The following is a 54,740-nucleotide window of genomic DNA, read 5'->3' on the forward strand; positions in this document are numbered from 1 at the left end:
TTGCAACCCCAAACCACTCCACTGCACCGGATCTAGCCGATCTCAAAGCTCACAACCACAGAAACCTCTCCACAAGAAACCCTAACTTCTCTGGAACCCCAGCAACCGAAGTAGTTGCTAATCTCAAACCCACACACTCGTTTAATCACACAAATATCAGTGATAAACCACAGTGGAACAACCAGAGAAACATCAGAGAAGGAAAACTCAAGGGAAACTCAAGAACTCGAGAGAGAAGTGTGAGAAATCAGAGAGTAGAGAGTGAAGTGAGGCGGTGAGTGGAGAGAGGGGGTATATCAAACCGGGAATGGGCTAGGGCAATAACTAGCCCAACTTACCTGATGGGCCAGATTAATTCCAGGCCCAACAATAATAGTCCACCAACTTAACAGCCCAAACAATCAACATTAATGATTTAAAACTTGACCCAAATATTAAGGATAGAATCAAAAATTGGTGTACAGGTGAAAGAGTATTATATTGTGCTTATTTAAAATTGTGAGTATTAGCAATAAAGATGCCTATATTTAAGTCCTTATGAACATATATTTTTAGTTAATTGTCCATGAAAAATAGGCCAATGGATGAGCAGCACGGGTATTAATGTGAAGTAGGGGAGGAAATGAGAAAAATTGAGTAAAGTTCCGTTTTTAGGAACGAGACTAATTTTAGTAGACACCTCAAAATGAAAATAAATTAAACTATTTTTCATTGAAAGTTAGATTAATTTAAAATTTATTTTATTATATATAAAAATAAAAACAAAAAACTAAGTAAATGGTATATAAATTTGAAAATTGTTACAATATACGTACAAGATTATTATTATAAATACGAATAAAAAATTAACTACCTCTTAGACCATGTTTATCAGTTGAGCAGGGTCGACAGCCACCTCATTATACATTTTTTTAAAAAAATTATTGCAAGGATGTGTCTCTCGCCTTGATCTCGGTCGGTTTGGAGGCAACCACCAACCGCTTGGTTGGTCAACTTATTTAATGATTCGGCCAATGAGATTGTGCCAAATGGCACATTCTCATTGGTTGATAATTTTCTTTTATAGAATTTATATATTTTAAATATATTATATTAAAAAATTATAAAAATTATGCTAAAATTCATACGTCCTATATGAATAGAGATCACATTTGCTATAGTTTTGCAAAAAAATCTCAAATTTTCTCCTCATATGATCATTCTTTGGTAAAATAAATAATCTCATATTTTCTCCTCTATAAATATTGTAATTTATATTTTCTATTTGTTTATTGTTATAATTTTTTGTTTGTCATTTATTGTGTTTTTTAAAAAAATTTATTATATAATAATAAATATTTCATGTAATAATAATATTATTGAAAAATAATACAAAAATAAAATAATGGTGTGGTTGTATGGTCATTGATAAACCATAAAAAAGAATGTGATTTGGTTGGATGAATATTGATGAGGTAGGAAATTATGTGGAGAAGATAGAAATTAATTAAATATTAAAAAGTAGATGGTTGGGTTAGGTTGGGTGCCTTGCTCACTAATTCTCTAATGAATTAACTTTCAATAGTAATTGGGCCTATTGGATTTATTGGAGGAATTGGGTCTATTGGATTAGTTTACTAGGTTACTAGGAATGAAAAAGCCCAACGTATTTACAACTAGGTCATCTTCCTAACATGTTTAAATTGAATATCTAAAACCTTTGCCACTAATTACGTATATATAATATTCTGATTTTGTTAAGAAAATCCAATAATACAATAAACAATCAAAGTTCATATATTTGGCGTCACTAATTTTAATCTTTTTCTTTGTCAATAAAAATTTGTATAAAATAAATGAATAAGACAATAAAAAGGCTAAAGATGAGCTACATGGGCCACGAAAGATTACTAAGCACATTAATCATGTATAATTACTACATAGAAATATTGGTAGTGTTGGTGGATATTATATCTAAAATAATTACCAGTGTGATATATGGTGGTTTTTTATTCAAAAACAGAAAGTGAATTAATTTTGATGGACAAAATAAATTGAAATATGAAATTATATGGAGTATAAAATACTTCCTACGTCCCATAGAAATAAACCACATATTTCCTTTCTTGCTTGTCTCATACAAACAGTCAATATCCATTTATGGCAACTTTATTCCTCCTTCGTTTTACTTTATTATTAATGAGCCTCATGATCCACTGCACAATTTCAACTATTTTTTCTTCTTCTCTCTTACTTTACCAGTTAAGCATTAAAACACATGTTAACCCTAAATGACCTATTTTTATGGGACGGAGGGAGTATGATTTATGAAAGTATATTCTTTATTCAATTTACATTATATCTTATAGTAATACTCTCTCACTCCTAATTAAGATGGGGTAAATTTTTTAAATATGAAAATTAAGAAATTGTATTGATGGGATACAACTGACGGTTTAGAATGCATGAATATAAAGAAAATGCAACTATCAATATTATAAATGCACAAAACGAAGTTGATTAATTTGTAGATTAAACTAATGACGGTGTCACCCCAATCTATAAAAGGCCATCCCTATTCTATGATGGATATCACGTCGTAAGGGTAAAGAGGTAATTTAACCTTATCGGGAAAACAATATATATATATATATATATTTGGAGCTTCTCAATTTGCAGTGTTATACCCATATGGCTTTGCAATGTGTGTTAGTTTTCATGTTTTTGGTTTGTTTACTCTGCAAAGAAGTAGTTCTTGTCTCTTCTCACTCAATTCATTGTTCAAACCTCAATTCCAAACAACCTCTCCATCAAGTATGTTTTTTCTTACTCCTATATTATTCGAGATTTCTACTTTTCATTTATGGAAAATTTGTGTCACAGATATCCGATAGAGATGTTGATAACAGAGATAAAACATTGGATTCATGGAGCATTTTAAATCAAGAAACTGCAGGTTTTAATCACTTGTTTTACGATAAAATATTGCAATTCAGGTTAGACACTTACGAATATTTATATTGTATTATTATTATTATTATTATGAAAAAATATTATATTATGTATTGGAATATTTGTGACACTTATTTCTGTGATTATACATTTAAACGAAATATACTCTCTGATCAATATATATATTAAACGAAATAATTGGGATATATTTAAAGGATCACGTGAAACACTTATATTAATATATACTGGTTAGGTAATTAAGTAGTAGTACTAGCTAGTATTTTATTTTGTTAATAGTATTATATATAATGCAGGTTATAATAATTGGTCGAAGTCAAATCTGAATCGAAGCAGCCTCCCACCAGATTTTATATTTGGAGCTGCGTCATCGGCCTATCAAGTATACACTAATTTAATAGTTTATGCAATTCAATAACAATCAACTAGTGATTTATTAATATTATCCAAAAACATTTATTTTTTCCCATTCTTGCAATTATTGGTTATTAATTTATTGAGGTTTATTTTGTGACATGAAAGTATGAGGGTGCTGCATTTGAAGGCGGGAAAGGAAAAAGTATATGGGACACATACAGCCACACGCCAGGTTTTGTTACACTTAAATTTTTCTAATGTTTATATTATATATGCTCTTAAATTAAAAATTATATATAAACTGGCGCCACACAACATGATAAGATTCATGTTCATCCACAATATCAGTGCGTGGAGTGTGTGTGTTTTTAATGTTTCTTTAAAGGGAAGAGTTAAATTAATGTGGATAGGCGTATATCATAATTGGGTGTACTCCTGTATATTTTTAAGTTAATTGAGATTAAAAAGCTAAATGTAATGTTTTGCGACATTTTTAAGTTGCATTCATTGGGTTGGATCAAACATTCATTTGAAGTGAACTGAAATTGTGAAATTCTGAAGTAAATAGAAATTGTGACATTTAATGAAATTAAAAGTTTTCAGGTAAAATATCAGACGGGAGCAATGGAGACGTGGCTACAAACTTCTACAATCTATATAAGGTTTTGTAATTTGTTACCCCTATTTATGCTTGCTAACAATGCCAATACTATATGTTATCTTCTACAAAAATAACCATCCAATTAGATCACATACCTAATCATACAAATCAGTTAAATATTTGATTAAGTTTAGTTATTATTTAACACTCAACCCCAACGCTTTCAATGAAAATGACGTCCGAATATTATTTTCGAGTTTTTCCAACTTACATGAATAAATATTTCATTGTTTGATGTGGATATTTTATTTGGCAGGATGATGTGAAGTTGATGAAGGTTTTAGGAATTGATGCTTTCAGAATGTCCATTTCTTGGCCTCGAATATTACCTCGTAAGAATAAGTAGTATATATATAGGACTAAGGAATAAATTCCTCAACATCAACTTACTACTCATTTATGAACCATATATATAAGCAACAAACCAAGTATATTCTACTATGTGGCACTACTATTTTATACAACTTTTTTAAACATAAAAAAAAAGGCTCAAACAACTAAAAATAGTGAGCAAGAATTCAACAGAACAGTCGACAAGATCACAAGAGTTTGCCATATAAAAAAAACAACAAGGAACAACAAAGGCACATAAACTCTATCATATTATACTCCTATAATAGCAATTTTACTAAGTAAAAGCTCTTATCAGGTGGGAAGCTAAGTGAGGGAGTCAACAAAGAAGGAGTAGCCTTTTACAACAACGTCTTCAATGAGCTCATAGCAAATGGTAAATATTTTCGAAAAATCTTAATTTCTTGAGAGTTTAATCCCCAACTTTATAGAAAGATAAAATTTTATTAATTACTATTATTATTCAAATTTTGATCTTATGCATGGACTAATTTTTAAAAAATCACAAAAATAGCTTCACTTGCAATTTTTAAAATTTATCTTATTTATGTCCTTTTCTTAACTTGTTTTCTCTCCTTTACTTTGGATGGATGTAAAGGTATAACCCCATTTGTGACACTATTTCATTGGGACGTTCCTCAAGCACTAGAAGATGAGTATGGAGGCTTCCTAAGTCCACTCATTATGTAAGTCAATCAATGTATATATAACTATTGATCATTAGCAAAATAAAATGATAGTAGTACTAAACATAGTTATGATTTGGGGTTTTCAGAGATGATTTTAGAGATTTTGCAGAAGTTTGTTTCAAAGAATTTGGCGATCGGATTAAGCATTGGATGACGGTAAATGAGGCATATATATTTGCTGTAACTGGATACGATGGAGGTTTGTACGGACCGTTAGCGCCTGGGAGATGCTCCTCTTGCCCTCGAGGCGACTCTGCAATCGAACCTTACATTGTCGCTCACCATTTGCTTCTCTCTCATGCGACAACTTTCAAATTATACAAACACAAATATCAGGTTTGATTTCAACATTTGCATGCATAATGTATTGAATCTTCATTAATCATTTTTATTTATGTTGATATTAAATCGTGGATAGGCAACTCAAACGGGAGAAATAGGCATAACACTAGTATCCAACTGGATTGTACCTTATTCGAGCACCGATCTCGATATCAAAGCTGCACAACGAGCCCTTGATTTTATGTATGGATGGTGAGTTACCTCTCCCACATTTACAGTTTAAAAAATATTTTATCCGTCCATAATTTAAATTCTTTATTTCTATTTTTGTATGTCCATAAAAACTAATTTATTTTCAAATTTGCTAATATGACTCATCATATTTTCTCTTTTATTTTTCTTTCATATAGTATATATTTATCCACCTACAATTTAAAATATTTAACTTTTTTACTTTTTATTTTACTAATTTTTTCACTAAAACTTGTATCATACACATTATTGGTAGTAAACAGATGACATACTATATGTTTTGAAGATTATAGGTTAATATATTATACTCTATATTTTTACTTTTCTACATTTCTATTACTTTTGATATTGGAAATAATAAATTTATTTAGTTTTCAAATATTTCTTCCATTACCAACAGGTTACGCCGGCAAGTGAAAATTGCCTAAGATTTATACAGGAATTATAAAATAATGTGTGATTTTTAATTTGAAATGATTCCATTTGCTTAGAAAGTGGGCCGGGTCAATTTTATAAAAATATAATAAATTCATTGGGAATGTCTATTTTTAAAATACTACTCCAGGACAAACTTTGTTTTGGAAACTAATAATTCTAGCCTAAATCTGCAGTTGTAGGGTTTCATTCTTACTAAAGACATGTGAATATATATTTTTTCTCTTATTTAATTTGATTTCAATTCAGTAATTTAATTGGATATTGTAATTGTGGAATTAATTTATTCACTTTGTTTGTAGGTTTATGAATCCAATAGTATATGGAGATTATCCAGCAATAATGCGTTCCATTGTAAAAAATCGGTTGCCAAAATTTACAGAGGAGGAAAGCTTAATGTTAAAAGGGTCATTTGATTTCATAGGATTAAACTATTATACAGCAAATTATGCAGCACATGTCTCCACTCCCAATCCCAATATTAGCTGCTCCACTGATAATATGGTTCATCTTTCGTGTAAGTCCTTATCATTTTTAAATATTAATTCTATTCATTTATATGTAGCAAGTATTTTATTTATTTATTTATATTTTTGCAATGATTTCACAGCGGATATTGACGGTGTACCAATCGGTGATCCGGTAAGTCATAACACTTGTTTTTATGGGAATCACGTTTACATATTGGTTTTAGTGATAAATCAAGATCTATAAAAAAATATTAATTATAATTAATTGAATATTTAGTTTGCATAATTTGGTCGGTGATGGATGATTTGGTATTTTTGTTTGCACTTTAATGACCTATCTTGGTATGATATAATAGAATAAAGATGAAACATAATGAAATTATGAATTTATATTTTAGATAGGAATGAAATGATAATTTCTTTAATTTTTCATTTTATCTCCTCCATTTCATCTTATAAGCATTCCATGTCAATAAACTAAGCAAAAAATAGAAGTAAATATCCATATTTTATTTATTCCTCTATTCGATCATATCAAGAAGGGCTTAATAATCCAATTGGAACAATTGTTACTCTTTCTAAAATTTTGGTCGATTACATACTATCTTATCAATTTTATCTATCTCATCTATAAATGGACAATTTCTTCGATTATTGTTAGCTCAACACTGTACGTAGCGATCTAATTATAGATGAAATTTTAGACTGCAGTTGGCGTTTTCTATGTCTACCCACAAGGACTTCATGATATTCTACTCTACACCAAGCAAAAATATAACATTTCCAAAACTATTTACGTAACAGAAACAGGTATTTGTAAATATTCTTTTATTATTACTATATAGTAAATGTTATTCTTAAAAAATTATTTTTTTTACTTTTAGGTATAGGTGACTTTTACAATAGCAGTACAGAAGACCAACAACGAATTGATTTTTACTATGGTCATATTAGAGCTGTTCAACAAGCCATTGAGTAAGGACTTCTTTTCATTTATATAGTATTGTTGTGAGATAATAGACCTATATATATATATATATATATAGGGATGTATTCATTTACTTTTCCTATATTTCCACATTTTTCCTTCTTAATATCAGCCATTAGATTAGAGAAATGAACGGTCAAGATCAACATTGGGTAATTAATCTCGTGTTGCATTATTTGTCCTATTTTGTGCATTATGAAGGTACAATAGTAATCTAATCTAGGCTGGAAACCGCTACGAATAATGCACCACATGGTCACGAGTAATGTATATAATTGCCTATATAATGCACAATATGTGAACTGCAATGCATACGAACAAGATGTGCTGTGTTATGATGTTTGACACACGTTTCTTGTTTCCCCTAAGGGTTTAATAAGCTTAGGGGCTAGGGTATAGTACGTAGACATGTATGTAATCTTCACATGGTAACGAGTAATGCATATAATTGACTATATAATGCACAATTTGTGAGCTGCAATGCATACGAACAAGATGTGCTGTGTTATTATGTTTGACACACGTTTCTTGTTTCCCCTAAGGGTTTAATAAGCTTAGGGGCTAGGGTATAGTACGTACGCATTAATAACAAATTATAAAACGATACGAATAATTCACCAAATTGTCACGAGTAATGGATGTTATTAACTATATAATGCACAATATGTGAACTGCAATGCATACGAATAAGATGTACCATGTTATGATGTTTGACACACGTTTCTTGTTTCCCTAAGGGTTTAATAAGCTTAGGGGCTAGGGTATAGTACGTAGACATTACTAAATACACTTATGTAATCTTCAATCCGTTGATTAACTCATATACACAATACCTCTAATAATGCATAATATACTGAGATAATGACAATTAACAGCTACATAATACACTACCTAAACCAAACAATGCACATACGTATATTCCAATAACAACAATTTGTTAGTAATGTCTACGTACTATACCCTAGCCCCTAAGCTTATTAAACCCTTAGGGAAACAAGAAACGTGTGTCAAACATCATAACATGGTACATATTATTCGTATGCATTGCAGTTCACATATTGTGCATTATATAGTTAATAACATCCATTACACGTGACAATTTGGTGAATTATTCGTATCGTTTTATAATTTGTTATTAATGCGTACGTACTATACCCTAGCCCCTAAGCTTATTAAACCCTTAGGGGAAACAAGAAACGTGTGTCAAACATCATAACACAGCACATCTTGTTCGTATGCATTGCAGTTCACAAATTGTGCATTATATAGTCAATTATATCCATTACTCGTTACCATGTGAAGATTACATACGTGTCTACGTACTATACCCTAGCCCCTAAGCTTATTAAACCCTTAGGAGAAACAAGAAACGTGTGTCCAAACATCATAACATGGTACATCTTATTCGTATGCATTGCAGTTCACATATTGTGCATTATATAGTCAATTATATGCATTACTCGTGACCATGTGGTGCATTATTCGCAGATACCAAAATGTGGCAGTTACTTTTCCGTCAAATGTCAATAATAACCCTGTAATGCATACAACCACCTTCTATAATGCAACACGGAACCAGTTTTATAGAATCAATCTGATCCGTTGATGCCTTAGATCTAACGCGTAATATTAAGAAGGAAAAAGGATCTAAGATGTGAAAAGGAGAATAACGCTCCCCTATATATATATATATATATAATAATTGTTATTAATATCGTAATTTATTTCTTTATGGCAGGAAGGGCGTAAATGTAAAAGGCTTTTTTGCGTGGTCATTTTTGGACAATTTTGAATGGGCGTCGGGTTACACGATTCGATTTGGGTTTTATTATGTGGATTACGAGAATGAACTTAAAAGAATTCCTAAACGATCTGCTTTATGGTTTAAGAATTTCCTCAAATACAAGTAAAAATGTACTTGTGAGAGATTATGGATTTGAATCTATTGTGATACAAAAGTAAAAATTGTTATTTAATTTATTTACAAGTATGTTATTTAACAATACAATTCTATTTTTATATCAAGCATGGATGAAGTAATAAAATTTATTTGTAGTTGTTTTATACTCTTATATGTTTACTCGTATGATACTACTATAGCTAGCTGTAAAACGAATCTAGTCAAAATGAATAATAAAGATACACAATTATGTCTAATAGGCGTGTACACCTTATCCTAGTAAAGCCTATCAAGATAAAATATTAAGTACTGTATTATAAATTTATCGCACTTTTAATATATTGTGTAGATTATTTAGGAAAAGTTTCTATTTTCTAAAAAAATACTATAAATTATTATTTCAAAATTCTAAATTCAAAAATTAGAATATATAGTCTACTGAAATAAATTTCTACGGTCGTCAGTGAATATGGTCGAAATAGAAAATGCTAATATGACAGCTTGAAAAATAGAATTATTGCTGAAATAAGGCTGATTTTTTAGTCAACATTATGGATGCACTAATCAACCTATTATCAAATTAAGATTAATTTTTTTTCAAAAGTTTTGCAGCAAATTACTTCCTGCATTTCGCTTTTAATGACCGACTTTCTAGATATAATCGATTAAAATTTGATTTTTACTTTCATTCCATTCATCTTAATACTAAATCAAATGGAATACTCGTGTGATGAACTAGAGGAGATAATGGAATGAAAATACGAAAAGATTTGTCTATCTCAATCTTATCTTCATTCCATTCCATTATAGTAAGATTGACTCTATTAATGATTTAAAAATTTACCCAAATATTAAGGAGAGAATCGAAAATTGGTGGGCTGGTGAAAGACTATTATATTGTTCTTATTTAAAATTGTGAGTAATAAAGATGCCTATTTAAAATTGTGAGCAATAAAGATGTCCTAAAAAGGAAAGCGACTAATTATGAGATAATTAAAATAAAAAGGTCATTATTAATGAAACAGAGGTGTATTATTTATTCAGAAAGAGGCATCAAAATTATTAGCAGAATTTTTAATGAGGCATCAAAATTATTAGCTATAAAACAACTTATGATTTGGTGTGGGTGGTTTTGGTCAAAGAAGCAAGCACTACAGATGCATATAAACTAGCTGTCAAAGTTGAATATTGTGGAATTACAGCTGGCTGCTTTTCAATGGTACAAACCGTCTTTCTAATTTTGTTTACGCACATAATTATAGATAAATGAACATTTTTTCTTAATTGTAAGATGTACTAATTTGTATAGAAAATTAGCTTAACAATGAAATCTGCTTATTTACAATTAGTTAACAAGCTAATTTTATTCAAAACGAACAACTCAGAAACATTACCAAAGGGGGCAAAATATAATTCCATAATGTAGTGCCAAAATTTTCTTTAATTATTTATACTATATAATCTAATAACCACGGAATCTTATTGCAATATTTAAATTCTAAAAGTGGCTCATAGTCGCTCGAAATAGAAAAAATATCCAATTAAGATTCTTAAGAGAGAGTAATAATATCTATCTTAAGACATTAATAATCAATGCCATTTTCCTTGTAATTTTGAATGCGCTTCCCAATCAATCCAAAGCATGGAGTAATTAATAACAACGGATAAATCGTTTTATATATGAGGAAACAGAATTCTGTAAACACGATTACGTTTCAGATTCAAAATCGCGTTTACATGAGATTCCCGCGGCACACGCATAAACTCTCTATACAACTCTGCCTAACCTACTTTCTTCCTCTTTGAATGTCTCTTTTTTTCTCGTTTCTGTCAACTTAAATATTCCACGAAAGCTCAACCAAACCCATTCCTACCCACGCGTTTTCTCATCTCTGCAATGGCGGTGTCGAAGAGCATCAACAAGAGCCACATTTCCGTCCAATCGCAGATCATCAACTCCCTCAACGACGCATCGCTCGATTCTCTGCTTCAGCCTAACAAAAAGAAGCAAATTCATCGTTCTAAGCTGAGGGCTTTTCTAAGAAGCTCGCGGTTCTTCATTTCCCTCGCCTTTTTTCTGGGATTTCTCTGGATGTTGAAGATTCTGTCCAACTTCGACCCCTCCCAGCTCCCTTGCTCCGCATCTCAAGAGAGCGAAGCAGTAATCGCAAATGGGGGTTTGAGTTCTGACCTAGATTTTGCCGCCAAAATTGGGGGAAAGGGTGAGGAGAGTGAGTTCTGGAAGCAGCCTGATGGGATGGGGTATAGGCCTTGTTTGGATTTCAGCGGCGGATATCGAAGAGAGAGCGGCGAGATTGTGAAGGATAGGGCGAACTATTTGATGGTTGTGGTTGCTGGAGGAATGAATCAGCAGAGGAATCAGATTATCGATGCTGTTGTGATTGCAAGGATTCTTGGGGCTGCTTTGGTTGTGCCGATTTTGCAGAAGAATGTTATCTGGGCAGACGAAAGGTTTGTTTTTTAGGCCAATTCTTCAATCCTATTTGTGTTTACGCCATGAGTTGTTGGTTTTGATTGTGTTTTTTCCTTCCTTGTTTTGGCTATTGCAGTGAGTTCAGTGATATATTTGATTTGGATCATTTCAAGAGTGTTTTGGCGAATGATGTGAGAATAGTTTCATCTCTTCCGTCGACGCATGTGATGACGAGGCCGGTGGAGGAGAAGAGGACTCCCCTTCACGCCTCGCCTCAATGGATTCGCTCTCACTATCATAAAAAGGTTGCCTTCATTTATTCTAGTTTTATCATATTGCTATTTCTAGAAGAGTGGAAAAAATTATGTAGCTTGTTATTGGCAGTCATCTTTGTGGTTGGGACAAATAGTTAGGTTTCTAGTAGTATTACTGTTTGCAGCTATCATCTTTGAAATTTCTTTTGATCTGTTAAGGTTAAAATGAGATGAGTCTAAACTTTGAATCTTTCAAAATAAGACAGCTTAGTGGTATTGATTCCTATTTTTGTAGGCCGGCCTAGATGGTTTTGGAGATTCTATTTGATTCCTCCAATGATTTGAATATTGTTTTGTTTAGTAACAAGTTATTGATCGAAAGAAACCCTTTGTGTCTTGCAGCTTAGGAGGGAGGGTGTGTTGCTGCTTCGCGGCCTGGATTCGAGGCTCTCTAAGGATCTCCCTTCCGATCTTCAAAAGCTTCGCTGCAAGGTATCTTTGGCCGTCTCTTCTTTCTACTTACACTGAAAAACATCTACCTTTTGCTTAGGAGTTCACATTTGTAGCTGCTTCTTTTATTCTGTTCGAGTTTTGCACATTCTCACCCTAATCAACATGTAGGTGGCTTTTGATGCTCTACGGTTCGTCCCACGTATCATTGAGCTTGGTACCAAACTTACAGAGAGAATGAGAAGCAAGGGACCTTACCTTGCTCTTCATTTGAGAATGGAGAAAGATGTGTGGGTGAGGACTGGCTGCCTCCCTGGCCTAACTCGTGACTATGATGAGATGATAAACAATGAACGGAAAGCACGCCCCGAGCTCTTGACTTCAAGATCAAACATGACCTATCATGACAGGAAACTCGCCGGCCTATGCCCCTTGAACGCATTGGAAGTAGCTAGGTAAGTCTTGCTAAGCTTCTGGAATTCACAAATGGCATGAAATTCCTTATCACGGCTGTTGATCTAAACGTATGCATGTGTTTTGTATGCTTAGGCTACTCAAAGCTCTGGGAGCTCCAACAAGCACGAGAATCTACTGGGCAGGAGGGGTTCCGTTGGGTGGAAAAGAAGCCCTGCTGCCACTCACCTCAGAGTTTCCCCATTTCTTCAACAAGGAAGACCTTGCATTGCCAGGTGAACTCGAACCGATAGCTAACAAGCCCTCCCTTCTGGCTGCTGTCGACGACATAGTCTCTGAGAAGAGTGATGTGTTCATGCCATCGCATGGTGGAAATATGGGGCATGCTATTCAGGGGCATAGAGCCTATGCAGGGCACAAGAAGACTATAATCCCTAACAAGAGACAGATGATACCACACTTCTTGAACTCTTCCCTTCCCGTATCCGAGTTCAACAGACTGATTCTTGAGTTGCAGCAGGATTCCATGGGACAGCCGGTGCTCAGGACCAGCAAAGCAGGGAGAGATGTCACTAAGTACCCTATCCCCGAGTGCATGTGCAATGGCACTACGACGCATTCTGCTGTCTAACTCTCTACGGCTCTCTCTCTTTACCACATGAGTTATTGCATCCCATTTGATCATATCAGTTGTGATCCTCAACTGCACTCTACCAATGCAATGGGGCCTTAAATTGAAGGACATGTTTCAAAGAAAGGCCGGGCATCGATTTCTCTGAATCTTGAAACTCCAGCTAGAGAAAGCTTTCTATGGAAAAAACTGAAGGAAGCAGCTAGGAGATTACATTGAAATGAAATGTTTAGGTAACAGGTGTAAAAATTGCACCTTACATTACATTCCTATTCTTTTCAATTTATTTATTCATTCTTTGTAGTACCAACAAGGCAAGAAGCCACACTCTATACATGTAAAGATATGGAAATGAAATTTTGGTTTAAGTTTTCTGTGATTCAACACTTACTTTTGCCGTTAGTAAACATGATTATGTTAATGAGTACTGTAATTTTATTAGTGTTTCTTTTTTTTTGCTTCCTGGTACTCCATAATTTAGGACATTACAATCAGCTGGTGAGAAACAATTCAAACTAACTTTTCATCTTTTGATCAGTTGTTTCTTAAAAAATGTCTAAAGCTTTTTTGGTTGGTGCTCTACCAGAATTGCATTTATTTGCAAATTTGTAAGAAACTAGTTTCAATTTGTTAACACCGTTAATTGTTTTTTTTTTGAGCTGTACATTTTCAAATTTATTTTTTCTATAAATAAATACCTTTGCGGAACATTTCAGATTTATTTTTTCTACAAATAAATACTGTACTTAATTGTAATACAGAAACATTTTCAACCAGCAAGAAAATTTTAATATCAAAAGGGGTTACGAGAAGAAAAAAGAAAATAAAAAGGCATAAATAACATCAACACTCTCTGATTTTAGTTTTAGAACAGAGCCACCCCTACATTCTATCAAAACAACCAACTCTGTCACCAATTATGATCATAAGTTGAACTAAGATAAAATAACTACTTCCGCATTCCACTGGCAAAAATGATGCATGAGACGCTTACGATTGCTCGTAATCTCGCATGATGCAGATTCACGGGCAGCAAAAGCAACCAAAGAAGCTATTAGTTAACTCGTGTCTTCGAAGACAGGGCTCGTTGCTTCACCTCCGGGTAAACCTTGTTATCTAGATTCGACCAGAGAGGAAGTTTCTAGCATGGCATGCGGCCATAATGGCGAAAGAGCAACAACTTTCCCGATGATGATTAAAGAAGGCGAAACTAGCTGGTTCGTTGCTATTTCATCAGCAAGGTCCTTCAGTTCAGCAAACACCTAATGGTTGCAAATGAGGTTAGGATTGGATGATAGGAAAGGATAATCTGCCTAATGTATCTACTCTCCGAACTTAAATGCATCAATCAAAATTAGAACTTGGTCAAGATGGGGGCTTACTATTCGCTGTTGAGGAGTAGTTCCTCGCTCAATTGCTGCAGCAGGTGTGTTGTCTGGCAAACCATGATGCATTAGTTTGGAGGCGAGGGAAGGGAGAGTCGACAAGCCCATATAGACAACAAGTGTGGAATCCGGATCAGCAGCATTCGCTGCGACAAACAGAGGATCCGTTCCACCCTTTCTTGAGTGGCCTGTTAGAAATCGAACACTAGTTGCAACACCACGGTGTGTCAATGGAATTCCTAATTCGGCAGCTATTCCAGAAGCAGCTGTTATGCCTGTCAATTTACAGGAACACGTATATCAGGTCATAATATTTTTCATGATACTCGAAGCTTGTATACAGGATCTGATTCCAGAAGATATATAATATATCTCGTTTGTCATTCATGTAACTCAGTTTAGCATTTTCTCTAATGCCTCTCGTTTAATGTAGAACGAAACCAAAGTAGCAAAACCTGCACATTAATAAGAGATCCTAGGTTTCTATACTTAGGAACTTCCCAAAAGTAGTGAACTCCATCATGAATTCATACTGAAGTAACCAATGATGATTGAAGTGCAAACATAATGAAGGAATGACAACAAAAACACACATGCACATACGCACAAGAATGAAAATTATTCCGTAATCGCCATACCTGGAATGACTTTCACTTCAATCCCTTGTTGTTGTAGAAAGTCCATCTCCTCTCCACCCCTTCCAAATACCTGCAACCAAAGGTTATAGTAATCAAAACCCAACTTCCAAAAACATCACGGTGAAACAGCAAATGGCATTCTTCCATTAATATTCTCTAATGTTATAAGCTCTAATAGTACTTACCAAAGGATCTCCACCTTTAAGCCTCACAACATTTGCTCCAGCTTCAGCAAAACTTAAGAGCAATTCATGAATCTCCTCCTGCTAAATCCCTCAATGGTAAGTGTTTTTTCGGCAACAATACAGCAATACATTTTCTAGCGTTTATACAAATATTTTTTCTGTTTTCATGAGAACACCAATATGCGAAGATGTTTTCCACAACAAGAACCACAGTATATCAATCCTACAGCACTCAGATCATCTTTACACCTGCCCAAGTAAGTTTTTTTACATCTTATACATCAACACGTACAAGAATTTCACCATTACATAGGAACTTTAGTAGGATAATAGAAAACGAACATGCAACATAGACCGCAGCCTATTCTCCGATCAATCGCTACAGAGACCACACAATCATCCGATTCACAGATCATTCAAAACTACCAATTTTAAAAAAAACCCACTCATACCCAAATAAACCACATATCAAAATTGGCAATAAGAAATCACAAAACATTAAAATTGGGCTAAAATTAAGCAATAAAGAAACAAACCTGAGTTCGGCTATGGTATCCAGCAGTCTTCCCAACATACAGAAGATTCGCATTAGGCCCAACCAAATTCAAAACATCATTAGACACCAATCTATCATACAACAACAAATCAGCGCTCTCGATCACTCTCAACGCCTTAATCGTCAAGAGCTCAGGATCACCAGGCCCTGTCCCCACCAAGAACACATTGCCAGGCCCCTTCCTCTCACCTCCATTTTCATCTCTCCTCTTCTCCCTCAAAACCTCAAGCAGCTTCTTGAGCTCCGGGAGCTGCATAGCTATGTCATAATCCCTAACGAAGTCTTGATCGGAGGGGAGCTGGCAGGAGCACGAGGGCTGCTGCAGCTGGCTCTTGTACACCCAGCTGTCCCGCTGGTACCTCTCGATTGAATGCTTTTCAGTGAAAGGTGACGCCTTTAGTGAATCGGAAGAACAATTGATGGTGAAAAGCTTTCTATGGATGGAAGGGTTGGGGTTTCTTGATTGATAAATCGGTGTAGAAGATGGGAGTCTGCTTGATAGAGCCATTGGAATGGCAATTGAGTTGGAATTGGGATGGAATGGCTAGGGAAAGTGTGGTTTGGGAGAGATGGAGAGTGGGTTTATATACATTTGTGTAAGGAGACGTGATGCGGGGAAGATACAGTTTTACAGAGAGGGAGAGGCCAATTCTGATTTGGATTTTTGGGGGACGCTTTTTGAAGCTTTTCAAGGGTTGAGAAGGCAAGGCAACTATGCTTTTGAGAAGTGGACAAAGAAGCTAGACTGTCAATTTTTTATTGAAAATTATTTATGCCATTTTCAAAGAATAAAGAGCAACCACGTCCGTGCTCTTGCCAACTAGAACGAATGTGGGCTCAGTCTCACTTTTACTCACGGCTCTTAAGCAAGAGCACAACACTCACATTCGTGCTCTTCCGCAAGTACAAGCTCAAGAGTTCCACCATTCTATTATTCAATTTAAATAAAAACATTTCCACAAAATTAAAATACATTAAAAATACCCGAAATAATATTACAAATTACAAAAAAAATTTAAAAATTACATAATTAAAATACTAAAAATTAAAAATTACATAATTAAACAAATAAAAAATAAAAATTACCCCGTGGATGACTATTCATCCGGCTCTACCCCCAATGTTCTTTGGACACCCCGTATCATCGCCACATGCGATCGAAGTTGCTCGAGGGGTCATAGTTGACCTATCGGCCAAATTGAGTTGGGCCAAAATCCCCCACAACAAGTTGGTGGGGGGGTTGAGGTGGCACATAGGGAGCGGAAGCGGGGCGGATGGAGTCGAAGCGCGACGGCGGTTGGCCACCGCCTTCTTCCTTTCTTGCGGCCGGCGTTGGGAACTGCTCAGGCCGGCGTCGGGGCTACCCAAGTTAGCTCCGGCAAGTTGGCTAGCCACATCCTCGGAGCCGGCGTCGGATAGGGATACCGACCTCAACCGTTTGGAGGAGGAGCTAGAAGAGGATGATACGCCTCCCCTATACTTCGGATGCGCCCGCGTTTCCTGCCAAATGTTAAGGTACTTGAACAGCTTGTAGTTCATGGATTGATAGGTCGCCAAGGCGGAACTGATGATGTCAATCTCGCTCCGGCCGCTCCCCGCCAACCGCTCTTCCTAGAGGTAATACCCCTAGAACTTTTGGATTTTTTTCGCTGGCTCTGTATATGGCATTGCGCACCATACTCTCGTTGCGCTCGATTGTTTCAACCGGCCGGTTTTGATTGTACCGGCAACAGATGCGCCACCAATAATGGTAACCAGAATGGTTCGTGCCAACCTCCGGATCTTCGGAGATTGACAAGTACACTTTGAATAATTGTTCCATCTCCCCCGGAGTGTACGGGGTGCGGACACCACGAGTAGGTAGATGAGGAGTTTGAGAGGGGCCGCTCCCTCCCGCTCTAGGTACGGGTGGTTCGGGTGTCAGCCCGTATTGCCCTTCGGGGGCATCTTGGCCGTCGATCGGGTAAGGCCGGTAGGGGCCGAATATTTCGTTTCCGGACTAGGAAATGGTTGTGAACCGAACCAATCGGGGTTCCAACCGTAGGAGCCGGAGGGGTGATCGCCGGAGCCGGACATTTTTTTGTTGTGAGTGAAAGAAAGATTGAGAATTGTAAGAATAGAAATGAGAGAATTTAGATGAGAATTGTGTAGTGTCGTGTGAATTTTTGGTGTGGAAGTGAGGATATTTATAGATGAAAATGAGTATTTTTTGGGAAAAAATTGAAAAATAAATTAAAAGTTGGTAGAAAACGGATATAATTTTTTGGGAAGTGGGAAAATATTTTTTAATTAGTTTTTTTTTAATTAAAATCTGATTTTTTTTAAAAAAAAATCAAATTGCCAACGGCATTGCCGTTGTCCAATGGACGGCTGACACGTGGGTTGCTCACTGGCACGGACATGCTCGATGCATCCAGCAGCGTCGTGCCAGCGGCGAGCAGCGGGTGTCGCGCCGCTGGCACGGACGGACTGACGGCTGCGCTCAACCGTTGTGGATGCTCTAAAGAGTGTCTCTTTCATGCGAAGGAAGTGGAGTAATAGTTTTTGTCCTCATTTAAAATATTTTTTATTATTCTATTAAAATATACAACAATAATTACTATTCCCTCCATCCAATAAAAATATGTGCACTTTCCATTTTCATTCGTCCCATAAAAATATGTACATTCAATTTTTGAAACGTTATATCAATTTAAAAATATAGATCACACTATCCACTAACACTACTTTAAGTATCATTCTCCTTATCTCTCTTACTTTATCATATTATTCTCTTTATCTCTCTTACTTTACCAATTTTGTCTTAATTCACGTATCATAGTAGTTGCCTATATTTTTATGAGTATAAGAAATTGAAATCCTCTAGCTTGCAAAAACCAATCCAACCCACCCAAAATTTTTTGCTGTTATAGATTAGCTGTTGTCAATAGTTACAATTGTAAGATCAATTTGAAGTTAAAATTCAAATTTGTTTGCCTACAAAGGAGATTGGGCCTTGCTTAATTTTGACAATGAGGCCTTTTAAGTGTTGGGCCTCCTTTTCAAATTTTTAGTGTTTCCCTACAAATTTTTACATGGCATTGGATTTTGCCTTTTGCAGTAGAATGTGGATTTTAGTAAAAATGTAGGAAGTAGGAAATATGAAAATGGCTGAATTCAACTGGTTTTTCATTTTTCTAATGTATTTTCCAGTTGATGACGATTCATATTCTTTAGTCCTTGTACACCCAGCTGTCCCGATGGTACCTCTCGATTGAGTACTTCTCTCGCATTTAGTTCCTTATTAAATTAATTATGGTAGTAGTGCACTAGCGGATCCAAGTGGGAACAAGAGTTGTACCCCCAAATTTCATACTAATATTAATACTATTTTTAGTAATTAGCTTGATAAATCTTTGGTGGTCGGGTGGCAACTGCCTTACTTTTTCTATCTCCTATCCCGGGTTCGATTCTATTGAGGCGCACATTCCTTGAAATTTTATTCTCCTTTTCAATGTTTTTGTGGTATGCATTGCATTATTATAATTTTACCACTCCTTTCCAGTTATGTTATTATTAGTTAGCCTAGTACTAAAAATTTGCACTCTTATTTTTTATTTCTGTAGTCATATTTTCTTTTTTTTTGTATTGTAATTAGTTTTTTTAGTTTTGTGATTATTTGAAGTCCTATTTTCTTTTCTAGATATTAGGCTGTTTACTACTGCCTTAATGATTTTGATTTCCCATATTATGCTCTATTATTTTTTAATTGCTTTGATTTTATAATATACTCTATTACTACTTTTTTTATCATTTTATGTGATATTATTTGTAGTAAAATTCATACTTTAAATAAAAATAATCTTACTTTTATTAAATGCTTTGAATTTTTTATATTATACTATTATTTTTATCATTTTATATATTATTATGTTTAATACAACTTGTACCTCAAATAAAAAAAATTCTTTCTATTTTAAATTATTTTAATATTTAATGCTATTTTATTCATATCATAATCATTTGTTGTACAACTTCGTACCCCGAACTAAAATTCCTGAATCCGCCACTGTAGTAGTGGTTGTCTTCGCGGGTAAGACTAAAGAAGTTAGAGTGGTTGGATCGACAAAATTGTTTGAAGGTATAGCAATTGGGAACTATAAGGTGATGCGGACCTGATTCGAGGTGGTGAAAGATGACACCTTTGCTACTATGAGAAGAGTTGACATCATCGATTTTCAATTCGTCCCTAGAACTTATAATTGTGTTGCTCACTTTATGTCTAGAAGTCGAAACTTTGTGGGAGTAAACTTTATTCCAAAAAATATTGCATGAATTTTCGGCAAGAGATTTGAAATACAATAAATCTATTTATCAATTATAACAACAATGACTATCATAAATTCATATATATATATATATGATTGTATTCAAATCCTTTTTCCACTATTAATCCAATCTCCTTTTTAATCTCAGCCGTGGATTTGTTGTGATCGGATGGTTAAAACATTGACATATAATTAGTTAATTTCTTAAATTTTAAACGTTTAAAGGGCATAATAGAGATTAACATTTGTAGTTAGTTATGGAATGCTCCATAATTTTAGCCGTATTATTTTATGCAGATTTCCCACTAAGTATTTGTGCAGATTTTCATATTATTTTATGCAGATTTCGTTTAATTTTTAATCTCAGCCATATTTAGCTTCGAAGGAGGCATGTTGACATATAAAAATAGAAATGAACATAATGCAGGCACATAGGCAAATAATGTAAGCACATCAACTAATAATGAAGAGCTTATACCGAGTAATGAACAAACAAATATTCGATCAAATCCTTGACAATATAAAAAAACTTTGACATGATGCATGATACATGACATATAATGAATACAAATATACACATTAATGAACATAATCATTTACTTAATGAGCATAAGCTATTTCAACAATGACCAACGGCAATTCATGCATATATGAAAATAATTCATTAACATATGAACGTAATGCAGAGATTATATGAGGTAATGAATAAACAAATATTCCATTTGGCTGTTGACAATTAAAAACAGAAATGAACATAATGCATGCACATAGGCAAATAATGTAATCACATCGCCTAATAATGAACAGCTTATACCAAGTAATGAACAAACAAATATTCGATCAACTCCTTGACAATATTATAATTTAAGTTGTGCCGTGTGTCGTTGTTTGGCGAACGTTTCTTGTTTGCCCTAAGGGTTTGACAAGCCTAGGGGCTAGGGTGTAGTATGTTCTAAGTCTAAAAAATGTTGTCCAAATACACGAGCTGGAGTAATTCGTCTGGGGTTGCACATGCATAACGTGTGGGTATATTTTAAAACACATATACATAATGTACATATTGTGTAGTATAATGCGTAGTTTAGTTTCTGTAACGCATTGTTTGTGGTATGTAATGAACATTTATCCTTACCCGTTTAGTTTAGGTTCTATAATGAACATTGTTTGTGGTATGTAATGAACATTTATCCTAGCCCCTAGTTTAGGTTGTGCCGTAATTCGATGTTTTACCCACGTTTCTTGTTTTCCCTAAGGGGTTTAACAAGCCTAGGGGCTAGGGTGTAGTATGTTCTAAGTCTAAAAAACGTTGTCCAAATACACGAGCTGCAGTAATTCCTCGGGGTTGCACATGCATAGCGCGTAGGCATTTTTTAAAACAGATATACATAATGTACATATTATGTAGTGTAATGCGTGGTTTTAGTTTCTGTAATGCATTATTTGTGATATGTAATGAACATTTATCCAGCCCCGTTTCATTTAAGGTGTGCCGTGTTTCGATGTTTGGTGCACGTTCCTTGTTTTCCCTAAGGGTTTAACAAGCCTAGGGGCTAGGGTCTAGTACGTACAACAGCAACCACGTGATGCATAAAACAAGATAAATAATGCATTCAAATAGCCAAATAATGTTCAGAATCAGTCAAGTAATGAACATACAAATAATGCTCTGAATGTTAACGAACAATGGATATTATTGGCTATATAATGGACCATATGTGAACTGCAATGTATACGAATAAGATGTGTCGTGTTTCGATGTTTGGCACACGTTTCTTGTTTCCCCTTAGGGTTTAATAAGTCTAGGGGCTAGGGTATAGTACGTACACATAAATAACAACGTTTAAACTGATACAAATAATGCATCGAATGGTTACGAATAATGGATATTATTGATTATATAATGCACCATATATGAACTGCAATGTATACAATTAAGATGTGTCGTGTTTCGATGATTGACACATGTTTCTTGTTTCCCCTAAGGGTTTAATAAGCCTAGGGGCTAGGGTATAGTACGTACTCATTAATAACAATGTTTAAACATAAACGTATAATGCACCGAATGGTAACGAGTAATGGATATTGTGGACTATATAATGCACCATTTGTGAACTGCAATGTATACGTATAAGATGTGTCGTGTTTCGATATTTGGCACACGTTTCTTGTTTCCCCTTAGGGTTTAATAAGCCTAGGGGCTAGGGTATAGTACGTACTCATTAATAACAACGTTTAAATCGATACGAATAATGCACCGAATGGAAACGAACTGATACGAATAATGCACCGAATGTTAACGAGTAATGGATTTTATTGACTATATAATGCACCATATTTGAACTGCAATGTATACGAATAAGATGTGGCGTGTTTCGATGTTTGCCACACGTTTCTTGTTACCCCTAATGGTTTAATAAGTGTAGGGGTTAGGGTGTAGTACGCACTCAATAATAACAACGTTTAAACTGATACATGCACCGAATATTTGTTCGTTATTGGATTCTATAACACTGAATTACTCTAATAACTGTGCGGTTAACTCATTGAAGTACTCATCAGCCCGTTGATAGTTCGTATTTCCTACAACAATCAAAATAATGACAACTACTATCTGGTGCCTTCAGCTTCTCCATGTTATTCAAGTAAGAGCACCAAGTGTCTATAATGACCGGGCTGACAGCTTTGAACAGTTCCAACGAAAGGAACTCACTCTGCACCGTTTGTTTTTAGTTGTCCTCATACACAATTGCATCTCTGCATATCAAAATCAAACGTAATGTAAAAAAACAGGCTACATAATGCACTATCAAATCCAAATAATGAAATAATATACCATAATGCATTCACATATTCAAATAATGTAGTCATATTGGCAAATAATGAAGAAATTTTAACAAGTAATGAACAAGCAGATTTTCAATGTACTCGTTCACAATCTATAACCACACCAACAACTTTAATAATGTAATCATATAGGAAAATAATGCATTGATATACAGTTTTAATACACAGAATCTAACACTAAATACCCTTCCGCTTTTACTGTATAACACAGAATTACACATAATTCAAGGATATATGAAAATAATGCATTCACATATGAACATAATGCAGAGATTATATGAATTAATGAATATATTAATTTTAGATTTGTTATTTGACAATATAAAACAGAAATGACCATTATTCATTCACATTTTAAAATAATGTAGACACATTGGCAAATAATGAAGAGATTTTAAAAATTAATGAACAAGCAGATTTTCAATTTACTCTTCCGCAATCTATAACCACACCAACAACATTCATAATGTAATCATATATGTAAATAATGCATAGATATACAGTTTTAATACACAGAATGTAACACTAAATACCTTTCCTCTTTTACTGTATAAAACAGCATTACACATAATTCAAGGATATAGTAAAATAATGCAATCACATTTGAACATAATGCAGAGATTATATGAATTAATGAGTATACTAATATTACATTTGTTATCTGACAATTTAAAACAGAAATGATCATAATGCATTCACATATTCAAATAATATAGTAACATTGGCAAATAATGAAGAGATTTTAACAAGTACAGAACAAGCAGATATTTTGCAAATAAAATATCAATTCGAATTGCAAAATTATGTTAAACCATGTCGGAGTAAAATCCAAAAATAAACATCAATTCGAATTGCAAATGAAAAACAAAGGCTCACCCTCTTGCTGGGATTGTTGTGAATTTGTTGGTCGTCCTCTTTTTGTCATTTTAAGAACTGCGAAGGAATCCAACGAAACAAAGGGGAATTAGACTGTATTAACAAATACGGCCGGTCGGTGGTATGCAGTTGAATTGTGGTGTGTTACAGGCGAAACTTGGAGAAAGGGTTGTTGCAACTCGAAAATTAAACTAGTACATACACATTCGAAAACCCTACCTCTTCTTATTGGCGAAAACGGTGATGGTGGCGGTGGAGTATTGTTCAGAACAGAACGGATGACTGAAAATCGAAGGTAACAGCGGATGAATTTAAGCTTGTATCGGCGAAAACGGTGGTGGAGGCGGCTAGGGTTTGGCTGGAATTTGAGAAGTCAAAAATGGAGAGAGAAGCTGGAGTAATTAAGGATGATGATGAATGAGGCGTGGAGTACATGGAAAGTAGTGGGTGTATCCCTCTAAAATCTCGACTCCTCGGTTTCTCCAGATTTGAGCACATATAATTACTAATTCACCCTCATAATGCACGAAATAAACTAAATAATGAACTACGGAATGCTACTATAAGAATTAAATCTAGATCGTTCATACTCAAGATCCAACGATCCCAATAAAAACGGAACTTAAATCTAAGTGGTATATAGGATTTTAACACTACCCTATATATATATATATATAAAGAAGGGGTGTATATTGAAAATTACTCCATAACTAGGTAGCATGCACAAGAAAATTAAAAATGCTATGCTACTATAATTTCAAAGGTTGAGATTTGGTAGGGAAGTGAGGAACAACAATTGGTGTAGTTGTGGAGCCATTATCAGGAACTGCTTTGTGATCAGATGAAGAAGAAATATATCCAAAGCAATTCAGAAACCCTAAACAGAAGCTATATAAATGGGACATTTGATTTGTGGGTTATTTATGAATAAATGAGTGGCTATTAAATGAAATGTTTTGCTCTAGCTATTTATAGGCATGAAATACTTGCATGCTAAGCAAGAATGTAGTCAATTGGTCATGTGTATCCAATTAATTAATGTTGTGCAGCGCAAGTATATTGACTTGGTGGAAGACCTAAAATTCCACTTAGTGGAAGACCTAAAATTCCACTAGTAAGTGATTGTGATCCTTTTCGTTTTAAAAAAATAGTTTTATTTTCTCTTTAGCAATAATCCAAATATAAAATGACAACATTGGGATGATACTAGGAAATTATCCACCTCGAGAGATGATAATATTTACAAATATATGGAGTATATGATAATGATATTGATATGGAATCAATATTATGTAGGGGTGGCAAATCGTGCGTGTCGGGTCGTTATCGTGTCGACATGATAACGACACGAACACGATAACAGCAAACACGAACACGACCCGTTAAGAAAACCTCAAACACGAACACGAACACGACACGAACCCATTAACGACACGAACCAATTCGAGTCAACACGACACGATAACAACACGTACACGAGATGACACGATAACGACTCGATAACAACACGACCTGATAACGGTTAAACCTATTAAAAATGAAAATAATAAGAATTAATAATATTAAAATATTATTTGTTAACGGATAACACGAACACGACACGAACACGACACGAAATTTTAAATGTCCTTAACGGGTCGACCCGATAAGGACACGAACCCAATAAGCTCTGACCCAAACCCATTATTTTCGTGCCGGTTCGTGTCGTGTTATCGTGTCGTGTCAAAAATTGTCAGCCCTAATATTATATTTGGGGAAGTTTTTCCACGAAATAATGCCAAACCCGCTTTTATCATAAGATTAAACGTTATGAATAAAAAATGCAATAATTATGCTCTTTGTGGAAGTGAAGTAAGGAATGCTAATGGAATCCTTTCTGTTTTGACGTTTTCTATATTTTAAAATTAATTTCAGTTTGGAGAGGAATTGACGAAATCCTTTTTTCTTTTTATTTATACTAAAGGAAAATATTACTAGTAAACAATAGATTTTCTTAGAGAATCAGGCACTTGATCTTACTTGTCAAAATAAAATAAAGATTATTAATATACATATTGTACTTGAAATATGCAACTCCAATTCTACCTAAGGCTATGGTAGGAACTAGGAAATAAAGATAATTTATAAGGAAAAGTAAAAAAGATAAAGAACAATTCTAACCCAAAGATCTCACCAAGGAAAAGTCCTACACAATGTTATTCTACTAATCTTCATGGATCCACCTGCATTTCAAGCAGATTAAGAAAGATAAGATCCTTAAGCATTTCATTGAGCATGATCCCAAAAATGAAACAACTCATCTTAATAAACAGCATCCCTTTACCTAAATTTACATGCAAAACTAATGTGCCTTATCAGACTGAGAACTGCTCCTTCGACAGCTTCGGTGTCACCTTTAGAACGATATCATCGTAAGATTTCTCTTGATGAACATCTACAAGTCCACAATTCTTTAAAACCTGAACATTGTTATCAATAAATCAGTATGAGGCTGCTCCTTTACTATCATTTTATGATAATCTATGCATACTTCCGATTCTAAAACCAATGTGTAGAATTCAGCACGTACCAACGTCTCATAGAACATCCGCGCACATATTTTTCTAGGTTTGTCATTCAGAATCTTTTTCAAAGTGAGATTTTCAGACGATTCTTCTAAACTGCTTGAGATAGGGGTTGCTGACTGCTTTTTCAAATACTGAGCTACAGCCCTGCATTCAGACAACAAATGCAATTTCAACATTACAGAAAATTCATTGCGCTATTATCCTAAATACCAAAGCTTGGTCTACAAACTTAATATGCAAACGGGGGCAGAGGAGACAACGTGTCTACCTTGTTCGTGAAGACAGTGCACTAAGCTCTGGGGTGCTTTGATTCCCTGGGAAAACACCTACTTGTGGTGTTCCTTGCGATCCTAATCATACGCAGGTAACAAACCTCACTATCTTGTCTTAGCTTCAAGCATACATACAACATAACAGAAAGATCAAGATGTGACAACAGAAAATTCATGAATCCGCAAACTTACCAGCTGGAGAATCGTCATCCTGCTCTAGAAACCCAAGATCCTGTCGATGTAAAGAAAAAAAATACGATAAGAGAATGAGAAAGTTAGACCAATCTTTCAAAAGTAATATAAGCATAGAGCAGGTACTCCGCTGGAAGGCACAAGCTCAGGTATATCAGAAAGGACTGTGTTGTCAAATCGCATATCACTGTCACAGAATGCATCTGGGGTTCTCATTCCCGAATCGAGATTCCCAGATGCTCCCACATCAGATGTTGGTAATGTTCGATCAGTCATTTCCAGGTGTTCGGATAGCAAATCAGCATTGGATTTTTCAGGAGTGAAATGGCTTCTTCCACTTGGAGAAGGCACAGGAGTAGAAAAGGATGGCATACATATCTCTGGTGAAGCACGATCATTATTGCGAAGGACTTCAATCTCAATATCATTGTCATGCCTAGATGAAGAGGGTTTTTCAACATTTGTCTCTTGAGATGTTTCCTGGATAGAAACTAGATGGTTTTTAGCACAGTCTTCGCTGTATATACCCTGCAGCTCAGCCGAAGACCCTGCCGAAGAATGTGTACATGGTTAAGATGAGAAACTGGCCAGAGTGAAACTAATGTATTAAAAATATGGCAACTATGACTGACCAGTTACATAGGGTTCGACAAATAAACCTTCCTTCCTCAACCGCCTCCTGTTGTTTCGCTTCCAGATTGAAAGAGAAGTTAAGGGACAATTCCTTCTTTCCCGGAGGATATCACTGGTATCTTCTAGTGCATTCTTAACGTGCCTGAAAATTTCCTAACATTAGTGGGAGGAAACATATATTTCAAATTGAAGCATGAGTTGTATGGTAAATCATACTCGTTGCTCAGAACAGTTGTCGTATCATAAGGCTGCTTTCTTTTCCTTCTAACTTTTTCCTTCGCCAGAGGAGGAGTCGGTTGAATTTCCATCTCAGGAGTTAGTTGGAGCTCCAATTCGGGTGAATGGTGGGCTGCAAAAACAAGATACATGTTAGTGATGCATCCATTGTTAAGTCAGTCACATAATCACATCTTGCACCCACCAAAAGGTATTTGAGAATCCAAGTGCACAGGTGAGTGTTGTTCTCCATGGTTATGGGATGAAGAAAAGCGTGCATCAGGTAATACCACTTCTTCTCTAACTGGAGTTTGCATCTCCTTATTATCTCTGATGATTTGATCCTCCAGAAATTTGTCAGGAAGAGCACGGTCGGGCAGTATTGGTGAATTATTGAAATCAAAACCATATTGAGCATCACGCATGATTTCTATACTTCGTATATCTTGTGGGGTTCTACTTCCAAATGCTCCTAAGTTGTTATTACGAGATGGAGTCTCAAAACCAGCAGCAGATGCATCAAACTCGACACGAGGAAAACTTGGTATATCTTGTGGGGTTCTACTTCCAAATGCTCCTAACTTATTACTACGAGACGGAGCCCCAAAACCAGCAGCAGATGCATCAAACTCACCACGAGGAACATCACTGTAATAACAAGGGAGTTAAATTCATAACTTTTGAACAAGAGAAAAAATGGATTCAAGGTTTCAAAGCTTTGCAAGCCTTACTCTTCCTCCATAGGCGTTGGACCTGATCCTGAAGTTTCTTCCATCGATGACGAGGTCCTCAGATCATGCTGCAAAATGGAGAAAAGGTATTTAGTCAAGCATGAAACAATAGATTCTATCAAGTTCTTGATAAAAGGATGAGAAGGGTGACCACACCTCATCAAAACTGATGACGATGTACGGATCTGTTCCAGTAGGAATTTGCTCTACAGAATAGAATAGAAAACACAACATAAAATTAGGTTTAAGAAACAAATTAGATTATAAGAAACAGCACAACCACAAGTTAAGTTCCATGTGCTAAACCTGTTAACATTATCTCATCATGGCTCTTAAGATGAGAATCCTCACGCCTGAAATGCAAATCCATGAATCAATCTGTATTTATGGCTCACACCAAAAAAATCGAAATAATTTCAACAGTCACATACCAGTCTAAACCATAATCATCCAATTCCACGTTGTCAAGATTAAATTTTTCTGGTAAAGTAACAGAATGAAAGGGCGCTTGAGTGGCATCACTTGGAAGATTGACAGAGATGGTTGTAAACACCCTGTTAATCGTGATCCTTATCTCATTGCAGTCTTCAAAAAAATAGTCAACTTGTTTCGAATATATCCGCACAACTCCAAGCAGTAGATGGCCTGACATTCTCAGTGCAATCGGCACTTCAGGATTCATGATTTTCTCTGCATTTGAAGTTCCCCAACAGTGTTTGAGTTTGAGGAAAAGCATCATACAAGTTTGAAGTACATGTTCACTAAAAACAAGAACAAGTGTGGAAAGAGTGGCATCACAGCAAATAATTATAGAAATTGAGGAAGCAACATATATAAATTATTGTTATCAACTTGTGAATATACAAGAGTACATACAGAAAGGAGTATAATAATCCAAGTCAAAAACTACAGAAAAAATGTCAAAGGAGCAATCTTTACAATAGCCCTAGTCCCAAAATTGATAGCACCAAAGATTCATTCTTTATCACAAATTCATATATTCGCACATTGGGAAACTGAAATAAAATGACAATGACGCTCAAGAGTTTCTTAAATTGGAGCAATCTTTACAATTGGCCTAGTCCCAAAATTGATAACATCAAAGATTCAATCTTTATCACAAATTCATATATTCTCACATTGGGAGACCGAAATTAAAAGGCAAAGACACTCGAGAGTTTCTTGAATCGGAGATTCTACTTCTTTGACATCAAATTAGAATCAATAACGCTATGAATCCATTTCTTGATTCTTAAATTCTCGATTTCTAGAATGAACCGAAAACCCAGGAAAAAATAAAGAAAGCGGGAGAGAATGATTATGCCCAAAAAAGAAAAACATGAGAATCGATTTCGCACCGACGGTGGTGGAGACGTTCGTCTTGATGTAGTGAGATTTTCGGAGTTTGTGCTGCAAATGGGCAGCGCACCAAACAGTCCCCAAGGGGCCCTTCCTGGCCAAAAAGGTATGAGAGTAGAACATCTCTTTCTTCGATTCGTCTCTCTGTGTCTGTAAACGGTAGTGGGTGTGTGTATATTGGAGTGAAATAGAGAGAGAGGAGAGAATAGCGGCGGAGAGGGAAATGGATAGGCGCGAATACAAAAGCGTGGAAAAGAATTGAATTTTTAGTGCGTTGTCTGTTGCGACGTGCGTGAATTTTATTGTAAATTTCACAACTTTAAAATGGTTGATAACATAGAAACTTTGATATTTTTGTCAATTATTCGAAAATTTTGCCAAATTATGTGTTAAATTTATTGACGTGGCATATTTGTAAAAATTAATGATATTGCTAATAACAAGTATTAAAAAAATTACGTCATTTAAGTATCTGAATGTTTTGTCCATATAGTGTTTTCCGTCTGGTACATCCCACATAATTTTTACCAAATTTGATATTAGAGCATCCACAACCGTGCTCTTGCCAGCAGCACGGTTGTGGGCCCGGGCGGTACTATTCATGCCTGCTCTCTGGCAAGAGCACAACACCCACAACTGTGCTCTTCCGCAAGGACGAGCACAATTAATATAAAATTCAATTACACAAAAACATTTCCATAATATTAAATTCATTTAAAACCCACAATAAATATTACAAATGACAAATAAAATTAAACATTGCATAATTAAAATCCTAAAAATTAAAAATTACATAATTAAAATCCTAAAATTAAAAATTACATAATTAAAATCCTAAAAATTAAAAATGACACTACTCGTTGCCGAATTTCGCCCACATGTGGTTGATTAGGTCTTCTTGTAGTTGATTGTGGATTCGAGTATCGCGCATTGTGTGTCTTGTCTCGATCCTCTGGCCAACCGTCGTATGCTCGCCTCGGCGTAGGGGAGACCTCGCTGTTGAGCTTCCGGCTTCGTCCTCGTCGTAGAAGCTAGCCGCCCTCGGCCCTTCGTCGGCTATAATCATGTTGTGTAATATAATACACGTGAACATGATGTCGGCGATATTATTCACGTACCACAGCCGAGCCGGGGCCTTCACAATGTTGAATCGAGCTTGAAGGACCCCGAAGGCTCTTTCGACATCTTTCCGCGCTGACTCTTGACGCTGCGCAAAAAGAACCCGTCTCGGGTCGTGCGGGTTGTGGAGCGTCTTCACGAACGTCGACCACCTTGGGTAGATACCATCGGCGAGATAGTAACCCATGCGGTATATATTTCCGTTGATGGTGAAGTCGATCGCCGGTGCTACACCATTCATCACATCATTGAAGAGTGGTGACGAATATAGCACATTCAAGTCGTTGTTGGATCTAGCAACGCCGAAATATGCATGCCAAATCCATAGGCGGTAGTCGACGACCGCCTCAAGGATAAGCGTTGGGCCGCCGCCTTTGTGACCGCTCAAGTGTTGCCCCCTCCAAGCAGTCGGACAATTCTTCCACCTCCAATGCATGCAGTCAATGCTGCCAAGCATTCCGGGAAAGCCATGGACTGATTCATGAAGACGAAGCAACCGTTGGCAATCATCAGTGGTGGGTGCTCGAAGGAATTCATCCCCAAAAGCAGAACGAACGCCCTCGCAAAAATTCTTTAAACATAGGATTCCAGTGGACTCACCGATATGCAAATACTCGTCGAACATGTCGGCCGTTTGCCCAGTAGCGAGTTGTCGGATGGCACACGTACACTTCTGCAACGCCGTGATACTTTGCCGGCCGGCTGCATCTACACCTGTTTGAAAGTATTCAACACGTGCGGACAATGTGTTGACAATTCGCATGAACAAGCGCTTTGACATGCGAAAACGGCGCCTGAAGTAATCTGCCGGAAACCGCGGCTGGTCGGCAAAGTAGTCGGCAACGAGCCTTTCGTGGGCTCCCTCCCGGTCACGATGGATGTACCGTCGATTTGATCTGGTTCGTTGAGGAGGAGGAGCAGGGGTATTCGCCGCGACATATGCTTCGTAAGCGGCACGATGTTGTTCGTAGTATTCTTGTTCTTCGCGTTCCGCTTCCGCCATAATATGGGTGAAATCCATTTGAGATTTTGAGTGGGTGATGAATGTGTTGATAGTTTGTATGAGAATTATGAATGAGAGATGATTTGATGTGATAAATGGATGATGAATGTGTGTATTTATAGATGATTTTGGGGAAAAAAAAAATAAAAAAAAATCAAAAAAATTCAGAAAAAACGGGAAAAAAACGGCCATATTTTTGGGATTTGGAAAATATTTTTTTTTATTTTTTAGCATTATTTATAATTAAATACCGATTTTTAAAAATAAAAAATAAAAAAAAGTTTAAACACAACGGCTATGCCGTTGACGAATGGGAGCGCGCCACGTGTGCGTCCGCTGGCACGGACGTGCTCGATACATCGAGCAGCGCCGTGCCAGCGGCGCGACTGCAGCGGCGGCGGTCCTGCGCCTTGCCAACGGCGCGGACGGCGGTGGCGTCTTTCGCCACCGCTGCGGATGCTCTTATGGGGCAATTGTTCAAAAATGTCAAAATTATTATATAATCAGTCATATTTTCAATCAGAAATTGATGATAAAAGAAACTTTGTAATTTAGTTTTCCCTTTTAATTTTTGGCACTACTAAATTAATTACTCCATCCCATGCACCAACATATTAATATCTCATTTTGTGATTTTTTTATGTCAACTATTTAAAATATCATTTACTTTTTGAATTTCATGTTTGACTAAATTATTACACTCACTTTTCATTATAAAATTAATATATAAAAATAATAATTAAGACTTTTCTTTCTCTATTTCTTTCACAGTTTAAAAATATCACACCAAGTCAAATGTGATTTTAAATCTTGTTTGATGTGAGTATTTGGTTGTTTATTTTTAGTCATATTACTATTGTTAATATTGCTAATTTATTGAGATAATTTACAATTATACTAAATCAAATGCAATCCATTTGATTTGGTTTTATTAAAAAATCAAAATTACTAGTGCTTCATAAAATCATAGATTATTCCCGTTAAATTAAATTTAAATCTGATAATCTTTGATTTAATATGATTAATAGTATGAAAAATTATCTCAAATAATACACTATTCAATATTTTGAACAAAATAGTACATAATCAACCAATTAGATTGAGCAGTGTATAATTTGAAAGTACATCAGAAATTACATCAAATGCTTAGTCACCTCCACGAAGAAGCCAACTAAGATGCTCTAACAGAGTGAACTATAAAAACAGTCAATGGACTATGTGTTTATTTTGCCCTTAGTCTCTGGATTTTCAAAATATCCCCAGAAAACTCTGGACTAAGCGTTTATCTCGAAAATGGTCATTTTTCACTGTTTTGGGTCGAAATTACCCTTTTGAGCATTTGGGTAATTTGGTCTTTTTACACTTTTAACATTTTAAATCTGATATTATTTCAGTGATGTACTAAATCTGATATTATTTTAAAATTATCATTCTTCTTCCCTTTTGCCATCCTTCACTTTGTTTCTTTATTTCAATATTAGATTTAATTTTATAAAATTTAAATTTAAATTTTGATTTTTAAATATCAATAATTTTTTTTAATTAAAACTATTAATTCATGGACACTATAAGTATTGATTAAAACTATTAATTTTTGTTATTTAATATAATATTCAACTGAATTGTAGAAGTACAAATTAATCATGATGGAAAAATAAGAGCTATTCTATTTAGTCTTCGTTCGATTATAAGCTTGTGATTAAATATTATGAAGTTGACTAAAAATTTGATACTACTAAAAATTTGATATAGGAGAATTTTTGTTGAAATTTTATAGTTAATTTTGATTGTTTTCAAATGAATAAACGGAAATTATATTAGTCTTACATTAGATGCACATTTATTTCAGAATAAATCGTGTTATATGATCTATTTATGATTAAGACTATTAAATATTGATTAAAATTAAGGCGTCGTCATACCTTATTGATTAAATATTAGACACTACCAAATATTGATTAAAACTATTAATTTGTTATTTAATAGTAATTTTAATAATTAATAAAAATTTATTGATATTTAAAAATTAAAAATTAAAATTTAATTTTATAACATTAAATCTAATATTGAAATAAAGAAACAAAGTGAAGGATAGTAAAAGGGAAGAAGAATAATAATTTTGAAATAATATCATATTTAGTACATCATTAAAATAATATCAGATTTAAAATGTTAAAAGTGTAAAAAGACCAAATTGCTCAAATGCTCAAGAGGGTATTTTCGATCCAAAACAGTGAACGCTTAGTCCAGGGTTGTCTGGGGATATTTTAAAAGTCCAGGGACTAAGGGCGAGATAAACGCATAGTACAGAGACTGTTTTTGTAGTTCACTCTAATAAATACGTTCTTCCATTCGTAAAGTCCTTAAAAAGAAACAATAAAACTAATAAACACACTTTTTTTCCATTTTTTGTTGGTTAATATTTCTGACGTAATCTTACTTCCAAGAGATGCTACCAAACAACTATATCTATCATGCCATTTTTCATATGCAAGATCTTTGAGAATACGACTGACTAATGGAAAACAGAGAATCAAAAGGGAATGGAGGTACATAAAAAAACAACTCATGTAATTACAACAACAAAAATTCTCTATTGCAAAACAAAGAACACAAACATAAGTAGCTCAGACACTCTTGGACCTATATCAAACATCAATTCCGTGGAGAAGGAACACCGGCATCGCAGCACATTGCATAAATACACGATGTAAGAAGCAGGTACAGTGTTACAATTTACTTCCAGTTTGATCATATGTTCAAATTCATACCAGATGTTGTTTCGTCATGAGATATGCCCTAAGCAGCACTCTTTCCACCTAGGTCAAATGAGCAATGCTACGCCTTATTAACCCGGATTTTCTGTCCTTCAAACACCTGCATTAACAAGGAAACACGATAAATTACATACCAATATAACTACTGACAATAAACACTTTAGACTATGGTGCAAACTTATTATGATAGTGCTTCTAACATTCGGCAAGATACTATACCAAATGTGATCAGGGGAGTAGGATGCAACATCATGGCCAATAAACAACAGGAGGAAATCAAAACTTTTATACTGGAAAATCAAAGTTCAGAGTTAAATATTGGTGGATTTGTAAGATTATGAGTCAGGGAGTAGCTTATGGAAGCACTTTGTTTGATATTTCATTCATTTCAACTTTCAGTCTCCAAGATGGAGACCTCCCGTCTCATATAGGATTATACTGATGTGAATTCAATAAAGCTCTTCCATCATTGAACACTACGATATTTATTTCTAGACAAGATTGATAGAAAAAAGGTACCGCATTATTAAGAGAAGATATGGCAGCATCCACATCTTCTTCAGAAGCGAAGGTAACAAAGCCATAGCCACTAGATTTTGAAGTCCCTGGAACTCTAGATACTTTTGCACTAAGAGCTTTTCCCTTCTCCGCAAAGAATGCTTTAAGTGACTCTGAAGTTACTGTCTTTGCAAGATTCCCTACATAAACCTTGTATTGACTGTCAACAAACTGAGAATCCTCGGCTTGCAGAACTGATGATGATTCCAATGTTTGCAGTGGTTTCTCGGTTATATTTACTTTGACTTCACGCCCTCCAATTTGCTATTGGCAAAAGAAAAACCAGAAAACATCAGTAACCAACAAACCACTCATCTTATGGATCTCACAAGCTCTTAAACTTACTGTGCCGTTTAATTTTTCAGCAGCAGCAGCGGCATCCTCAACAGTCTTCATCGTCACAAATGCAAACCGCCTGCTCCTACCAGAGTATTTGTCATACATCACCTACAATCACACACCAGAATTTCACCTTACCCCAAGCTATTCAAACCAAAGCATCACTATTTCACATGTGTAGCTTTATAAGTGACGCGTTTTGGATTCGTTGCTACGAAGATTGTGCACATTGTTTGGGGATATATCAATTCAATCTCCAGTGAAATTGAAGATTGCATTGGTGAAAGTGAAAGCATATAGCCACAATCAAATTTTCAAACATAAAATTCTGTTAACGCCAATTGGTCAATTCTTCTTCAACAACAACTAACAACAAAACCTAAAACCTCTTCCAAAATTCATCAGCGCATTATCGAATCACAATTTACAAAATTAAAATGTCAAACACGGCAATGAACTAAACAAAAACAAGAGACTGAGAAAAAATTAATGAAGCACCAATTTGATAGTGAGAAACAAGGAAAAACCTCGGCCTTCTCGACGGCGCCGTGTTCTTCGACGATTTTCTGGAGCTCGTCGTTCTTGACAGTTCTGGGGATGTTGCCGACGTACAATCTTCTGGCCGCGACAGAGGAGGGGTCCGCCGTGGCGACAGAAGTGTCCTCCGCCACTGCATTGAGTCTTCTGTGAGTAAATTTTAGAGGGAGAGGCTGTGGCCTGAAATTGAGTTTTAAGTGATTAGTTTTGAAGGGTTTTGTGGATTCTTGAAGGAAATTTGGAGAGATTACAAAGGAAGACGAAGAAATCGTGGCCATCTCTTCTTCGGATTTGTTGAAAATGGATTGGGGTTTAAGGGTTGGGAGAGAAATATGGAGATAAGATTTATCTCAAACTTTTATACGTTTTCCAATTTCCGAGTGGCCAACTGTAAAATGAAAAATTAACCGATCAATTTTATGTGAAAAACAAAACACATTCTAAATAATGCATGCATTTAGAATTACTCGCCTGATTTTTGACTGTTATGTTTCGTCGGAGTAGAATTCTCTGCAGTGGAGGAAATGTACAGCATGGTGTTGTGGCATAAAACGACGCCGCATTGCCTTTTGTTTACTTGGAAACTTACTTTAGTTAATAGTAGGGGTGGGTCGGTACGGTATACCGTACCGGCCGTGCCATATCGCATACCGTACCGGAAAGTACGGTATGGCAAAATTCAATACCGATACCGTATCGAATTTTCGGTAACGGTATACCGAAACACGGTACGGTACACCGTAATAACGGTATGGTAACGGTAACGGTATACCGAAAAAAAACCTATTGTGTACAAAATATTTAAAATAACAATTCAAGTGTTCAACTATTTTAAAAAGCCTAAAATAATAAAACTTCATCACAATCAAATCTTGTTCATAGCATTCAAATTAATAAAACTTCAACATTCAAATCTAAAACAATTTATGAAGTCATGATCAACAACATTATCTCCATTTCTTGCAACCACGTTGTCTTCATTTCTCAAAATTCCACAAAAAATCATTGAAGATGACCCTGCATTTGATAACTTTTATTAATAGTCGAGCATAATCACAATACACAAACAACCAAACCAAAAGAAATGTATGGAGTGTAACATCCATATATCAAAACACCTAATTATTGCAACATAAATTTGCTCCTGCAGTTATAACTCAACAGTTAATTCATATTTTCACAGATTTAAAATGCTTTTTAATTTTAAGTCTGATATTTAAATGTCAAGACAATTTATTAAAATGTTAACACAAATATGTGTTGAAATTTTAATGTGATCGTATTGACATTTTTAAGAAAATGTGGCATTTAAACGCACTCTTGTGGCTATGTGGGGTTAATGTGATTGAAAAAGTATAATCCAAAGTAAGAGGATGTCGAATATTCTTTTGTTTATCATTTCACAACTTTTATTTCGCATAATGAAATAAATATGAAGAAATTAAAATGACCCGTGCATCACACGGGAGTGACACTAGTTAGTAATTTAAATTGGACATTTATTTCTCTTTAAAAATTAAGAATGACTGATCAGTGTCCTATTTATTCATCCTTCAATTTAAGTAGTATATAAAATAAGATAGCATACAATGAATTAAACACTAATTAAACGATTTGATTCATTTTCAGCTGCACATATTTTTAATTGACATTTTATGAAGTGGGACGAAGAATAAAACAAAAATTTTAATTACTTTGTATATTTGGAATATGACATTACACAAAGAATCATATACTAAATGGTGTGAGTTAATACAAATTCTTTCAAATATGCTCTGTTGAAACATATTCCCGATATCGTATTTCCTATCTTCTTTCGGTGTTATGTGCTATTGTGTTTATTATGTTTAATAGGATGAGTTGATAAAAAAATAATTCAGGTTAATTTTGAATTTGTTTGAATAAATTATCATTTGAATGTTTAATTTTATTGTATTAATTGATGTATTAATTTTTTTAATATAATATATATATTACAACACATTTAATATTAATATATATATAATAATCTATCGGTATACCGGTATACGACGGTATACCGAATCTTCGGTATATACTGAATATTCGGTATACCGTGGTATACCGGTATACCGAGGATTCGGTATACCGCGGTGTATAGAAAAATTGATACCGTTACCGTACCGAAACACTGCGGTACGGTATCATACCGTACCGGAAACTGCGGTATACCGAAAAATCGGTATTTTCGGTATTTTTTCGGTACGGTAAGTCCGATATTACGGTATTTCGGTATAATTTCCCACCCCTAGTTAATAGATGCTGCTTCATTATCATACTGAGGAATTAATTATTAATTTCACAACTTTGGTTTCTTTGGCTAATTATTAACACTGATTTTTTGCCCCTTGTTTTATTTTCCTACTCTTAATAAATTATGAGAATCATACAATAACTATTTTTGTTAAACATTTAATTTAATTTTTCCATTATACTTTAGGCAACAATCAAGTTTGTCAAATAACAATAAAAACGGACAGTAAAACAATGAAACGTACAATTGATTTGTGGTTTAAAAAATCCCAAAAAGGGAACTCGAACTACTCTCTCGTTGCTAATTAAATACTCCCAGCCCTAAATAGGAACATTTAATTATAGACATTTAAAATGACAATATAAGATATTTAATGCCGAACGTCGATAGAGTAGTTAGTTAGCCTCCATTCGCTTCCTAGCTAATCATGTCGATTGAAAATTTTAAATTAATCATAATAATCGATTTATCATAGAAATTTTATATTAAATGCTAAATCGTGATGTAAATATAGGAAAGAAAATCAAATAGGAGTACAAGTATACAAAGTATTAAGCACAGTAAGTGACATGTTGTGATTCGTTCACGATTCGACTTTTTGGGAATTTTGTTTGTATTAAGCACAATACGTAATATGTTGTGATTCGTTCGCGGTTCGACTTTTTGGGAATTTAGTTTGGACACGAATGTTATTTGGTTGTGGTTCCAATTAAGTTCAACACATGCAATAACTTCAATATATGACTCGATGCTTTTTGGAAGTTTGAATGCAGTGGAATGACAGTCGACCAGGGGCCTACTTTTATGATGTGTAGTCATTATGCAGTAGCGTATATAAACCCGCCTGACCCGATTGGCGGGTTTATCAACGCTATTGCAGTCATTTGCCCCGAAAAAAATTGTGGCGGCCGACCTAGGGATTGACGGTCGTCGCGGCTCTATGATTTCCTCAGTGCTAATGCGGTGGGTCCAGCCGATTTTCCCGCCGCAGTAATTTTAGTTTTGTTTTTTACTATTTTAACTCTATAAATACCTTGTTTTTCACCTCATTTCATCACTCCTTCACTCGAGTCTAATCTTCTCATCTCATTTATCTTTCTCTAGAAAGCAAAAAATTAATTCGGGTGGTTTTCAACAAATCCCGACGGAACTCCGATGTTCCCCGGCGGTTCCTTCTCAGGTGGTCCTTCCTCTGTGCTCCCTTCGTCCTATAAAAATAACGACATTTTCCATTTCGGGATGTACCATAAAAATATCTCATAGTACTATTTTTTTAACATCTTTTTCTCTAATAAGGTGGGTTCCATTCTCCACTAATAATAATATAATAAATTTTCTTCTATCTTTCTCTTACTTTACCAATTTTGCATTTTCTTGTCATCCCAAATGCCCATATTTTTATGGGATGAAGGGAGTAACTTTTTTTTATTAAATTAAATATGTTTTGATACTGCCTTTAATTTATGTTATTTTGTTATTTCATTTTATTTGATAACACAAAAATTTTTAGTAAAAATGAAAATAGTGGTGAACTGCCCTTTATATGCTTGATGGTATGTTCGTCCAAAACAAATTAAGACAATGAAAAAGTAGCGCAAACGATATTACATCGAAATTAATGAACCTCAAAGATATTTCCAAATGTTACGTACCAAAATTAATACCTTGGCAAAGTTCACCAATATTTTTTTTTCAGGGACTGGGTGTTCAATGTTCAATAACACGATATAGTTTACTCTATTATTACATGTCACTAGACAATATAGGTTCTCACTGTACTTATGAGTTTTGTAAGCTATGCCTAATCTATTGAATGTTATGGTCACCTATGCAAATTGTTGGAAACGTGAGAATTTTGAAGCCTTTCATTGTCTTAAGCCTTTTGACTTTTCAACTTAAGGTAACCTCCAAGTGGTTTATGAGAATCCTTAATGCCAAGACTTTTGAAGTGGTCTCTCCTATCCTATAAATAGGTGGAATTTGGAAGAGGACAATACACCAACAAAAAGCATTCTCTCTTCTCTCAAATTCTCTACATCATAGTGTGCATCTTAGGAGCATTGTCTAGCTCGATTCTCGGAACTCCATCAAGTTCGCCGGTACCTAGCGGGTTTGAGGTGGTTCTACACACTAGGAGGAAGTCGTTTTATCTTTGGGGGCAATACGTCATTCCGTGAGCACTAGCCGGGGCGTAATTTGTCTTGCGGAAAGAGGGTTTTCCTCAACTCGATTTATTGTTGGTTTGTTTTATTTTATTTCAGTTGTAATTTTTCATTCCACTTATTGTTTTCAGTTTCCTTTCACTTGTAATAGTCAGAGTACCGCCTGTACACGGCTTGGTAATTTTATCCCATTATTTCTAACAATCGCAAGACAAATTATTGTACTCTTCTAAGACAGAGTTATATCAATCGAAGTTGGAGGAAACATGAGCTCCAAAGCTGGAATGAAGAAACGAACAGTCACAATGTTCATGAGCTACAAAATGGTTAATTCCTTGAGATCTATTCTCTTGAGAATTGTGTTTATCGTTTGTCATTTGACAAGCAAGACCAATTTAGACTTGGTAGTAATAATTGGGATGCATGTGGTGTTTAATATACCAATGCACATATGGTTCAATATAATTGTGTACTTATTGTTGGAGACAGTATTGTGCAAATTATTTGAACGTGTTGTTATAAACAACAAAGATCACGAGGTGGTCGCAATGGTCTCCGACGTGGACCATGGTAATCATCCAAATGAATGGTTTGTTGATACGGGTGCCACATGTCATGTGTGCTCCGAGAGAAGCGTTTTTCTACTTACAAATCTGTTGGAGGTAGAAAAGTACGCATGGGAAACCAAGCCCCTTCTAAGGTGGTTGGTGTGGGTAATGTGTTCCTAAAATTAGGATCTGGAAAGGTTCTTACTCTTAAGGATGTGCTACATGTCCCAGACATCCGAAATAATTTGGTGTCAGGCTCACTTCTAGTAAATCATGGATTTTCACTAGAATTTGAGTGTGAAAAGGTTATATTGACCATGTATGGAAGTTCATAGGTGAAGGTCACCTAGTGAATGGGCTTTTTGAGCTGAATGTTACGGTCATTCACCGTGGAAAAGGAATAAGCAATAAGGAAGATGACGCATCCTCTTATTTGCTTGAGAGCTCTGATTTATGACATAATAGATTGAGACATGTACATCTATATGCTATAAAAAGATTAGTAAATCTTAATTTTACTAAAAGTTGATAAGTTTAACTCACAAGAAAGATGTGAAGTGTGTGTTGAAGCCAAAATGGCTAAGCTGTCGTTCCATTCGGTAGTGCGGAGCACAAAACTTCTTGAGTTGATTCATACAAACGTATGTGATTTGAAATTTGTGCAAACAAGAGGTGGTAAAAAGTATTTCATAACGTTTATAGATGATTGCACAAGGTATTGTTACCTTTACTTATTAAGAAGTAATGATGAGGCAATTGAAGCGTTTAAAGACTTCAAAAATGAAGCCGAAAATCAACTTAATTGCCGAATTAAGTGTGCTAAAAGTGATAGAAGTGGTTAGTATGTAGCGCTGTTTGTAGAATTATGCCATGCTAGTGGTATAATTCATCAAACCACAACTCCATATTCTCCTCAGTCAAATGGTATTGCTGAACGCAAAAATCGAACACTTAAAGAGATGATGAATGCTCTGTTGATCAATTCAAGTTTACCGAAGAACATGTGGGGGGAGGCTGTGTTAACGGCGAATTATATCTTGTACAAGATTCCACTAAAAAATAGGGATGTGACTCCCTATGAGTTGTGGAAAGGCAAGAAGCCTTTGTATTAATACCTCAAAGTATGGGGGTGCTTAGCGAAGGTAGAAGTGCCACCTCCGAAACAAGTTGCTATTGGCCCTAAAACAGTTGATTGCATCTTTATTGGCCATACACTTAATAGTAGTGCCTATCGTTTCCTAGTCCATAGGTCAGCTGTGTCTGGCGTGGCTGAAGGAACAACAATTGAGTCAAGAAATGCTATATTTTTTGAGAATGTGTACCCTTGCAAGAAGCAGGAGAATCGTTCTAGTGAAAGAATGATGGATGAATCCACTAGTTCGAATCCTCCAAAAAGGACGAGGTCAAGTCCTGAAGATATAGAACCAAGATGTGGTAAAAGACTTAAAATTGCTAAGACATTTGGTCCCGACTTCATAACTTTTATGTTGGATTACGAACCAAAGTCATTGGCAGAAGCGCTGTCCGGCCCAGATGCGCCACTCTGGCAAGAAGCAATCAATAGTGAAATTGAATCAATTATGAGAAATAACACATGAGTGTTAATAGACTTACTAGAAGGCTGTAAGACCTTAGGGTGCAAGTGGATCCTGAGAAGGAAATATAAAATTGATGGTACTATTGAACAATACAAAGCTCGCCTAGTTGTAAAAGGCTTTAAGCAGCAAGAAGGATATGACTTCTTCGACACATATTCACCTGTTACAAGAATTACTTCTATTCGGGTGCTTCTTGCAATTGCTGCTATGCACAATCTTGAGACTCACCAAATGGATGTGAAAACTGCCTTTCTGAATGGTGAATTGGAGGAAGAAATTTATGTAGAGCAACCTGAAGGGTTTGTAGTACCTGGCCAAGAAAGGAAGGTATGCAAACTAATGAGGTCTCTATATGGATTAAAACAAGTGTCTTTGCAATGACACTTGAAGTTTGACAATGCGATGTTGTCAAATAGGTTCACTATCAATGAGTGTGATAAGTGAGTTTACATTAAGAACACAGATAACGGTTTTGTTATTGTGTGTCTTTATGTAGATGATATGTTGATTATGGGCAACAATAGCCACATTATCAACAAGACCAAAAATATGTTGAAGAAAATTTTTGACATGAAAGATATGGGTCTAGCTGATGTGATTCCCGGAATCAAGATTAAAAGGAATCATGAGGAAATGCTTTGACACAATCTCATTACATTGAGAAAGTGCTTAAGAAGTTTCACTCGTTTGATTGTGAGCCAGCTAAGACTCCATTGGAACCCAACGTGCATTTGAGTAAGCACACGGGTGAACCTGTAGCTCAAGAAGAATATGCAAGGATCATAGGGAGTTTGGTGTTTATCACAAACTGCACCCAACCAGATCTTGCGTGTACGGTGAATAAGCTGAGCCGATATACGAGCAACCCAAGCTAGAAACATTGGAAAGCTCTGCGTAGGGTTTTGAGATACATGAAGTATACTCCTAACTTTGAGCTGCAATACACAAACTAACCCCAAGTACTTGAAGGGTACTGTGATGCAAATTGGATCTCTGATTCAAAAGACTCGTTTTCGACGAGTGGGTATGTGTTCATTGTGGGGGGTGGAGTTGTTTCGTGGAAGTCAACGAAACAGACGTGTATAGCTCGATCCACCAAGGAATCTGAGTTTATCACTTTAGACAAAGCAGGGGAAGAAGCCGAGTGGCTTAGAAACATGTTGGAAGAAGCCACTGGCCACAATAGTGATACACTGTGATAGCCAAGCAGCTATAGGGAGGGCACATAGTGGCTTGTACAATGGTAAGTCTCGACATATTCGTCGGCGACATAATACCGTAAGACAGTTGATCACAAGCGGTGTTATCGCAGTTGACTATGTAAGGTTAGTGGATAATTTAGCGGATCTGTTAACGAAAGGTTTAAACTATGATCAAATGCATAAATTGCTAAAAGGAATGAGACTGAAAATCACATCTTAAAAGATGATTATTGTGGTAACCCAGCCATACGATTGGAGCCATGGGCTTAGTTCAATGGAAAAACGAAGCTATATGACTCTAGCTGTAACACTTGGAAGATTTTTTATCTTCGCTCATTCTTTAGAAAATATTGAGTGTTGTAACTTACATGTGGTAAGAGGTTAAGTTTTGACTTTTAATAATTCTTAGAAACCTCGAGGAGGTGTGTATGGAAAGACATGTAAAAGAATCACCTATTTAAGTGAAGAAGTTTGGGCCGCTTCATCATGTGAATCACTTATGAATCAAAAGTTGTGTTCCACGGCCACTAAAGGACACAAACGTGAGAACTGATGAGTTTGTAAATAATATTGTGTCAATATTATTGTCTCGGTGTACACCAAGGACGAATGGTTCAAGACATCACGTCCACTAGGCCATCGGTATGCCCGATAGTGTTGACTATGGAAAGTTCAAAGCCCCAAGCTACTATTCCAAATGCAATATTATTTCTCGATGATTGAGCAAAGAGTCTGCATGCATGCATACATGTCTTGTGTTGGTTTGAGCTGGCAGTGCTCTAACCAATGTGGGGGATTGTTGGAAACGTGAGAATTTGGAAGGGTTTTAAAGCCTTTCATTGTCTTAAGTCTTTTGGCTTTTCAACTTAAGGTAACCTCCAAGTGGTTTATGAGGATCCTTAATGCCAAGACTTTTGAAGTGGTCTCTCCTGTCCTATAAATAGGTGGAGTTTGGAAGAGGACAATACACCAACAAAAGGCATTCTCTCTTCTCTCAAGTTCTCTACATCATAGTGTGCATCTTAGGAGCATTGTCTAGCTCGATTCTCGGAACTCCATCAAGTTCGCTGGTGCCTAGCGGGTTTGAGGTGCTTCTACTTGCTAGGAGGAAGTCGTTTTATCTTTAGGGGCAATACGCCATTCCGTGAGCACTAGCCGGGGCATAATTTTTCTTGGGGAAAGAGGGCTTCCCTCGACTCGACTTATTGTTGGTTTGTTTTATTTTATTTCAGTTGTAATTTTTCATTCCACTTATTGTTGTCAGTTTCCTTTCACTTGTAATAGTTAAAGTATCGCCTATAAACGGCTTGGGAATTTTATCCCATTATTTCTAATACAAATTCCTCACCAATTTCCATTTGCTATATATGTTGATGAAATCTCATCAGATCCGCATAGCAAAAAACAAAATATCATCGAACTAAACAATCTCACTATAACTGTCTAGGTATGCATTAGTTACCGGTGGGAACAAAGGAATCGGATTCGAGGTCTGTAAGCAGTTAGCTTCCAAAGGAATTACAGTGATATTAACTTCAAGGGATGAGAAGAGACGCCTTGAAGCACTCCAATCCCTCAAGTACTCTGGCCTCTCTGATTATGTGGTTTTTCATCAACTCAATGTTGTCGATTTTGCAAGCATCACTGCTGCTGCCCAATTCCTCACCACAAAATATGGGAGGCTTGATGATAGGTCCTTGACCTAAACCCTAGTTTAGGTGCTAGGGGGTGATTTTCGCCAGAACCGGGAATGAGAATAAGTAATTAACTTTATTTCTCAATGGATGAAAATACGATAGAATTCTATTATATAGAATCCTAAACCCTAACACAGTTTTGCTAATCAAGAAAGATAATTAAAATAAAAGATTACAAAAGATATGGAAAATAACTAAAGATAACTGACTAAAATAAAAGATGATCTTTATCAAATAAATTCATGAAAGATATATTGGAGATGATCTTCGACGATATTTGCTGAATCGAGGACCCTATCAACTCCCCCACTGTTGAAAACCACCTTGCCCTCATGGTGGAAGGCAAAATAAGAACGACTGTAGTGATTTTCTCTCGTGAAATTGATAGCAAGTGAAGGCAAACAAAATCAAGCAACCAGTACAATGCAAATACCCCATTAGAGAATACCACAACCACCAAATCAGGTCCTCTGTGGTAATAGCATGCTGTTAACTTTGCCTGCGTTTGCATAGAAAAGTCTTTTTTGTGGAATAACTTGTCATTCTCATCAAGCTCGTCTCCATTAGCACCAACATCATTCCTTTTCTTCAAATTAACATCAGTACTTTCTCTTCCAATAACTTCAATGTCGGACGGCCCATAATTCAAGGCTGGGCTGGAAAATGGATCCCTCGGTGGTATGGTGCGAGTATCGCCGTATAGATTAAGGAGGACCGTTGCATCAACCTAAACTCCTTCAACATGATGTGCTTTACCGTTAGTCAAGTAAAATGGACGGTCATATTGCCATTTAAATGCACCACAGACAATACTCATAAAATCTTCCGGATAAAAAATGAGCACTCCTTGCTTCACATCAAACCGAAGAATTTCACACCCCCATCGTGTTGAAGCAGTAGAGAGAGTCGGCGACACCTGCCATTTTGTTTCCGTATCAGAATGCCTCCAGGATTCTCTTGGTTCTCGGCGTGGTCGAGACAAGGATTGAAACTCTGGCTGCGTGTTTATGACAACAGTTCTTATCCATGACAGCAGTGACTCCACGACAGGAGTAGTAGCAACATGGCCAGAGCAGGTCGTTCGGTCAGGTGGCAGTCTCCAACCTATGGTAGGATTTCTGCCCAAATGCAGAGGATTGTCTCGCGGGGGAATCGAGCGGCCATCGCCCTTAGATAGTCCTGACTCGCACAGTTCTGGATCACCATTAAGCAAATTCTGTATTGGAAGAGACTCACTGGCCAATGGAACTTCACCAAGCTGGGCACGGTCAATCAAATGAGTACCATTATCTTCTAAGGTGTTGGTATGAAACTCATCAAGAAAAAAATCGTCCGCATTATCATCCACTCCAAAGGTAGCTGACTGCCTAGATTCATATAAAGAGCGAGCAATGACTCCAACCTTAGTTTAAATAGCGACGAGTGCATCAGCTACATTAACGTCATTCACTGTCTCCTCCAAATTCTCAATTAGGATGACGTTGCACGGAGGCTCCTTGAGTGAAGAGTGTGCTTGTATCATTAGCAATAACAACCTCTTCGCTATCGAGGGAGCTACCGTTGGCTGCAGCGGCTGGACTGGCGAGTTGCTGCTGTCGCAGGGAAGTGTGCGACCCTAACGGCTCTCATCGGGTGGGTGGCAAGAGGCATGCTAAGTGGAGTACTTTCTTGGAGACTTTTCCCTACGTCATCCGGTACAAAAAGGGAAAAGAAAATATGGTCCCCGATGCCTTGTCTTGTAAGCCTTCTCTAGCTTTGCTTTGTAGTGATATGCATGTTGGTGGTGCTTGTGTTTTTCGAAACTATATACTTACTATGTGCACTTCCAAATTCTTTGCTTTTGATAGCATTAAGGCGCTTTATGAGCATGATCTCGACTTTGCTAGTATTTTTGTTGCTTGTGAAAAGAGGTCATTTGAGAAGTACTATCGACTCTTTAAGGAAAATAGGTTGTGCATCCCGCAAGAGTCATGGAGAGAGGTTCTTGTGAGGGAATCCCACCTTGGGGGGTTGATGGGGCATTTTGGGGTAACTAAAACTTATGATATCCTATGTGAACATTTCTATTGGCCCAAAATGAAGAGAGATGTTGAGAGGTTTTGTGGGGGATGCATCGAGTGTAGAAAGGCTAAATCCAAGTCAAATAACTTTGGCCTATACACACCCCTCCCTACCCCTACACACCCATGGGTTGACCTATCTATAGACTTCGTGCTAGGATTACCCTTATCCCAAAGAAAGAATGATAGCATCTTTATAGTGGTCGATCGTTTCTCCAAAATGGCTCCTTTCTTGCCATGTTCAAAACACAATGATGCCAAACACATTGCCGACTTGTTCTTTAGGGAGATAGTTAGGATCCATGGTATTCCCCGGACCATAGTTAGTGATAGAGATGTCAAGTTCCTTAGTCACTTTTGGAAAACTCTTTGGAGGAAGTTGGGGAGCAAACTTTTATTTTCCACCACCGCCCACCCCCAAACCGATGGCCAAACCGAGGTAGTGAACCGAACACTTGGGGGATTACTTAGAGCCTTGGTGAGTGAGAATAGGAAGTCTTGGGAACTTTGACTTCCCATTGCCGAATTTGCTTATAATCGGACTACCCATTCCTCTACTAATTTTTCTTCCTTTGAAATTGTTTTTGGGTTCAATCCACTAACCCTGATGGATCTTGCTACGTCGGACTTGCCTTCTTCTCTTGTGTGTGATGTAAATGGAGCTAGCAAGGCTCAGTTTGTGAAGGACCTTCATGTTAAAGTGCAAGAGAACATCCAAAAGAGGAATGGACACTATGCAAGAGTTGCTAACAAAGGACGTAAGGAGGTGATCTTCAATCCCGGAGATTGGGTTTGGGTGCATTTCCAAAGGATTCGCTTCCCGGACAAAGTGAAGTCCAAGCTCGCACCACGAGGAGATGGACCGTTCCAAATCAAAAATAGGGTCAACAACAACGCCTATGTCGTCGACCTCCCAGGTGAGTACAATGTTAGTTCCACATTCAATGTCTCTGACTTGAGCCCTTTTGACGTCTTAGGAGTCGATCTGGATTTGAGGACAAATCCTTTACAAGAAGAGGGGGATGATGCGAATCCACAAGTCTCGCATCATTTGATCAACCCCACCAAGGACATTCATCGACCAACGACGAGGGCAATGACAAAGAAGATGCAAGAAGCTTTAAGCACATTCATCCGTGGAATAAGCTCATCCGAAGAGAGTGCTCGAGTAGGGGATGACCGGAAGCTGAAAATGGTACTCAAGGCCTCGTGGGAAGAGGGAACGGAAGCGACGCCCGTCAGGACATGTCTTTTGGAGTCATCCGCGCTTCAATGCGCGACGTTCGTATAATGGCCATAACTCTCTCATCCGAACTCTGATGGGGGCGTGCAAGATACTCACGCGAAGCCCTTTCGAAGACGAAGATAGTGTTTTTGGAGGATTCCAGAGAAAATGCCCGACCGGGCGATTTGCAAGGGAAAACGCTCGACCAGGCGTTCTGACAGTTTTTGGTCGCGAACTCCACAGAGTTCGCTCGACCGGGCTTTTTGCATAAGTAAAAACGCCCGATCGGGCTTTTTACGCGACTTCCGTTTTTGGAATCTTTTTGTCTTTCTTTTTCAGCACTTTTAGTATCTTGTATAAATACCCATGTCTAGGGTTTTTGTGGGCAGACTTTGAACATTATTGAAGAACAAAAACTCCATTGTGAGCACACATCTTCATCATTGAAGATTTATCCAAAATCCCTTGTGGTTGCATTTATTCTATTGTCGGGCTTAGATTATTTGTTAAGGTATGCTTGCTAGTTCTTGTGTTGCTAGTTGGTGGATCCATTAGGTTTTTGTTTGTGAAAGTAGCCATTGGGTTTTCTTTCTTGAGCTTGAATCTAAATCATAACACTTATCATCTTCTTCTTCTTTTCCATCTTTTTATTGTCATATTTCTTGTTTGGGTTATTGGATATTATTGCAAGAACAAATCCGGGCAACAGATGTTTCTTGAATCCTTAAGATTCACATTAAATATGTTGGAGAGTGTGTTGTTGTGATGCACCGAGAAAAGACATGGTAACTCTAGAATAGATTGGCGCCGGAGAGGGAGAGAGTGGTCTCGAGCAACAAAAGCTAAGGTTTCAATAGTGGACGTGAATTTGAGAGAAATTGATTATGGTGGGAGAAGAGTAAATCAATGGAAGCACTAGTTGATAGGTCCTTGACATATCGAGCCTGAGCCCCACGATTTGTACGAACAAATAGAGGAAAAGATAAACCCTAGTTGAGGTGCTAGGGGGCGATTTCCGTCAGAACCGGGAATGAGAATAAGTAATTAACTTTATTTCTCAATAAGTAATTAACTTTACTCTCTCTCCATTTCTTTACCTTTTTCATTTCTACTTTATTCTCCTTTTACTTAACTCATTTAAAATAATTTTTCTTAAATCTCGTGCCAAAAAAGAAATATCTCTACCACAGAGGGACGGAGGGACTAAAAAATAATTAAAAAAAAACGAAAATAAATAAGAACTTAAGAGAACTGATTGTTTTCTTAAGTATAAAAATGAAAAATTCAGCGAAAGAAAAAAAACAAAATTAAACTATTACTGGCTTCAGCTCTACGGGGGAAAACTTCAGCTCTATGGAGGAAAAACAAACTAAACTAAAAAATTAACAAAAAGAATATAGCAGTTAACATGGAATTTTATATCTTACCCATGTTCTACGGAGTTTATCCAGTGATGCAGCAGAAGATTGTGCAGACACGAAATTTGACCATGGACATATAAAATTAAACCCACACAAATTATACCTCAGATAATATTCCAGCTTAACCTTCGGTTTTCAGCATTACTCTTATCCTTTCCCCATGCATGACTTGATTGTGGATCTTCGATAAAATCAGCTTTGTCAGCAATAAAAGGAATTAAAATTATTTAGAGAGGGGGTTTGAAAGATTTCACCCATTCGTCGAATGTATGGATATGTTCACTCATCACTTTTAGTAGCCCATCATATCTCTTCTCTGTATCTTCCATAAAACTTGTCAAAGCTTTCATACCAGTGTCCCACCAATCCTTGATTTCAAATACCTCCTCTGCACGTCTCATACTTCTTTCTAAGAATCCACTCATCACGTCTTCAAAGCTCTCACAATCCCATGTTCAAATCAAAAGCCTCCTATATAGGGAATAAGGCATTGTTGTGCTCATTGCTCTCCTTAAGTACCTCGAAAAATAAAATAAAACAAAACAATAATATTACACTCTAAATTAGTATGATCAACCTTCCTACAATATCAGCTTAAAGAAATAATATTCCCCGGCAATGGCGCAAAAACCTTGAATTGTTTTTCCGTGTTAGCTCTTGTAGTTATTTCAATTTCTCTTGTGCTTATACATTTGTTTGATTTGTCATCTTATAAATGCATGTGGATTTTACTACACTACTCGGGAGATGAGTAGTTTAATTTGAAAGAAGAAAAGTTGACCTCTTTGCCAATATAATCAAGAGATTTGAGCCTTTGAATGAAGCAAATTTATCTTATGAGCTTTTAGGAGTTATTGCCTTAGTTCTAAGAAGGACACTTTGGTTCTAGGTAGCAATCTACAAATTGTATGCTTCGGGAGAAGATATAGTTTTACATTTGTGATAGCTTAGTAACTGTAGAGACAGTAATTCAAGGAAGTCGATTGGATATTAGATTTTGATTGTGGTTCCTAAAACTCTACATTCTTTAGCCTGCTCTGTATTATTTGTTATTATATTTTCCGTTATTTATTTATTTCTTTCTGTCTAGTTTATAAATCTAACCAAGATCTCATGTCTCTAAATAGTAATAGATAGTTGCAATCTTATTCCTTGTGTTCGATATCCCGGTATTGACCTTTAGCGATACTAGATCTACCTTGTATACTTGCAAGTATTTTTAGTGCTAATAAATAGTGCATCAAGTTTTTGCCGCCGTTGCCGGGGAATATTATTACTTTAAGCTGATATTGCAGAAAGGTTGATAATACTAATTTAGAGTTTAATATTATTGTTTTTTGTTTTGTTTTGTTTTTTTTTTATTTTTTCGAGGTACTTGAGGAGAGCAAGGAGCACAACAATGCCTTATTCCCTATATAGTAGGCTTCTGATTTGGATATGGGATTGTGAGAGCTTTGAAGATGTGATGAGTGGATCTTATAAAGAAGTATGAGACATGCAGAGGAGGTATCGAAAATCAAGGATTGGTGGGACACTAGTATGAAAGCTTTGACAAGTTTTATGGAAGATACAGAGAAGAGATATGATGGGCTACTAAAAGTGATGAGTGAACATATCCATACTTCGACGAATGGGTGAAATCTTTCAAACTCCCTCTCTCAATAATTTTAATTCCTTTTATTGCTGACAAAGCTGATTTTGTTGAAGATCCACAATTAAGTCATGCATGGGGGAAAGGTAAGAGTAAAGCTAAAAAACCCAAGGTCAAGCAGAAATATTATCTAAGATATAATTTGTGTGTGTTGGAAAGAAATCAATTAAAGAAGGAAAGATTTGATGATGTCGTAAATTAGGAAATTGCTGATTTTGTGTATAGAGCAAGTCGTGCCATGTTTATATCTTCCTCAAGCCTATTTAAAGAGGTCGTGTATATTGTGATTTACAACAAGAATGAATATCAAAACCAATTATTCAATTCAACGTGGTACCAGAGCAAAGGCTTAGAAAAATATCATCATAGCCTAGAAACCTTTCCCGGCCAAGAAGGCGAATCTGCAACCTACACCAAAAATGTCAGACAACGAGGAGGAACAAAAACCAAACAACATTGAGGATGGACGATTAAAGATGAACAAGAATGTTACTCTGGTCGTTAAACTTAATGGGACGAATTACTCCATATGGAAACGGTTGATGAGAGTAGCAATTGTAGGGAGGCGGGCAGACCGATATATCACCGGTACGCCACCTCCATCGGAACTAGGAACGCGAGGCTACTCAAGTTGGGAGAAAGCTGATATGATCGTACTCTCGTGGATAATTGACAACATTGAGACTGAAATCGTTGTCGATTTCGCACACCATCATACTGCACTGGCCCTATAGGAGAGCCTATAAACCACTTTTGAAAGCACAACAGATCCGTACTGGCAAAAACTTCACGGAGTCTGGATTGACATCGACCGGTGCCAATATCAACCGGTCGATTGCTACGACAAGGGAATCAGCCAACTCCGAACATATGTAAGAACCAGACGCCTATTCAAGTTTCTGACCAGACTAAATTCGATGTACGATGGAATCCGGAGGGAAATTCTTAAAGAGGTCCCGTTGCCCTCAGCCGAGACCGTGTACGGGATGGTGAAAAGAGAAGCCGCACGGCGCAAAATGATGCGGACAACAGACCCTGACCACCAAACTGGCACAATCATCGACGACTCATCATCGGGCCAAGTAGGGCTCGGATTCACAGTCAGAACCCAACAACAACAACAACGGCCAAGCCAATCACTGTCACGAACCGCCGCGCAACCACCCAATCACCGAGGCGGTTTCAAAATCGACAAATCGAAATTATGGTGCTCTCATTGCGAAAAACAAAAGCATACTCGGGATACCTGTTTCCTCCTCGTTGGATTTTCGGAATGGTAGGATGAAAACCAAAAGGCTAAAGCACGATTGGCGATCGGAGTTGAAGATGGAGGCGGATTATTTCCACTGGGAGCGGGGAATCGAGAGGCTGCTAACACCGGTGGGAGAGCATGAGATACCGGTCCTCAACAAGGTGGAGGCGGCAGATCTAGCGAGGCAGCCATGGTCGGCGAGGCAGCTTTCGCAGAGAAGAAAGGATGCAGATCATATGGAGGTAACGGATTAGGGTTGAATAACACTAATCCCTAATTTGATTTACCCTCTAGTCCTTTAAGTTTTTGTGAAATAATAAAGAAACCCCACAACCTGCCTAATTTTGTTTCTGGACCCTATAATTCAGAATATGTGCAATATGACCCGGGTAAATTACATTTGAGACCCAAGAATAACCAGATTCACCATTTGACCCCAAAACTGTCTGAAAAATCTTTTTTAAGCCCGAATCTATTTGCACCCTTGGAACATATACCTATTGCATGTATAGCCCAAAGTAAAACTGGCTCGAAGGAGAGTGGGTGGATTTTTTATTGTGGGGCAACCGATACCATGTCCAATGATAAGAATGATTTTTCTGAATTTAATGGGGCTATTAAAAGTCTAATACAAACTGCTAATGGGGAATTCACTGTTGTGGGGGGGGGGGGAGTGGAACTATTGAAATTTCACCAACCTTGAAACTCTCAAATTGCCTTTATGTTCCCAAATGGTCTCATAAACTTATGTCCATTAGTCATGTGACAAAAGAATTAAATTGTACCTTACTGATGCATCCAAACTTCTGCTTATTACAGGATATCAGGACGAGGAGGATAATTGAGCGTGACACTGAGCGTCAAGGCCTCTATTATGTGGATGATATTCCTCAACAACGTGGCACCGCGATACTTGCTCACGGATCTGCAAACCGAGAAGCTTGGCTGTGGCACCGCAGATTGGGACATCCATCCTCGGGTTATTTAAAATTGCTTTTTCCAAAATTTTCCCATTTTTCGGATATTACTTGTGAGTCTTGT

General features: G+C 36.3%; 6 protein-coding genes and 1 long non-coding RNA gene across 12 annotated transcripts; 3 read left to right on the forward strand and 4 right to left on the reverse strand.

The window, feature by feature from the left end:
- The first annotated feature begins 2,667 nt into the window (after positions 1-2,667).
- LOC121762720 (beta-glucosidase 13-like) lies at positions 2,668-9,418 on the forward strand. Of its 4 annotated transcripts, none has more exons than XM_042158684.1 (15): positions 2,668-2,793; positions 2,863-2,935; positions 3,246-3,331; positions 3,472-3,538; positions 3,910-3,968; positions 4,224-4,299; positions 4,617-4,694; positions 4,917-5,004; positions 5,094-5,343; positions 5,426-5,541; positions 6,279-6,493; positions 6,587-6,618; positions 7,151-7,256; positions 7,331-7,421; positions 9,173-9,418. In XM_042158684.1, exons 1-15 carry the CDS (start codon positions 2,671-2,673, stop codon positions 9,342-9,344), a joined length of 1,632 nt encoding a protein of 543 aa, XP_042014618.1. In that variant the 5' UTR covers positions 2,668-2,670; the 3' UTR covers positions 9,345-9,418. The 4 variants fall into 4 exon arrangements, with proteins under 4 accessions (XP_042014618.1, XP_042014619.1, XP_042014620.1 ...); XM_042158685.1 differs by having other exon boundaries at positions 2,722-2,793; positions 2,863-2,975; positions 3,903-3,968; XM_042158686.1 differs by lacking the exon at positions 2,668-2,793 and having other exon boundaries at positions 2,893-2,935; positions 3,903-3,968.
- A 1,718-nt stretch (positions 9,419-11,136) lies between these two features.
- LOC121762437 (O-fucosyltransferase 20-like) lies at positions 11,137-13,901 on the forward strand. The gene is made up of 5 exons (XM_042158316.1): positions 11,137-11,806; positions 11,905-12,073; positions 12,425-12,514; positions 12,644-12,927; positions 13,022-13,901. The coding sequence occupies exons 1-5, from the start codon at positions 11,232-11,234 to the stop codon at positions 13,515-13,517; spliced, it is 1,614 nt and encodes a 537-aa protein (XP_042014250.1). The 5' UTR covers positions 11,137-11,231; the 3' UTR covers positions 13,518-13,901.
- Positions 13,902-14,283: 382 nt separating this feature from the next.
- Positions 14,284-17,002, reverse strand: LOC121762525 (S-adenosyl-L-methionine-dependent uroporphyrinogen III methyltransferase, chloroplastic-like). Of its 2 annotated transcripts, none has more exons than XM_042158426.1 (5): positions 16,262-17,002; positions 15,726-15,806; positions 15,541-15,610; positions 14,900-15,177; positions 14,284-14,779 (listed from the first exon to the last, which is right to left on the reverse strand). In XM_042158426.1, exons 1-5 carry the CDS (start codon positions 16,787-16,789, stop codon positions 14,630-14,632), a joined length of 1,107 nt encoding a protein of 368 aa, XP_042014360.1. In that variant the 5' UTR covers positions 16,790-17,002; the 3' UTR covers positions 14,284-14,629. The 2 variants fall into 2 exon arrangements, with proteins under 2 accessions (XP_042014360.1, XP_042014361.1); XM_042158427.1 differs by having other exon boundaries at positions 14,321-14,779; positions 15,726-15,803; positions 16,262-17,001.
- Positions 17,003-23,036: 6,034 nt separating this feature from the next.
- On the reverse strand, positions 23,037-25,233 carry LOC121760340. Its single transcript, XR_006041878.1, has 3 exons — positions 24,528-25,233; positions 24,309-24,365; positions 23,037-23,342 (listed from the first exon to the last, which is right to left on the reverse strand). It is a non-coding gene; the product is annotated as an uncharacterized LOC121760340 (long non-coding RNA).
- Positions 25,234-26,331: 1,098 nt separating this feature from the next.
- LOC121760231 (sister chromatid cohesion 1 protein 3-like) lies at positions 26,332-30,528 on the reverse strand. 2 transcript variants are annotated; one of them, XM_042155878.1, is made up of 14 exons: positions 30,278-30,528; positions 29,351-29,609; positions 29,226-29,272; positions 29,076-29,125; positions 28,920-28,987; positions 28,394-28,836; positions 28,189-28,321; positions 27,972-28,114; positions 27,466-27,887; positions 27,340-27,379; positions 27,144-27,225; positions 26,878-27,019; positions 26,632-26,767; positions 26,332-26,530 (listed from the first exon to the last, which is right to left on the reverse strand). In XM_042155878.1, the coding sequence occupies exons 1-13, from the start codon at positions 30,399-30,401 to the stop codon at positions 26,663-26,665; spliced, it is 2,058 nt and encodes a 685-aa protein (XP_042011812.1). In that variant the 5' UTR covers positions 30,402-30,528; the 3' UTR covers positions 26,332-26,530; positions 26,632-26,662. The 2 variants fall into 2 exon arrangements, 1 of the variants encoding a protein (XP_042011812.1); XR_006041845.1 differs by lacking the exons at positions 26,332-26,530; positions 26,632-26,767 and having other exon boundaries at positions 26,964-27,019; positions 27,471-27,887.
- Positions 30,529-34,933: 4,405 nt separating this feature from the next.
- LOC121763075 (30S ribosomal protein 2, chloroplastic-like) lies at positions 34,934-36,964 on the reverse strand. The gene is made up of 4 exons (XM_042159137.1): positions 36,602-36,964; positions 36,081-36,182; positions 35,697-35,999; positions 34,934-35,277 (listed from the first exon to the last, which is right to left on the reverse strand). Exons 1-4 carry the CDS (start codon positions 36,887-36,889, stop codon positions 35,239-35,241), a joined length of 732 nt encoding a protein of 243 aa, XP_042015071.1. The 5' UTR covers positions 36,890-36,964; the 3' UTR covers positions 34,934-35,238.
- An 11,793-nt stretch (positions 36,965-48,757) lies between these two features.
- LOC121760370 lies at positions 48,758-49,441 on the forward strand. The gene has a single exon (XM_042156052.1). The coding sequence runs from the start codon at positions 48,758-48,760 to the stop codon at positions 49,439-49,441; it is 684 nt and encodes a 227-aa protein (XP_042011986.1).
- Positions 49,442-54,740: the final 5,299 nt, after the last annotated feature.

The sequence above is a fragment of the Salvia splendens genome, chromosome 13 (assembly GCF_004379255.2).
Source record: "Salvia splendens isolate huo1 chromosome 13, SspV2, whole genome shotgun sequence".
In the NCBI taxonomy this organism is placed as follows: Eukaryota; Viridiplantae; Streptophyta; class Magnoliopsida; order Lamiales; family Lamiaceae; genus Salvia; species Salvia splendens.

Excerpts from the sequence above, each read along its gene's own strand:
- LOC121762720 (XM_042158684.1), top strand. The coding sequence starts at position 2,671 with ATGGCTTTGCAATGTGTGTTAGTTTTCATGTTTTTGGTTTGTTTACTC. Across the intron at positions 3,539-3,909 it reads CACATACAGCCACACGCCAG|GTAAAATATCAGACGGGAGC; the intron begins GTTTTGTTACAC and ends AAAAGTTTTCAG. Across the intron at positions 7,422-9,172 it reads GCTGTTCAACAAGCCATTGA|GAAGGGCGTAAATGTAAAAG; the intron begins GTAAGGACTTCT and ends TCTTTATGGCAG.
- LOC121762437 (XM_042158316.1), top strand. The coding sequence starts at position 11,232 with ATGGCGGTGTCGAAGAGCATCAACAAGAGCCACATTTCCGTCCAATCG. Across the intron at positions 12,074-12,424 it reads GCTCTCACTATCATAAAAAG|CTTAGGAGGGAGGGTGTGTT; the intron begins GTTGCCTTCATT and ends TGTGTCTTGCAG. Across the intron at positions 12,515-12,643 it reads TTCAAAAGCTTCGCTGCAAG|GTGGCTTTTGATGCTCTACG; the intron begins GTATCTTTGGCC and ends ATCAACATGTAG.
- LOC121762525 (XM_042158426.1), bottom strand. The coding sequence starts at position 16,789 with ATGGCTCTATCAAGCAGACTCCCATCTTCTACACCGATTTATCAATCA. Across the intron at positions 15,611-15,725 it reads TTAAAGGTGGAGATCCTTTG|GTATTTGGAAGGGGTGGAGA; the intron begins GTAAGTACTATT and ends CTTTGGTTGCAG. Across the intron at positions 14,780-14,899 it reads CTACTCCTCAACAGCGAATA|GTGTTTGCTGAACTGAAGGA; the intron begins GTAAGCCCCCAT and ends TGCAACCATTAG.
- LOC121760231 (XM_042155878.1), bottom strand. The coding sequence starts at position 30,401 with ATGTTCTACTCTCATACCTTTTTGGCCAGGAAGGGCCCCTTGGGGACT. Across the intron at positions 27,888-27,971 it reads TGTCGAACCCTATGTAACTG|GGTCTTCGGCTGAGCTGCAG; the intron begins GTCAGTCATAGT and ends ATTCTTCGGCAG. Across the intron at positions 27,020-27,143 it reads GCACTGTCTTCACGAACAAG|GGCTGTAGCTCAGTATTTGA; the intron begins GTAGACACGTTG and ends GTCTGAATGCAG.
- LOC121763075 (XM_042159137.1), bottom strand. The coding sequence starts at position 36,889 with ATGGCCACGATTTCTTCGTCTTCCTTTGTAATCTCTCCAAATTTCCTT. Across the intron at positions 36,183-36,601 it reads GCGCCGTCGAGAAGGCCGAG|GTGATGTATGACAAATACTC; the intron begins GTTTTTCCTTGT and ends GTGTGATTGTAG. Across the intron at positions 35,278-35,696 it reads TATCTTCTCTTAATAATGCG|GTGTTTGAAGGACAGAAAAT; the intron begins GTACCTTTTTTC and ends TTGTTAATGCAG.
- LOC121760370 (XM_042156052.1), top strand. The coding sequence starts at position 48,758 with ATGGATCTTGCTACGTCGGACTTGCCTTCTTCTCTTGTGTGTGATGTA.